Raw genomic sequence first — 61,553 nt, 5'->3', positions numbered from 1 at the left:
AAATAAGCCAAATATTCTTAAAATCTTCTTTTAAGAAAAAGAATCAATGGCGTAAGCAAATATATCTCAGCTAGAATTCCTTAAACTAGCTTGTAAATCTGCAGCAACTTTAAGATTGTAATGTGCCTTAAAACTTGAAATAATTGTGGGTAGTGTTTAGCTCAGATGAACTGCACCTGCCCCATGTGTTGAGGCTATAGTCCTCTCTGCAGGCGCCTCGGTTTGAATCCCACGTCAAGCGACCTATCCTACATGTCATTCCCTCTCTGCCTCCCATCTCTCTCAACTTTATTTTAAAAAATTTAAAAAAACTCTAAACAATCAGGACAGAATGTAAGAAAGTTTATACTTCTGTGATGTAAGATGTTTTTACATTTTTCAAAAGACAAACCAAAAGCAATGCAAAATTAGACACTAGAAGCTTCTTATTGCAGCATTTTTTTGTTAAAGTGTTTATTCCAGACATTTGTTTGTCAGTTGGTCAAAAAATAATAAACTGTTAATTTAGCAGTTTGGTTGAGGTTTCATACAAACTTGCTTGGAGCCAGTAATACTAGTAAGACTAATGTGTTTGTGCATGTGTGTGTTTGGAAAGTATTAAGTGAAAGGATCATTTCAACTGTCTCGTCTTTCACCGTGTATATAGGTCTTGTCCAACAGGCCATGATACATGAAAGCTGATCTGAATCACAGAATCATTGTGGAAACATACAGCGGGAAACACAAGACAAAGAGGAAGATGAAGTGTTTCTGCTACAGTGTAAAAAAAGGAAGTAAAAAGAAATGGCTGAGCTTTATTGCATTATTTCTGTTTGTGACTTCACTTGCTATTTCTACACCAGCTGTGTCCAAAGACTTTTTGAGCTCTCTTGGCTTTATATACATGCTCCTTCTTGGCTTTATATTTAGATGTATAAAGACCAAAGACACTTGTGTCCACGATCTACTGAAGACCAAAGACACTCTCCTGTCACGGCTAAGGCTCTAAATGGGAGCGAATTGTTTAAGATTACTCATCAGACAGAGCCAGTAACTGTTGAAGTATGGGCACCACGAGCACATTGTGTTTGATTTTTATCACTAACCCACTCATGCAGTAGGTCTAGGGCTTCTGTAGTTGATCTAGCACAACCCCACAATCGACTGGCACACAGGGAAGTTTAGGAGTTGGGGAAAAGATTGCACTAGTTTCACTCAATGCTATAAAACGACCGTGCCCCCAACTATTTCCAAGCCAGGTGGCGCGTCTTTCCTTCCACCCCAGTCAGATTTGCACCACGTACCGGCTTGTTATCACTACATTAGGGAAGTGTTTAGTAAAGAGAAAGCCACAACACTGCCACCACATAGGCCATATGACTGTCCCATTGAACTGTTACCAGGCGCCACGATTCCCAAGGGGAGGGTTTATGCCCTCTCGACTCCAGAACGCTAGGCCATGAAGGTGTATATGGACCAGTTACTTCATTCTGGACTCATTCGGCCATGCTCTTCTCCAGCAGGAGCAGGGTTCTTTTTTTGTGGCGAAGAAGGACGGTTCACTGTTCACTGTGTCCTTGCATTGACTATAGCCCACTAAACGCAATCACGATCGAGAGCCGGTACCCATTACCACTTATGTCCACAGCCTTTGAACAGCTACAGGCGGCACAGATTTTCACAAAGTTAGATCTCAGAAATGCGTATCACCTGGTGCGTATAAGAGAAGGTGACGAGTGGAAGACAGGTTTTAATACTCCAACTTGACATTATGAATACCTTGTGATGCCTTTTGGTCTTGCCAACGCCCCGGCGGTGTTTCAACACATGGTTAATGAGATACTTCGCGAGTTTTTGAATCAGTTTGTTTTTGTGTACCTTGATGACATTCTGATATTCTCACCAGACCTAGACTCTCACATCAGAGTTCGCCTCGTGCTCCGTCGTCTCCTCGACCATCAACTCTATGTCAAAGCTGAAAAATTAGTTTCACTCGTCTACTGTAACGTTTCTGGGCTTTGTGATTTCACCGGGTACAATTGAAATCCAAATTCTGGAGGGAATTCTGCAATCTGTTGGGGGCAACTGTCAGCCTCACGTCGGGTTACCACCCCCAGTGCAATGGGCAGATGGAGAGGATGAACCAGGATCTTGAGACCACTCTGCGGTGCTTGGTTTCCCAGAACCCTACGACCTGGAGCGAGCACCTAATTTGGGTGGAGTAATGGTGCATTCCAGAGCCCATCCAAACAAATGGGATGTGGGACTTATCCTACCTTAATTGTTCTAGCTCCTACTTCAAAACGTTCCAGCAATTGAAGTTGAATGTTAGAAAACATGGACGATCGCGGCGCTTTAGACTTATGTTTGAAGAGGCATTTTGACTGTCAGCTATTCACTCTCTACTTACATACACAAGCGAGCCGTATATGTAAAAGCGATACATATCGATATGTAACGTCATGAGTATATTTTTACCGTAGCTCTACATATCTTCATGCTAACAGATAACAACGACGACATTATTTCACGCCATAACAGGAAAAACAAGTGGCGATCAAATTGCTGTGTTTAAAACAACTCTACACACGGAAAGTAAAGTTTAAAGCGTATTCATGTGACTCCATGGGCGCCGCCATTATTCTCCGACGTCATTTTGGTGAAGTGGGGGTAAGTTGATCAGCCCCGACTTCGCGAGTAAGAGTTCCCACTTCGACAGGTATTCCAGTGCACTTTTTCTAGTTGTAGGTAGGATAAGTCAAACGTCCAACTGGTTTGGATGAGCTCTGGAACACAGCATATGCACATAATTCCCTGCCAACCTCTGCTTCTGGTCTGTCTCCTTTTCAGTGCGCTTACGGTTACCAACCACTGCTGTTTCCAGAGACTGAGAAGGAGGTTACGGTGCCATCCTAGTATAGTTAGTCCAAGTTAAGCTTTGTTTTTGTTTTGCCTTCTTTAGAAGAAGTGATTTTGTTTTTGCCCTAGTCGGCTTTTCTTAAAGTTTCTTATAGTTAGCCCACGTGCTATTTTTGTTTTGTGGTTTCCTTCTCATTGAGAAGTGATTTTGCCTGGCCCTCAAGAGAATAAACAAAGACTCTTGAAACATTCACCATGCCTTCTGTCTTGTGCAATTGGATCCAAGCAGTATACCTGCATTCCTAACACTTTCGCATGATGGGCAGGCACCGAGCTGGGTTCAAACTAGGGATGGGAATTTCACACATTTTTAGAGTCGATTGTCGAGGCCCACGTGTCGAATTTTTTTTTTTTTTTTTTTTTTTACATCAGCAGCAACAGCAGCAATGCGGGGTGTGAACTATTCTACAGTGTACTACTTCATTTTAGGCTCAAAATCATGGCTGTAATGTCCATTATTGACCATCAGAACAGCGATAATAAAAATGAGGGCCAAAAAAACCGACTCTCCGCAGGAACGCGTGTGTCATCACTCACCAGACGGCTCAGGTTTTCTGAACCTGCGCTCGTTAGATGTCCAACAGAGTGATATACAGTGATCCTGACTGGGTGAGATGCCGTCTTCATTTAGCGCTCGTGTTATGTCCCACACCCCCGTCCTTAACTGAAGCACAACCTCATTCGCACTGCACGCACACACACACACACACACGCTTGGATGTGCACAGTCACCGAGAGAACGAGCCGGTGACTCATGTGTGAGAGCAGAGAGCCTGGACAACAGGATCACCTTCTCGTGCACATCTTCTTTAACCTCCATGGTCGTGAACTTTATGTGTTTGTGACACTTCGACTTTTTTTACTCGTAATTTTTTTGTTGAGGTGCGCACGTGTCGATTGTCGATCGATTTGTCGACAAAAAAGTCCCATCCCTAGTTCAAACGCCTGTAGCTGGTACAAATCTTGGCCTAGTGATACGAGCTAGCAAGTCTTCAAAGTAGCAGCTTGTTATGAGAAAGTATCACTGGAGGTTGTGTCTGGCTGTTCTGTTCTATTTATCAGTGGTTCTCAGTCCAGTTCTCTTTGAGATGGAGTATGACTCTGGAAAGGGTGTCGTCACCTCCCACTTCCAAGAGTCGTGACCAACAAACGTGCCTCTGTATGCAAATTGTATAGTCAACGGATACCAATCAGACCAGTGCTCAGGATAATGTATGCAGAGTGACAGGAAATGTGTGTAACCTGAAGAAACCTGTTGTAATGACACGCAGACACTAAGCAACAAATCCTAAAGCCCAATTTATACTTCTGCGTAAAGTGCTCTGTGTAGGTTACTCAGAGTCCTCTGCGTCGACGTAGAGCCTGTCGTAGAGCCTCTACGTCGTCTCTGACTGCACAAAATATTTTTCAAGTGTCCGTCACTCCGTCAAGGAACAACGGAGACGACAAGAGCTGCGATTGGTCCTCAGGACAGGCCGAGCTAACGCTGCTCTGTGCCGGCTCACAGTGAGCACCGAGCGTCCACAGAGGAGGAGCTGAACACCGCCGACAACGTTGCTGCCAAACTATAAATACGTCATATCTTAGACTCTAAAGGACCAATTTCTCTCCTCAAATTATCTTAAATCTTAATTATAATATATATATATATATATAAAATATTAGAATTTGACACAGAAAAAGTCACACAGAAAAGTGAGAAACGGCCACTGTTTAAACAACAACAGTCTTTCTCTCTCGGACGCCATTGCTCACTGTAGCCAGAAGCACAACAACTTTGCGCAGCGACCCCTACTGATCGGGGGGAGAAATTGCAGCGCGTATCCGTCCATGACGCAGAAGTATGAAGGCTCGAGGGTCTCCGTGGTTACGCAGTCGGAGAAGTATAATGTGGCCTTAACATGTACAAAGCATGTCCTCTTTGAACATGTTAAGAATGTTAAAGGTCACATAGAGTGGTCCTGTTGCACATATATGTTAGTTATGGAGGTCTACTTACATACATTAACTTGTTTTTATGGTCAAAATCCTCCTAGTTGATGTAAACGAGCTGATTGAAATCTCTCCTTTTCGAAGCGCTTGTCAGTCGCGCTGTTTCAGCCATAAATCTCGCCCGAGAAGACAGAGTGTGTTGTGATTGGCCAGCCAGCGTAGAGCCTTCCCACCTGTGTTGTGATTGGCCAGGTATCTGGAAGTGACGTAATCTATCACGTCAGCTCTCAGAAGCGCAGCTCCCCCCTCTGGAACGGTGGATGCATTGCTCCTCATTATCAAAACATTGTTTTAACAGTGTTTAAAAATAGCTTCTTCACGACTCCCCGCCTCAGTCCCTTTGACGACCTTTGACCCAGAGTCAGACCCAGAGTCAGAAGACACTGTCGCTCGTGAAACACCTCCACAACGGACGTTATTCTTCTTCTGTGGTTCAATGTACGCAACCGGATGTGCCCGGACTAGTGCCCGGAGCAGGATGATCGGTTGTTCAGGAGAACCGCTGCTTATGTAACTAGTTCGGGATTTTCAGTGATCTCGTTGAGCCCCGAGATTACAATAAAACACAACGTTCTCAGCAGTGACTGAACTGTTTGTTTCGAACCTTCAGGTCTTCATAAACAAGGTAATGACCCAGATACACACCAAAAAAAACAGCGATAATAGGAACTTCCGGTCTAGTTCCGCTTTAAGGGTGAGACAGCATCAGAAAAGTGATACTGTAATTCTTCCACAATGATTTCTCTTTTTTTCCCGTCAGGGCTGCTGCAGTGTGACTCATGTTTGAAACGTCACATGACAGTAAAGTTGATTTCCTGGTGTAAATAGAATATAGAACCTACTGAGTATCCTTGAGGTCAGCAAACGATTTCAGCCTTTTGAGTCCTCTATAGCAAACTTGTAAAAAAAGAGTCAGTCTTTAGAAATCCTTTACTTAACAACAATCTGTAAGAAAATAGGTTGTGTGAATAATGTATGAAATTCAGAACAGAATTCATTGTTAACTGTTTTCAGCCACATTCACACTTTAAAGTTGCTTTAGAACTTGAACTTAAACTCTCGCCCATGAGGACGATGCAGCTTTTCCATAAAATCAACAGAATCAACCCTAAAGTCTCAGAAAGGCTAAAATATCAACATTGAACTGCTGTTTCAAATGAAATCATATTAACTGGGATATTTGCACAAGAACAACAGTGTGACAGAGAGATAAATGTTGTTTATTTAGGAATGACTTGGAAAGGCTTTACATTGTTTTACAACCACGTAAATTAAGCAAGCAACATCAATAACACATCTATACAACCAGTTTAGATTGATAGAACTAACTGGTTGTATGTTGATAGAACCACTCAGCACCACAGGTATATGTATTTAAACATGACCTTAAATAAATATGTGCAGTAACTGCAGTTACACTATCTTCACATGACTTGATACATGATTCTTCTCCTGCTTTAAACAGAAGCTACTATAGTGCAGTGTGAAGGCTAACATGGATCGGCTTAATGTTGTAACTCCCAATTGAACCAAATCCCCAATCGTACTGAGTCTAGCAGACTATTAGGTGTGAATACAACCTTAGTTAGACTAACATACCTGGATAATGCCATTCATAGTCCGATTTCTACTGCATTTATACACGCTTAGTCAGACTGGAGGTGAACTTGCTGTTCTGCACATGCACCAGAGTTTCTTTCTTAGACCCAGAAGAAGAAGGAGAGGATACGTACGTATAAACTGCAGTACTGTTGCCGGGAATCGTACGGCAGCTGCATCTTTCTTCACAGCAAACACAAGAGCCGTGTTCCATCTAATGTGTTTGTACATCAGGTATGAACCATAGAGAAGCATCTCGCTGTTCACTGTTTGTTTTTCTGTCATGTAAAGGTCAACAGGAAACTGACTCAATACACACTATCTTATAGAGAGATACAGCGCCACCTACGGAGACAATAAATACATTTTCTCCTCTTGGACACTGCAAGTTGTCTGATGACCTGTGTTAGTTAGTTAGTTAGTCGGACTACGGCCTGAGCTTAAGTAAACTGTGCATGTAAACATAGTGAGTGTCTGCAGAAGTCTTCAGCGAGTCTGAGTAACTCTGTGTTAGTAAATCAAATATGAGAAACCATGTAGACGTTTTCCATTGATATCAGACGTTTTAATTGCTAACAATACCATAAAAATTCCCTGTTTTCACCTAAATAACCGACTAACACGAAGAAAAGCAGCTACCTTATATTTTAGCAGAAGTTAAAGGTACAATATGTAGTATTTATGGGTTTATATAACCCAAAATCCACTTTTTTATACATATTATGTGCTCCTGCATTGTCTAGTCGCTGTATAATAGTTTTTGTTTCATTTTCGTAGTGTTTCAAAAAGTCATGTAAAATAACATGGTCACGGGCCGTGGTTGCATAGCCACTGTTAGCAGAGAGACGCCATGTTTCTACAGGAGCCTGTAAGGACAAACGCGAGAGAACAAATCAAGCGTCTCTTTACTTGTAGCTGAAGTCCCGCCTCCACTCTCTGCACTTCGTCTGCTACAGCCGCGGTAGCTCCGCCCTCTCCCTCACCTCACGAACCTCATCTGCTGACACGGAGAAAGACGACAAGGACGACATTTGACCGGCTGAGGATACCGTATCGCTCAGGGAAGGGAGGGGGTGAGCAGAGGAGCAGTTCTTTGTTGTAAATGTCAGCCTCTCCTCTAGATGGCACTATAAACTACTTACTTCACCTTTAAGTCGTGCCTTCATGCACGGTCTCTTTCTGGTTTTCAATAAGTCATCAAAACTATTCCCAGTTAAGTATCTGCCATATATTTTAGCGGAAGTTGATGAATTTGACCTAATCCCAGTATGGTAGTGTATGGAGAACCCACTCGCACACTCCACACAGAAAGGCCCTACTCTGTCGATCCGGGATCCGAACCGGCAACCTTTTTACTATGAGGCAACAATGGCATTTGTATAAAAAAAATGTATTATTATTTTTTATGAGCCAGGCTGATAAAGCAGCAAGAAGCAAACTGTGTGTTTTCCTGATGCACTGCAATGAAGTGAAGCTCCTCCGCTTTCCTTCATGCAGCCCACCTCCTCTCTCCTCCCTCCTCCTCCTCTCTCCTCTCTCCACCTCCTCTCTCCTCCCTCCTCCCCCTCTCTGCGCACTCCTCTCCACAGTGCGTGCAAAAAGCTGCTGACGCATCCACGGCAGCCAATCACCTGCCGTGTCTCCAAGGTAAAGGAAGAGAGTGACCAATGAGAGCAGAGCAGGGGGGCGGGACCGATCCACTCACACCTCCACTCAGTGTAAATCAGTGAATCTGAAGCAGAGACACTGAGACACTGCGACACAAACACTGTGACATGAACGGATCCGTCTGAGACTCTTTACAACCGTGAACCGCAGCATGTCGACGCCAGAAGGAGGCGACAGTCCGCGGGATGAAGAGGAGTACGGGAGGGCGGCAAAGCGGCTGAAAACTGAGGAGCGGGAGGAGGGGGAAGAGGAGCTGGAGGAGCTGGAGGAGGGCGAGGAAGGCGAGGAGGGCGAGGATTCGGACTCCTGCTCTCTGCACGGTAACGGAGAGTCAGCGGCGGACAGTCGGGCCCGGTGGAGCAGCAGCAGCAGCAGCAGTCAGTATGGAGGAGCACGGAGGGTGAGGAACACTGTGATGTAATGATGATGATGATGATGATGATGAAGGACATGCATCACTGAGGCCGCTGTCACTCACTCACTGACCGACGCACGCGCGCACATGCACATGCACACGCGCACAAACCATTCTCTACCTGTCTGTATGACGGTAAACACGTTTATGTCCCCACAACGTGACAATTACACGATCACACACACACACACACGCGCGCGCGCAGGTTTGCACAGCTATTCTTATCAGGACCCTGCATTGACTTACATGTTGACAAAGCGTTATGTTCTCCATGATGACTACTGGTCCTGACAAGGTCAGTGTTTTTAACAGAACACACACACACACACACACACACACACACACACACACACACACACACACACACACACACACACACACACACCATGTCCTAAATAGGTAATAAATAAGTAAACACACACAATCACATAGTGTACACATCATATGCTGTATCCACAACACACAGAATGGTTTAAATATATATAATAACAGGATAATGTTCAGTCTCAATCATTAACAGTAAATATATAATAGTTAACAATAAATGAAAAATACATTATTTTTAATATTGTACAGAAGTCATTGAGTCATCACTCACCCATTTCTGCAGCAGTAGCCTCTATATACAGTACATACACTGTACACATACACTGTACACATACACTGTACTCTCTCTATATACTCAACTCAAATGTATTTATAGAGACACAAAAACAACCCAGTTTGACCAAAGTGAGTTGTTGTTGTTTTGATTAGATTCTAATGTAACTATTATATACATAGACATATTCTATCTCATTGATTTCCTGCTTATCCAAACAGGATCAGAGCTTATTAAATGGACATTTCTATTTGTCCATATGCAATTATTCTGAACTCAAGTGCATGAGAGCTAGTTTAAGTCGGGTTCACATGCACGATGAGCTAAAGAGAGCAGCTTATGAGGTGCATTCAAAGACGATGATAAAATGTAATCATGCTTGCTGCTGCTGCCATCTTGTGGTAATAGATGCACCACAAAAATCAGTCTTTAGAGTAGAAAGAATTCTCTTTTTCATTGATAAAACATTTGTTGCATATCTTTTTAGCATCAAGCAAATAATCATGGCCGTGACACGTGTTGTGCACCATAAACACTACTTGAGCTCCTGAACATTAGAATGTAATAAAACAGTGAAGCTCTATTTTGAAACAGTTTGCTATTTGAGTTGTTACTCGTCTAACTGTTCTGTAAAAGCTATTTGTTTAAAAAGTGAGTAAAGCTCAACATTACTTTAATACACACAATGCATTGGGAACACTGCACAAGAAAAAACTATAGAATGTGTTAATCATATACAGAAATTGAAGGAAAAGCAATATTAGGGTGTTCAATAAAGCAGCAGTGTCTGCATGTGTCTTTACAAACTCCAACATTAACTGTATAAACTGAAAAATGCTTGAATTTTGTTTCTGAACTAATATTTAGTTGTATATCCTGTATAACTGCTTCACACACAGCATTTCTCACTTTTGCCTCAGAAACTCCATAATGTTAATCTTGTTGTTCTGGAAACTAAGATTTTGTTCACTTAATGGTGTGTTTGGTTTAACACTCCTGTTGAAACAACAATTTCAAGGCCTCGTCCTCTTCGTCATAAGACAATATGACCTCTTCAAGTATTTTGATGTATTTAAACGGAGCCATGATTCCTGTTATGCATCACTAGACTCGACACCATAGTATGACAAACATCGTACTTAACTGTCTTCACAGTGTACTGTGTTTGGTGGTCGTCTGCGTCACCTACACCCAAATATAAGAAGCTTGTTGTCATCAGTCCACCAAATGTTGCACCATTTCTCTTTAGGACAGTCAACGTGTTCTTTGACAAACTGAAACCTCTTCAGCTTCTTGTCCGTAGCTTGGCTTCACATAGGCGTCTTCTAACTGTTACAGTTGTCACAGGTAAATTTAGACCTTAGACCTGGAGCTTTCTCAGACAATGATTTCTTTGATCCATTTCAATGGTCGTTTTCCATTTTCTTCTTAAGAATCATTAAAGGTCACATAGAGTGGTCCTGTTGCACATAAATGTTAGTTATGGAGGGATCTATACTTACATATATTAACTTGTTTTTATGGTCAAAAACCTCCTAGATGATGTAAACGAGCCGATAGAAATCCTCTTTTCTGACACTGTTTTTCTGCTGCGAGATTTCAGAGTGAACTTTCACCCGCAGAAGACAGAGTCTTGTGATTGGCCAGTACTATCCAGCACATCCGTTCTCAGAATCACAGCGCCCCCCTCTGGAACGGTGGATGCACTGCTCCTCATTATCAAAACATTGTTTTAACAGTGTTTAAAAATAGCTTCTTCACGACTCCCCGCCTCAGTCCCTTTGACGACCTTTGACCCGGAGTCAGACCCAGAGTCAGAAGACACTGTTGCTCGTGAAACACCTCCATAACGGACGTTATTCTTCTTCTGTGGTTCAATGTACGCAACCGGATGTGCCCGGACTAGTGCCCGGAGCAGGAGGATCTGCTGTTCAGGAGAACCGCTGTTTACGTAACTATTACGGGTTTTTTCAGTGATCTTGTTGAGCCCCGAGATTACAATAAAACACAGCGTTCTCAGCAATGGCTGAACTGTTTGTTTAGAACCTTCAGGGCTTCATAAACAAGGTAATGACGCAGATACACACTAAAAAACAGCGTTAATAGGAACTTCCGGTCTAGTTCTGCTTTAAAGCATTTGAGATGGTTTTAGCTGAGCAGCCTCAGAATAAATCACTTTCTGCTCTTCTTTATATGTTTTCTCCTTCTCCAATCAACTTTATAATCAAAGCACACTGTTCTCTCAACAATGTCTGGAACGACCTGTTTTACTCAGATTTTCAGAGAGAACATTTAAATAAGGGTCACCTGTTTGACACCTGTTTAACACATGAATGACCTCACTAATTGGACCCTGCACTGCTATTATTTTGAACACTAATGAATCAATAACACAGAATCAGCAGCATGCATGGAGTGACTGTTGGTTTTCTATGACTCGCCTTAGACCTACCAGTAAATTATTTGCCATGTAGAAATATATTATTTCCAATAAAAGTAATTGATGGTTGGTTAGTGATGTTGAACGACTATTATTTTGAACGTAACTGTAAAGAATATTTGGCTTATTTCTAGTGGGACTGTTGTGCAGCTGTAGAACAGAAGAGCCACAGAAGTTACATGCAGAGGAAAAGCATCATGATAGTAGCTACACTGTCGTCTGCCTGAGCATAGATATACGATAAAAACATGATAGAGCACCTTCCCCTCTGGCTAGCAGTTCCCCCCCCCCCAGTGGCCACTTGTGGTACTGCAGCAAGAAATATTCATGTGGCCCAAAAAGCTATTTCCCCACAGACCACAATAGTAAAAGCTATGCCTGTAAACCTCGGACACTTTGAGACATGGACATAGACATTTATAGATCTTTATATTCTATATTATTAATTCATGGAGTGTAATATTTGTAAAACCTTCATAAAGGACATATAAAGCCCAGAAAATGAGACACAGCCCGTGTGACGTCACGACTGTGTATGAGCACACAAACCACAGCCATGTTGTGTCTCATAAATGCTAAACATACGATATGCGAATATTATGAGAAATCCTGGACATGGATCACTGTGTCCAGGATTGGATCACTTGCATTGATGCCTGATAAATGTGATGATTGAAAGAATCTGGAGTTGTAATCCTACTTTAAACACGTTTTTCTTCTTAATAATTTGGTCCAGTGAGAGTCTGCAGGGTTTCTCGATTGGATTTATTTTTAACATTTTATAATCAATATATATAATGTTAATGTTATATATATGTGTATTTATAATAGACACTAATATATGTGTAATTATCTATTTTGAGGAAATCAGTGCAGCACACTGTTGTCCTACAGTCTGAAAGTTTGGTTATCAATGTGTTTGACAGAGACAGGAAGTATTTGTGTTCTTTGAAATAATAAAGAATAGAAAAGAAATAAGCGTCAGTGAATGTTAACTGTAGCAGTGGGAAACACGGGGAAGTGTCAAGTGTATTGGACGACATGAGCTGAGTCTTTTATGTCCTCACACCTCCCATTATAATCAAATGTCATTCGATCTCAAATGTCCTCTTAATGAGTCCTGGGTACATTCTCACTTGTACTTAAAGCTGCCCAATTGTGATGAGGTAACCTGAGATGGATGTTATTCAACAGTTCGTCTCGTACTCCTGGAAAAACACCAGTAGTGATTTACATGCACACAAAAACAACAACACAGAAGTAAATGAACTTGGTTCAATTTCGGGAAGAAAAATTCAAATGAGCTTGGTGATAACTGTACATGTGGGGATTGTGTTTGTGCCAAGAGGAAAGGAGTTGTAATGGGAGGGTTGTGGGTTCAAATCCCAGGGCGGGTCAATGGCTGGGGAGATGTTATATGGAGCAGGATAAAACAATTGAGTAAACTGCAACTGCATTGGTTAGATGTAATGGTTCATTCCAGAGCCCATCCAAACAAATGGGATGTGGGACTTATCCTACTTTAATTGTATGAGCTCATACTTCAAAACGTTCCAGCAATTGAAGTTGAATGTTAGAAAACATGGACGATCGCAGCGCTTTAGACTTATGTTTGAAGAGGCATTTTGACTGTCAGCTATTCACTCTCTACTTACATACACAAGCGAGCCGTATATGTAAAAGCGATACATATCGATATGTAACGTCATGAGTATATTTTTACCGTAGCTCTACATATCTTCATGCTAACAGATAACAACGACGACATTATTTCACGCCATAACAGGAAAAACAAGTTGCGATCAAATTGCTGTGTCTAAAACAACTCTACACGCAGAAAAGTAAAGTTTATAGGCTGTTCATGTGACTCCATGGGCGCCGCCATTATTCTATGACGTCATTTTGGTGAAGTTGGGGTAAGTTGATCAGCCCCGACTTCACGAGTAGGAGGTCCCACTTCGACAGGTATTCCATAGCACTTTTTCTAGTTGGAGGTCGGATAAGTCAAATGTCCAACTGGTTTGGATGAGCTCTGGAACACAGCATATGACCAGAGAGTTCTGATGGTCGTCAGGATAGAGAAACAACAACAGCATAAACAAATCAATGAAAACAAATGAAGGAAAATGAAAATTTGTAACTGCTTTTTTCCTCTTTGATAAATCACATCGATACTAATCTGTATCCAGAGAGTGCTAATTTCACTGGATTGAAATACTCAATTTACATCCAGGGATAATGGACATAATTTGGTAATTTATAGATGCCAATGATTATTAACACAGCTTATATTATTTCTTGAGTGAACAGCAGAGGGTCCACAGAGAACACTGTTTGTCCTATGGCCTGTTTTCCCTCTTCCACCTGCCTCTAAAAATAGACCTGAAGGGAAGTCAATGTGAAAGAGAGTAGGACAAAAGGAGGGATGATGGAAGAAGGGATGGATAATACAACAAGAATGCTAGAAAATATTAACACCCAATAGAGACAGTACCTCAGTGGATAAACATGATTAGAGTAAAAATGAGAATGTCTGGTATTCATCTCTTGTGAACAGCGAGTCTGCTGAGAACACACAGTCACTCAGTCCAACACCAATATCACAGAGTGGGAAGACTCATATGTATGTGTATCATTGACCTGCACTAGCCATAGCACCACAGAACTCGGCAACTAGAAGAACTGAATGAAATTTCTTGAAAACGTCTCCAGACGTCTCCATCACACCGGCTGAGTTGGAAAATAGGTCTAATGTCCAAAATTCCGAACTATCACTTTAAGGTTAGGATTAGTCATTTACTGGTTATGGTTAAGGTTAGTGATAACACTTTGTCTAGACTGTCAAAATGAATGGAAGTCGATAAATTGTCCAAAGAAGAATGCTGCACAAACGTGTGTAAAAACATGTCATTCTATATCTAACTATGGATTTTGTGTGTGTGATGTTTGAATGCTAGTGAAATGAACTGAGGTGTTAATGAATGTGTGTGTGTGTTACAGGATAATGGTGAGGACTGTCATCGCATCTCTCCCAGTCCTGTGGTCCACGTCAGGGGTCTGTGTGAGGCTGTGGTGGAGGCCGACCTGATCGATGCCCTGGAGAAGTTTGGACCCATATGGTGAGACAACAAACACCTTGTTGTTGTTGTTGTGTTAGCTAGAGCTGGGTATCAATCGAAAAACTGGCGAATCTGGTACCAATACTGATACGTTCACTTCCATACCAGTTTCTGAACAATACTTTTTTCTATACCAGTTTTATAATATCAGTTCTAAAAAAGAAAATTACTTTACACATTATGATACAAATCCATTCGAGTGTGTGTCTCACTCCAAAACACCAGCTGCTCATAGTTTTTGCAAATTTTGCCTTTGAGAATTTCTTAATTAAGCGCAATTTATACTTCTGCGTAAAGTGCTCTGCGTAGGTTACGCAGAGACTCTGCCTCGACACAGAACCTGTCGAAGAGCCTCTGCGTCGTCTCCGACTGCACAAAATATTTTTTAAGTGTCCGTCACTCTGTCAAGGGACAACGGAGACGGCAAGAGCTGTGATTGGTCCTCAGGACAGGCCGAGCTAAGCTGCTCTGTGCCGGCTCACAGTGAGCACCGAGCGTCCACAGAGGGCGGAGCTGATCACCGCAGAGAACATCGCTGCCAAACTATAAATACGTCATATCTTAACACACACAGCACATGTTTAGACTCTAAATGGACAATTTCTCGCCTCAAATTATCTTAAAACTGCGTTCAGTGACACAGAAAAGTGAGAAACGGCCACTGTTTCAACAACAACAGTCTTTCTCCCTCTTTCTCTCTCGGACACCATTGCTCACTGTAGCCTGAAGCACAACAACCTTGCGCAGCGACCCCTACTGATCGGGCGAGAAATTGCAGCGCGTATCCGTCACCACGACGCAGAAGTATGAAGGCTCGAGGCGTCTCCGTGGTGACGCAGTCGGATAACGCATACGCAGTATAATGTGGCCTTTACTTGTAAATCCTCAAGTCTATACTAAACTAAACTAGTGGCTGAACTAAATTCCATGACTTCATCATGAAGCTGCAATAGTCTTGTGTATATAGTTCAAATAAATCCTTGTTGAAAAGAAAGAGAAAACCAATGGATTCAGGGAAGTGAAACAGTGACAGTAACAGTGAAACTTTTACTTCGAAACAGGAACATGATGTGTTGTGTTTGAATATTATTCATATTATGCAGCAGAATTGAAACTGTCTATTTTGCTTGTGGTGAAAATAAATCAGATCTCCATTTTTAGGCAAACCAGATGCACCAGAGACGCAGGTATCATGTGAACTCTGAAACATGCAGATGCTTTGTACATGTATCCATCAATTCAGTGATATGATTGGCTCAGTGTGTTGCCATGTGGTCATTTACAGAATATGTAATTGGTCTACATTTTCCTGGACATCTGGTGCTGTAGGACTATGCGAGACACGAGTTAGCGTGCGTGCGTGTGTAAAAGGGTAAAGTACCAATATGAATAATTATTTTGTATTTAATAGTTTAAAAAAAAATCTAAAATCAGATCTGGTATTTGAAAAAATTGGGGATTTTATTATGAGGTCATATCTCCCAGTCCTTTCTGACACAAAATTACTTAAACTCTGGCCTTTTTTCCCTCCAGAAGTCTATTATGTATGTTAGTATTTTAACTCTGTGAAGACAAACATGTGAACATAAGTAAATCCCACATGAAGAGATTAAAGGTTGTGTTGTTTGAGCAGCTTTGGTGTTCAGATACTTACACATCCTGAATAATTGAAGGAAATATATTGTGATACTGCAGTTTCCACTCTAAATGAATCCTTCTCCATTATTAACACTGCCTGCATTCTGCAGTATTCATTAACCTCTCCCTCTCCTGACACACACGCACACACGCACGCACACACACACACACACACACACACACACACACACACACACACACACACACACACACACACACACACACACACACACACACACACACACACACACACACACACACACACACACACACACACACACACACACCGAGACTGTTTTGGCCAAATTCAGAATCTCTTAAAAAAGGGAACCAATGGCCAACCCCCGTCACACGAGAGACAGTGTTAACATGATGAATATCTAGCATCTAATCGTGTTCTTGTCAATAGTATCGAGCTGCAGAACGATCACTGAAGAGCAGATATATTCTTATATTCTTATTTGGCTGTTAATTCCAATTTATGTGACTGGTTTGGTGGAGCAATAGTTGTCAGACACCTTTAATAGATAGCAATGTTTGCCTGTTGGTCAACATTTCCTGACTCATATTCAATCTCATTTTAGATTGAGTTGCAGTCTGGCGTTAGCTAGCTGAGTATACTATAATTTCTACATTTAATTTAAATGTACCTGTTTGTATGATTCAAAATGATAACACAAGACCGATGAGTGAATGAGCTGCTAAACTGTATAATAGACATGTTTTTCTCCTGTTTTTGTAATGGTGTTGTGTTTGTGTGTCCTCAGTTATGTGATGATGATGCCGTTCAAGCGTCAGGCCTTGGTGGAGTTCTCTGCGGTGGAGAGCGCTGACCGATGTGTGTCCTGTGGAGCCAAAGAGCCTGTTTACATCGCAGGTTTGATTCTTACTTCCCTTTTGTAGACACTGCTCTCACACATACTCTGATCATAAGTATGATGCCCTTAAAGTCATTGTTCTCCAGTGTGTTTTTGTACCCACACAAAATCAGCAATGACATCCAGGCCAGAACCCTGCAGCCTGCTCACTCTCCTGCATCAAAATCTGTGATTTTTTTTATTGTTGCTCGCAGTGGTTCAAGAAATATTTTTGTTTCCTCCCTCAGCGAGTTCAAATGTGTTGTTTTGTGACTTGTGGGTTTGAAATCTTATGTTTGTCTCAGTGACACACATTTACCAAACGTACTTAAATGAGACCACTGTAGATCAGCAAATACTGTATCTCTGTGAGCTTAAAATAAAATAGTAGAATGTTTTCCATGGACTTTGGTGTGGGAGAGTAAATGGTTTGTAAACTCCAGTTTACTGTTATAAAGGCTGTTTAACCATTCGATTAGAATACCCTAGATTACCGTAAAACATTTTTCCATTATACAAGTCTAGCACTACTTGGCTCTGCTGTACTGTACTGGTTTCTGTCACACTGGTATGTCATTTTCTATCACTTCATAGTTCCTCCTGAGTGATTCTTCTTACTAAATGAGATCCACGCATGTTTGGGTCTTTTTAAGTATTTTTAACTGATCTACAATTCAACAGTGTTTGTTCCAGTGACAATTTTGTCGACATCATACTTTACTTTAGTGTAGGTTCAGCTCGCCAGAGCAGGTAGTAAAAAAAGCACCAGGTTGCAGATACTACTTTAGAAAAAAAACAAGTTGAGCGAAGTCAGGCCGAGCCGAGCCAAGCCGTGCTAGAACTGTAGAATGGAAAAGCGCCATAGAAGGTCTGCTAGTCTGCTTCTTCTACGTTCAATATGTACCAAAAAGAGCAAGAAGCCCTGACTTATAAAGGTAATGACACTCTGTCTATCACTGAAGAAATTGAATACAACCCTTACCAAACATACATGTTTACATACAAGTGCTAACCAATACAGTAACCAGGTATTGTTTTCTTCTGTGATAATGTATACAATAATAATACAGACTTCACAAGTCTTCATATGTGTCAATCATCAGGCCAACAGGCATACTTTAATTATTCCACATCCAAGAGAATCACCAGACCAACCAATGCTGACAACCCCAACAGTGGCAACAAGGTCCTGCTGCTCTCCATCCAGAATCCTCTCTACCCTATAACCACGGTAACTGTGCATGCACGCACACACACACACACACACACACACACACACACACACACACACACTTTTTCTACTCTCAAGGTTTATTATCCACCATATCTGCCATGTTGGTTTTGAGGGTAAACCCGTGGTGCAGCACTATGTCTATCCAACACCACCACTTTCCCTCCGCTATGCTCAAACTCTGCCTTTCTCCCTCTCATTCAAACACTCCTCTTAGTTTGGCGCAAGGTGTTAAGTTTGTGCTGCAAAATCAACCAATCAGAGAATAGTGGATAAAAGGTGCATTCTGATTGGCTGTTTGGTCTCGTGGCATGGGAGTAACACAATAACAGCTGCCGTGAAGGAAGAATTGCCAGTGTTTACTGTGACATTAGATCATTTATATAAAATGTTTTAATTCATGGTATTTTTAAAATGCTATGTATTTATATGTATATGCATATTTATTTAGTATTTTTAATGTCTTCTAAAAACGTTGATGAACTTATAGTAGATAGTAGAGGAATACATATTTAGTTTTTTCCCCACTTTTGTACAGGATGTTCTGTACACAGTGTGTAATCCCATCGGCAGTGTACTGAGGATTGTCATCTTCAAACGCAATGGAATCCAGGCCATGGTGGAATATCCTTACTGAGTGTGGAAGTTTGTACCTTTACATCCTTTGCACATTTACAGTATGTGATGAAATGAGTTTGTGTTGCTTCCTTAATGATTTCCCCAGGTTTGAGTCAGTGCAGTGTGCTCAGAAGGCCAAAGCTGCACTGAATGGAGCAGACATTTACGCTGGCTGCTGTACCCTCAAGATTGAATATGCAAGGGTAAGAGATGCAGAATTTGACAACATTCACATCCATTTTCTATCACTTTATCCTGGGAGAGGGTCGGGGGGGGGTTGGGGCTGTGCTGTGCCTATTTCAGCTGACATAGGGCGATAGGTGGGGTATGGCAGGACCACATCAAGTGACAAACAACCATACACTTTCACACCTACGGTCAATTTAGAGTGTCCAGTTGACTTAATCCCATATTGCATGTTTTTGGACTGTGGAAGGAAACCGGAGAAAATGCATGTTGTTCCAACAAGAACCCAGGTCTTCTTGCTGTAAAGGCAAGAGTGTTAACCACTACACCAACTGTGTGACCCTATAAAATAACCTCATTTATGTAACTCATTACTCATTTTATGCACATTTGAATCACTTCATTTATCAATGAACCCAATGGACAAGAAGTTGAGATGACCTGACACAAGCTCAAAGGCTCGTAATATTGACGATAAGCTAATGAAGTGATTCTCATGCATTTGATTCTACCAGTTTAGAGGTTTAAAACGAGCTGTCAATCACCCTAATTGACCAAGGTAAGCCAGAGCTATGGCGCTGTGTAACTGAAGACGCTGCAGAGTCACAGAGTTGTTATTACGCACAGGGAGCATCCATTTACAGCGAGTTATTATACTTTTTTTTTTTTTTTCAAAACAAGTTCTTTTTAGACAAATAGTGACATGTAAATAAAATTAAATGGGTTTTAATAATTTGGTACCTAAGAAATCTCAAATGGCACAGATGGTGCCAAACTGAGCCAAAAGAGAGAACGCCTAGACATCTCTTTACTAAAACCTCTGTAATTTCACTCTGCTTCACTTCAGCAGCATCAGACTTTGCACAGCTCATGTCCACATGTTGTTACATGACCTCCATGTGTTTTTAAGCTCCTACTGCATATTTTAAAGGTGATATTTGCTTTAAAATTCATTTTTTTTAGGCGAGAGAAAAAAAATCCTTAATTTATTCTGTGTTCCATGTACATTTACTCTGACACAGTGGCATCTACAGTGAAACTTACACCTCTGGTGGAATCTCACAAGTGTTCTCTTCTTCATTTTGATGCCAAGATAATCCATATAGAGCTTGTAACTGCAGAGATTTACTCTATTTAGTTTGGGCATGTCATTTTAGAGCAGAACTCCAAAAAGAGGGTCAGGGAAGAAGAGGTTAAGAGTTAAGAGTTTGTTACATTTAAAATGTTGTCACCTGCATAAAATAGTACTTAACAGTATGGTGTAGTCAGGTAATGCAGCTCTTCCTGTGATCTTTGTGCCGACAGCCAACACGTCTGAATGTGATTAAGAATGACAATGAGAGCTGGGACTACACTAAACCATATTTGGCCAGACGAGGTAAGACACAAACCATCTTTGTTATTTTATTTTCCCAATCAAGTCAGACCTTCACCTCTGGACTGTTGGAGTTCATCATTCAATCATACTTTATTCAAATAAAGAAGACCTTGTGAAGGTAGGGTTCTGTTTTCACTCTAAATTCTCTGTAGTGGTACATTTCACTCCACTACAGCCTTTCTTTGGTCCAAAAGAGGAAATTGTCTTAGTTTACACAGTCCTGTGGAAAACCGTGTCCAGATCTTCAGTCATTATGGCTGAGTCTCTGACTGTGGATTAAGAGTAGTCATTAAAATGTGGGACCATAGACCTCCATCACACCAAGACTCCTCTGCCTCCTGCCTCTCCATCTCCAATCCAAACACCCTCACACCAGCAATCACCGACCTCTCACAAACCTGCATCTCTGCTCAGAGAGAGAGAGAAACATTGAGGGAGAGAGAGAAACCACAGAAAGTGTGATGGACATCAGGCTGACCATGCACAGCAACTTTCTTTCATCTTCACCTTCTGCAACCCAACACAAAGAGAGAGGGAGGGACAAAAAAGAGATGGATTTCACTCCTGCTGACCACCATGCAGCTGCTGCTTCAACATGCCCAGGAGACCTCATCCTCATCCTCACCTCTGTCTGCAGGACTCCTTCTTTCCTTCTTCTCCAGCCTGTGCTTTCATCTCCTCCTCTGGAGAAGTTCTTTAGCATGAGCTGATGATCACACAGTGTGAAAAGCTCTTCAAAAACCTAAAGAGTTTACCTTAATGATGGTTGTACAGGTTGAGGTTGTACTGAAAGACCAACACATGTTTGTGAAACAACAAGCAACTGATGGCCAAACATGCATGTTGTTCATCAAAAGTCTGCTCATGTGACGTGACAGTAGGATGACTGGCAAAATGAAACAAAGCTTCTTTAGATCGTCTGTGGCACAGAACAATAATTGTTATATATATCAGTACTGACACTAACTTTTAATGGATAATTCCAGTATTTTTTTTAACCTGGTGTATTTCTCATAAATGCTTGAAATACAAAATAACACATAATATGTCACAGTAAAATGATTCATTCACTGTACTCATGGAATAATTCATAGCATAATTTTCCTCATAAATTTGAGGAAGACCATTAATCTACACTCATAGAAATAAGGGTTCCAAAAGTGTTGTTCTAGAAGGGCTGAGGTTCTACCTAGAACCATTTGCTTCTGAAAAAGCCTTTCCAGAAGAAAGGCTTTTTCAAGGGTTCTTGGTAACACTAACGGTTCCAGTAAGAACCATTTTGAGCCAGAGAACCCTTTAGAAACCCTTTCCTGAATAAAGGGTTTTAAAGGGGTTATTGGTAACACTAAGGGTTCGAGGTGGAACCTTAATAAAAGGTTCTACCTGGAACCAAAACTGGTTCTACTATGAGGACAAGCCAAAGAACCTTATATGGTTCTGCTTAGCACTTTTATTCTAAGAGTGTCGTGTACCGGACACATATAGTCCATAGTTCCAATCTGTCCTCATGAATGAATCACAATATAGATCTGTTGATACATGTCACACACAGTCTGAGAAACCAGTCATTAGTCATTAGTTAGTTATCATGAGGAGTAAAGATTACAATAATGTCAACAATATGTGTACAAAATATCAGACTTAACTTTACCACACTGTATTCAAATGTTGAGACACAACATCATTGTGTGTCATTGTAAAGCATCTGACTAGAATTTGAGTCACATTAGTTCATCACCACCTTATCACTGCAAAGGGCCACAGGCCCATGTAGGACAATGCTCCCTGGACCACAGCCATATTTGTTGGATATACAACAAACTGCAAAAATAATGGAATTACCCATTAAGAAACATTAGAACAGTGTGTCAAAAAAGTCAGAACAATTAAATCTTCTATGACGTTTTTCTTCACATGTAATAATGGTAAACAAAACAGTCTATGTTGATCTTTTTAATGTGAATCCACTGATCAACATAGTTGCTTTTTCACACACACAGTGCAGTGATGTGCTTGCACCATGCTGAAGTAGAGAACAGGGATTCCCCAATCTCAATCAAAAGGATGAAATCAGAGCTGACATGATCATGTATTAACTGGTCAGAGATTGGAAAATACACGATCACCTGAACCTGATTGTTTGCAACTGCATCTACATGTTGTTAGATACTTTATTTGGTTCAGACTCATAGTGGTATTTATTACATTTTATCGCTGTTTGATATATTTAATCATATTTTAATACAATGGCTCAATTTTGATTCCCATAGCTTTTCTCTGTACAACAAACACACACACACACACACGCATATGTTTGCACAGCTATTCTTCTTATCACACTGCATTCATTCATTTGAACAGACTAAACACTAACAAAGCATTATCCCTAACTTTATCCTGAAACAGTTCTGCCTCACCAGGGTCAGCTTTTGGTCTCCATTTGGACTTCTGGTCCTGACAAGGTCAGTGTTTATCCAACAACACATTGATAAATGCCATAGTATCAAAGTAGAAACTGAACATTGAACAGTTCACTTCACAAGTTTAGAACCTCTCTTTAGTGTTTGTTCAAAACATAAATATGATCTAACCCACACAGTAAATGCTCTGGTATCAGACCCTCCCTTATATAAGGAAATCATCAGCAGATACTCAATGGTAAAAAGATCAGATTTGGATCTGGGTCCAAAAAAGCTGATGGTGCCTTCAGTAGAGAATGTTGAAGGATTTGAAGGTCAAACAAACTGTCCTGTCATATGAGCAGTAGCAGTCTTTGTTATCTTATGTGCTGTGTAGCCAATGATCTCTTCTGATTATTACTTTCTGTGTGCTGAGATTCACGTTGGGATCAGTTCATACGGAGTTCAATTATTTCAGGAGATGAAATTTATTTTAGTACGACAGAAAATATCTACGACTTGTAAATCACAAACTTATTTATTTGTCTTTACAATCTGATTATTGATCAATAGTTCCATAAATCCTTTCAGCATAACGTAAATCAAGTAATCTTAAAACCTCATCCAGACTGATTCCAGCATACACAGTCAGTCGCTAACTCATTTGAAAGAGTTAAAGGTGAATGTTCAATTGGAAATGGATGGAACAATTCATGGTCCATGATCCAACAATGGGTCTCACATACATGAACAGAAATTGCTGCATGAGTTTAACAGGTCAGGACACAAAATAAGTAAATAAGGACCAATGGGCTCATGCACACTGGAATGCAGTCATTTGCAGTGTTTCCATTATGGCACAGTTGGGATTAGTACAGAATGGCCAGGCTTGCATTTCCATTGAGAAAAGTATCAGTCGCTTAATCAGCTGACTGTTGTTGACTGTTGGACTGTACCATTTTACCCTGGTACCCAAGGGAAGGTGTCAGAAATGGATTGGTTATTTTGGTACTATTCCTAAAGGAAACTGTTCCACTTGGTGGAAACACAGCTATTTTTGATTGAATGGCAGTTGTGGGCTGATTTGGTGGTTTCTGTGCGTCTTATATTGAACAAACTCCTATAGATTAAATTCAATCAATTTCGCTATATTTGACCTCGGGCTGCAACGACGAGGTGACGTCAACACAATATCTCAATGAACCACATTCCATTACTGCAATACAATACAGGAAGTGCTGGGGGCAGTACATCTACCTCTCCCATTGTATACACCTACTGCATTCTGAACCAACAAAGAAGAACCTCACACTGACCACTTCACTGGATGTTATTCCGCTTATAATCAGAAAGAGTTTTGATTTGAGAGTTATTTTATTGATTAGGAAAATATATATTGCTTCCTCATAATAAAATAACAGTTTGTTAGATTACATGGGGTTTGAAGTCTCCTCTGTGTCCTCGACTATGGTCTTTACAGCTAAAAACATGAGCCACATGTGTTTAAGTTAATATTAGGAACATATTCTACTGTTGCAGAAATGTCTCTGATGATAAAATGACCGAACTTCTGCACATTGATAAATACGAGGCTCTTCTTGTGATTAGTCCCGAACAACAGTCCGTTAGCTATTGAACTATTAGAATGGAGTATTAAACCAAGCTGTGAAATAAGTCCTGTTGATTAACGTGTTTAAGTGCAGTGGAGTAACTGTCTTCCCACAAGCACTGAGCAATACTGAAGCTACTTTTTCAGGACTTTTTCTCATCAACAAAACTCATCTTAAATGTCTCAGAATGAGATCTTTCATCCAAACACTGACACACTGACAAGTCTCACTGAAGAAGTCAACACTGAACGACCAGCAGAGAAATCAGTATTTTATTATAGAATCATTTTTTACTTAATTGAGTCGACTGAATGATTGTATATTATAACTTATAATTTTGAATAATGGACTATCCAAAAAATAATCAAGTGATTAGTTCACAACTCAAATATTCCTTAGTTGCAGCCCTAATTTTAACCTTATATATATATATATAGAGAGAGAGGGAGAGATAAAGCCATGTTTCAAAATGTTTCATGAAATGATTGATAACGATGTGAAATGGTCCCAACCGCGTTACTAGTCAGTGTAAAATATTGTTCAAATAAATGATATATATATATATTTATATAGATATGTATATGTATATATATATATATTCATACAGTATAAAAGGTTTTAATGGAGGCTTATTGAAATGACAAAGGCAGTAAAAAAAACACCACAACCACACATTGATCAGACTTTGGAGTCAATTTCCCAACTTGGTCTTTTATTGGCTGTTGGAAAGTAGAACAAAGACTTGCTTGTGTTTGGATGGAGCTGTGTGAAATCTCAAGTCATGAGCCTGAATACATGTGGTTTGGACCTGGTGATGTATATTTTCCACTTCTTGCATTGAACATTATCAGATAACTTGTAATTACACTTCATCAGAATCTTGCTGTTGTTGTGTCTTCTTGCATTTTTTCTGCATCTCCCTAAAGCTCAGCTCTGGCATTTGTTTGTGCGTATTAGTTGGAATCCTCTTCACGTGCTAATAGAAAGCAATATATGGAGAAGTGGAACCTGCTCTCGATGTCTTTTCCACACTTAATGATCAGAGTTTAAAGGCAAATGTTTGCTCAACATCAGAGTCATCTGAACCTTCTGTCCAGGCTGCGTAACTTTGGTAGCTTTTGAAAATATTCAACCATTTATTCTGTCAAATGAAAACTCCACTGTTTAGATGCTCCCTACATTGGCCAAGAAGCTAAGCTAAACATGCAGTGCAATGCAGCAAGATTATTAGTCTATGGCACTTATCTATTATACAGTTCTAACACTACTCAGCTGTGCTCCACTCAGTTTGGTATCAGGCATTTTTCATAACTTCATAGTACCTTCTCAGTGTTCTAGCACAGCTGCACAAAACTGTTGTGCCTCGTTTTATATACAACACAAACTAGTGATGGGCAAAGCAGTCATTTTCGGTGTAACTGACTCATTAGAATTAAAAAGAATTGTTCACCGAATCATTCAGTAATTCCTTTGTGACCAGACTCAATCTGACACAGTCACTGAACTGAAATACACCAGACTCCTCTGTTAAATATTGAGATTTTGTCCTTTACTAAATGTTGGAGATGGATGTTTTCAGGGTGTCTTTTTAACTGATCTACACTTCAGCGTTGTTCAGACATCATGCTCATGATTCTTCAGGTTCATCATGTCTTAAATCTCCTCCTCTTTGCTGCCTTCTCCTTCTAACTCATCCACATTTCAGTCTTCCTGTTCTATTTACCTTTGCACACCTCCCTGCTTTCACTCTCTTCATTTACATTCACTGCACTCTCAGCTTCTTTTTCCAAATCCCCCAATCCTCCTCTGAACCAGATTATATCCACATCATCTCTCCCATTTACTCCTTCCTCTGTACCCTATTTTTTTAAAGTTTTGCTTTGTTTTTGCACGTTTATTTCCTTTTGAACCACTTACACAGTTTTCTGCTTGCACCCAGCTTTCTGTTGCTCTGTCCTCTTTTAGCTTGACATTGTCTCATTGTGTGTGTGTGTGTGTGTGTGTGTGTGTGTGTGTGTGTAGTTAGAGGCATTGCATGGGTCATATTGCTACAAATCGTCTTGCACAAAGACACTGTTGAGAACAGAGAGCAAAGTGACTGTTTTGCTGTTGTTTTCCGTCAGAGGACCAAGTAAAGCTGGTCCCTGTGGGTTGTTGTTGTTGCTAAGTGATTGCCTGATGCTCTGAGAGTAAACACCTTCATGGTCTTGGAGGAAACTCCAACTGGTAATGAATCAAAGCTCCATGGGGGACTGTTTTTAGCTAATTGGAAATGTTGTAGTTAAATGCAACCTTACCGTCATCTCATTACTTGTCAAAGTGAAATATGAGGATGTGAAACAATATAATATAGTCCTGACTGATTTGTAATAAGTTTGTGTCAGATCCATGACATAATTATTGGCAGATTTCAATAACAAAGATACTCATGTTAGCTTTGTGCAGGTTAGACATGGTAAGTGCTGCTCAAATGCTGTTGTGGATTACAATAATAAATCATCATAAAGTGAAGGTCTCTCTTTTATAGGTTAGCTCTGGTTAGCTCACAGTTCGAATAAGAGAGTGATGATTCAGTGCTGTCTGAATGAAATGGAGCAGTGAGAAAGAGAGAGCGAGATCATTCATGAATGCTGTTTTCCTCTGTAAGTTCAGTCATTTACTCATACTTAAAAGAGTAGGAGTCAGGAGCCAGTTAAAGGCAAGTAGTTTTTTCTCTGACCAATTCATCATTTTTCCAGAGAGAATTGCGATGCAATGTGTTTTGTTCAGGCAGCCATGATGAGTGCAGTTAGACTCAGAAGGTGACGTCACATGAAGAAGTTGGTCTTGGTGGCTGTTGTGATCATAGTACTTTACTCCTGGTGTCAATGAAGTGTGATAGAACAACATATAGATAGAGATATGCTCTATGAACGGGTGTGAAGGGGCGAGTGTTAAGTTGACTTATTTGCATTATATTATATATATGATATTATATTATATGAATACTTTGTCGCCTCACAATTTTAGGAGGTGTGACCAATGGATGTATTGTAAAATTGATCTTTACACAATTGATAGACCGAGTTATCTCATTGATTAGGATGATGATGTATGCAGAGTGACAGAAAATGTGTCAAAATACATGCTTGTTGTATTTTTCTAGGAGTCATGGCTAATGTGTCTAATGACTTGGTCGCCATGTTGGATGTATAGTGTCTTCAGCCATCACACCAGGTTTTTTGGGGGGGTGAAGTTGGCATCCTCACAAGATGTGTCTGCACAGCAAAATCTAATTACTTGCAGACTCGACCTTTCTATCAAGTCTTTGTCATTTCAGTGTGCCTCCAAGTATGCAGTAGTTTACAGTTAGTATGTAGTTTATACACTGCCGTATGTAACGCATTCATGTTTTTGTGGATAAGACGATGTGTGTGTAGCTGTGTTATTGGTTATATCTTAATCTTTATGATGATAATGTAATGCAGGTTGATGTTCTTTCGTGCTGTGGGAGAAACAGAGAAAGCTTGATGCCTCTCAGGTACTGTCTCTTTGATATCTTTGTTTATATGAGCTCTGTATCATCTGCCTCTTAATAAAACCACCAAAAGTAGTTTTCTTTTTCTTTTACACACACCTGCGTCATCATTATTTAAAAAAAAAAAAATGTTCAAAAGTTAAAGTAAGTGTGGTTATTAGACATTGATATCATTTGAAATGAACTGTGGTTTGTACTTGTTTGTCCATCTACAGCTGATTTTCCTAACTCATAATTTGTATTATTTATTTTGGATTTGCACATGCAATAGTTGATGATAGTGAATTTGACCTCTGTGTTTAACTTGTCCTTTTTATACACCAGTAGTGAACACACCCCAGTGTCTAGCTCTTATCTCCACCTAGGAGCAATGGTGGTTGTTGGGTACTTTGCTCAGGAGCATCCCAGCTCTTCATCCGTCCCAATATTTCTACCGGCGACTCTCCCGAGTCCAATTCTCTTCAACTCTGATATTGGTCACCCTAAATATAACTGCTGTGGGACTCAAACCCACAACCTCAGTGCCTAGAAGTCCAATGTGATATCTGTTGTGCCACTTCTCTTCTTTTCTTCACTAGTATTCATTAATACTAGGTATTAACTTTTGTTTAAATATTGTAAAGGGTGTTAATCAAATCAAAATGCCAGATTTCAAACTCAAACACTATTCAAGCTGTTGCTGCATCATCCTTCCTTCTCCATAACCCTCTATACTTTGATAATGTTAAAATGGATCAGAGAGACTAAAGGCACATTTGGATGCCGGTCTTGAGTGGTACCTCTTTTAATAAAAGGCGGCCTTTCACAAATTTATAGTGTTCTGCTTTTGTTTCAAGAATTTCATCTGAATCATGCAGAGCTGCTCATCACAAGATAGATGTGATGTCTACAACGACAACAACAAGAGTGCAAACAAACCTTGACACACCAGCGAACTAAACAAGCATAATGTCATACTGAGGATGTGAATAAAGGAAGTGTCAAAGAGAAGTGGGAGCACAGGGAAGCAAAGACAGGAAGTAACACAACCAGTGGAAACACATGGTGATGCGTTTAAAATAAATCAGGAAATACACGTCCACTAAGAATAGGTCCAGTAGATAAATACTGTAAAACATGCAGCCAGTCAGACATGGTCTGGTTTAGGCACCATAGCAAATATTTAAGAGAGCTTAAGGGAAATACTTCAAAATACAAAAAACATGTTTAATATTTATTTATTTTTTTAAATAAAGGAATAGATCTAACTAAACGAATCGCGAGCACATTTAGGTATCAGTGAGGCAAGGAGAGACATGGGTGCACAGAGGATGTTTTTAGTACAGTTGTGATGAACATCCACAAACCAAATGTCTAAGAGCCATTTTTCTGCCACCATCATAAGTGAAGGATCACCAGCTTAATGAGGCCCAATCAATCCAGACCTCAGCATTTCCTTTGGCGTGCATGGTCATGGTGTTTGTAGTGCCCCCTGTCTATAAAATGACAACATAAGATGAATGGAATAGTCGACAAACTCCAAACACTCACTCATTCCTATAGCACGGCCACTGTGTTCATGTGCTCGTCGTCTTACACATACTTATGTCCTTACTTTTTCTATTTCACTCTAAAATATATTTCACTCTTAATAACATACCAAATTCCTATTGTTTTACATTTCCAGCAATCTCACCACAGTGTTTCCTGTAACCGTGTCCATGCTTCTCAGCCTTGAGACCTCACAGCTTTCAGCAACTGATCTTTACCAAATCAATATGTGCATCAATGAAAATAACATTGCCAAAGCTAATTGGTCAAGGCCCAGTTTAACAACGACCTCCATTGATATTGTCCACCAACATGGTGCCAGTGGAAACTATGCTGCTGTTGGCTGAAGACAAAGGAGGAGGAGAGAGGGAAGCTGTGTTAGGAGGTAACAGAAGAGGAGGAGAGGGATAGAATGAGATGAAGATGACCTGCTGTGGAGAAGCTGAAAGAAGAAGAAGAAGAAGAATAGACAAAGTATCTGCAATTGTATTATGTTTTCATTTGATGTAATGGCATGAAACCAACAATGTTAATATCCTCACCCAGTGTAGCAGAGTTGAACATATTTTATCCAATAAATTGATTTCCCAGTAGGACTTGTTAACTGAAACAAGGACAGTAGTTTAATCAAATGGGGAAGTTGTAGTTCAACCTACCTGCATGAAAATGTACGTGTGGATGCTGCCTTTTTCTGATTAGATCAGACTTTTTGGTTTCTGCTGTGGAGTGTTCTGAAGGAGTCAAGTATTCTACTCTAAAAGGTGTATTTGTGCGTATGTGTGTTTCAGACCGTGGCAAGGGAAGGCAGAGACAAGCCATCTTAGGAGAACACCCTTCATCCTACAGTGAGAACGGCTATGGTAAGACTGAGACGCCTCCATGCACTTAGAGTTAAAGTGGTAACTGAATCAGCCCACTCACACAATGCTGCTACTTAATCTACAGTGTCCATACCTCAGACGTGAAAATGGACACCCCTAAGCAAACACACACACACACACACACACACACACACACACTGGGTAAGGTGTATAATACCCCTCTCATGGTTCAGCAGCAGGTAAAACTTCTCCTGAAAACTGATCCTTTGATCCTTGTGATTACTCTGTCTTCAAACTGCCTCACAATGACATGCATGCACATACATGTACATGCACATACTCTAATAAGCTGTTAATAATAGGCTGATAATCGTCCTCAGAGTAGCACTTACATGTGATCATCCAGCATGACATGCTGCCACGACACCACAGACACAGTTTGTGAGGAAGACGCCTCCAAGTGTCACTTCACTGTTAAAATGAAGGGACAAAATCCAGTGTCTTCTATCCTGGTTATCGTCAGACTGCATTTAACTTTCCAATGTGATTCAGATGACTTTCTTGGAAAAACATCAATAAATCGACATGACAGACTAGAGATAGATAAAGGTTGTGATCCAGTCTGGAAAGGGTGTAGTCACCTCTAGAGGCGCTGTGGATGACATGTGCAGAGCAACAAAAAAACTTATCAACAAATGTGTGTGTTGTAGTTCTCAAGGAGTGATGGCTATCTATCTGTTAAAATGGAAGCAACAGTCGAATGGTTGGTAGTTTGTTAGGCACCATGTTGGTGTGTGTGTGTGTGTGTGTGTGTCCCAGAGTGTGTGTGCAGCGCAACATCCAATCACTGGCAGACACACACTGTGTCTTCTTTCTGTTTCCAAATCCTGCCAATGCTGAGTGAGACTCATTATTGAGTGTGGGGAAATGTAATTGTGTCATGAGTCTCTACCAAAAATGAAAGTTACTATTGTAAAGGTCTGAGCTCTTCCTGGTCTTATATTAGGTTGTGTAGACAAGCTCTTTGGATGGGAAACATACATTCTGAAGAACTCTCTATGTGTGGGAGATTCCAACTTTAGATTTGTTTGACTCCCTTGATGAAGTGTTGAGGCCCAAAACATATCAGTTTATAATTGTTGACCATGACCATGACATTACATTGTTTAATAGAGAGAGCCTTGGAATTTTCTTTGTCTTTAATTATCTGGAGATGGTCTGGTGTGAGTAAACAGTATGTGTGAATGCAAACGTCTGCAGAAGTTTCTCTTGACATTTTGCAGAGATTTTCTTGTTTGCACTCAGCTTAACTCTCCAGAGAATGTCCAGATCCAATCCTCCAGACATTTTGAAAAATGAGAAAGAGACAGTTTAATTTATGAACTGTCAAGAGACGGAGTAAAGACCTAACATCCTGTCATGAGCATACTCTCATACTCTGCTCTAGTGTATGTTTTTTCAAAATCAATCAAATATGCAGGTTGTATTAAAGCAGTGAGTTAACTAAACAGCTCCAGTGCTTACAACAGAACCTCAGCTCAGGTTACGATCAACTGGACTCATGACATTAAAAGGAAATGTATCTGCCTCCTCAGGTGCACCCTGCCCCCTGCTGCCTCTACCTGGCAACAGCAGGTATAAGCTCACATCAGTGGATGTTCCTGACATGGTTTCGTACCCTCTGCCCCAGTCGTCCTCTTCATACTCTGGCCACGCCCCTAGCTCTGTTGCTATGGTGAGCGGCCTCCATCCATCCAAGATGAACTGCACACGCATTTTCAACCTCTTCTGTCTTTATGGCAACATTGAGAAGGTAGGTGTGTGTGTGTGTGTGTGCGCATGTGCATGTGTGTGTGTGAGTTTGCTTAGACTTGTGTAGCATTTAGCCCAAGTGCGATTATTATTAAGATTTTTGACGTATCTTTAAACTTTGTTTAATGTTTATTTTGCACAGTTTTGTATCTATTTTTTCACTGTATGTAATGTCGATTTTGCAGTGTTTTATTAAGGTTTTAGATTATGATTCACTGTAGTGTATAATAAAATCTATTTAAATATAAATGAAATAATTTCTATTTATATTTCGTTAGTGTATCAGTTAGTCAGAACATTATTATGTATATACCCATAACCGTGACCATTTTTCTCACCAATATGTGGTATGAGATGTTGATGCTCAGTGGACAATAAAAAACACACAACATTGCAATAACCTGCATGAACATGATGCTTCTTTTGCCTGTTTAAGATTCATATCCATGGTTTTTATTAAGTTTAGTTTGACTTTGAATTGTATTCGATTTAGTTTTTTCGACAAATGTCCACTACACTGTAGGTCCATCATTTGGAATTCCCTGTCAGAATATTCCACCTCATGGCGAAACCTCTACATTACATAAATACACTTTTTCTCTCTTTTTCAGTTAGCGTAAGTGTAAAACATTATGGTCTATATTGGTTGTAATGTACACTACTTAATACAGTACATTGTGGTATATTATGAGTGCATTTTTAGTCTATGGTAATTCATACATCATAAATTTGAAGGCAAGACTACATTCTTTTTTAAATGAATATAATTTACGCTCTAATAACTGTATACACATCAGAGGACAAACATCTAAACTCTTACTGTCCTAAGCCACAACATCACTGATATGATATCTTAGTGCAACATTTCAGCTCAATTAAGCTTAAGAACTGCTCAACTGCACATAAGAATATTCACTTATCGTTAAATTGTGTACAATGTGCAAATTAGCCCCTGGTGATTAAGTATAGTATATTATATGTTGCTAAAATTTATATTTTCACCATATGAGCTTCAGAGCACTAGATGTTTTTCAGTGATCTTCATTTCCATTACTTTTGACAGTTGTCCTACAGTAATGACCAGAGTAATTACAGCTATATACTGTGTGTGTGTATGTGTCTGTGTGTGTGTGTGTGTGTGTGTGTGTGTGTGTACGCAGGTGAAGTTCATGAAGAGTGTTCCAGGTACAGCATTGGTTGAGATGGGAGATGAGTATGCTGTGGACAGAGCCATCACTCACCTCAATAGCATCAAGGTGTTTGGAAAGAGACTCAATGTCTGGTGAGGATTACATGAACACACACACACACACAGTATATTTTTGATTATTTCATGTCTTTCACAGTGTGGGCTGTTGTTAAGGTCTATGTCTTGTCATCTTGTTTTCGGTTTGTTATTATAAGCAAGGGCGTAGTTTTGGTTACACAACTGGTGGAGATAAAACGCTGCTATGTTGTCAGAACATCACATGCTCTCTCTCTCTGTTCTCTATGACTCACATTGCAGTGTGCGAAATACCCATTAATAATCGGGGGGTCCCCGTCTCCTGTTTCACCAGCCCAGGTGCCACACTGCAGTATTGGCTATCTTCCCTGTCAGATGTGGGCTTGTTTGTCGGCCTTTTCCACAGCGCCATTTGGAAAGCAATTCATTAATACATTAAAAATACACAATTAGAAATAAAATAATTGACATGTTGTCTGGTTAAAAAGGATAAGAAAGAATGCAAAGTGCATTATGTATGTAGATCATTATGTTAAACTGAAATTACGAAAATCTTTAGGAAAAAAACATGTTTTCCAGTTACACTGTAACATGTTTAGACCCTTTCAAATTTAGCATTTGAGGCTTTCAGGTGGTCTTGAGTGTTAATCAGACGGGTTTAACATCCTCAGACCCCCCTGTATTTCACACAGTGTCACAGTGAAATACGCTTACTTTGCCCTGTCCCTAATATTGGTGACAATCTGGCTTTCTCCATTTATTGGTGGACCATCAACACGCAAACAGACACCTTTCTGTTTGTGTGAATGGTGTGAGAGGAGCACGAGCGTGAAAGTAAGTTGATTTCATGAGCGTAAAGATGTCCCTGAGACAGCGCAGCACATCAGGTTGTAAAATGCTGACTGTGTACATGGAACACCACCACCAAGTGGCTGGAATAGTGTACAAGAACATCTGCACTAAGTATGGAGTGGAGGTCTCAGGATGGAAATGGAAGATGCCTGCAAAGGTGATTTAGAAAATCCTATTTGGCTTCCAGATCCAGATTGTGGTGGATAATCGAACAGATATAGTGGTTGTCAATAAGCAGCAGAAAAAGGCGTAGTGATAGATCTAACAATCTCAAGCAACAGCAACATCAAGAAGAAGGAACATGAGAAAAACCAAGAGCTGAGAGAGGAGCTGGAGAAGATTTGGGAAATAAAGGCAACTGTTGTCCTGGTGGTGATAGAAACAGTGGGAGCTGTAACTGTCTCACTGGGAGAATGAAATCTGAGATCAGCTAAGATACTGCGCAGAACCCTCAGAGGAACTGAGCATTTTATCAATTGGATTATGGAGAAGTCAATATAATAACATCTTAGTACACAGTTGTGTAATAAGGCAAACTCTTGTGTATATTTGGTAAACGGATGTGTATTTATTCAGCACTGTTCCAGTCTAACATAAGTGTTGTGTTGTGTTGTGTTGTGTTGTGTTGTGTTGTGTGCAGTGTGTCTAAACAGCACGCAGTCATCCCCAGTCAGGTGTTTGAGTTAGAGGACGGCAGCAGCAGCTATAAAGACTTTGCCATGACCAGGAACAATCGCTTCAGCAGCGCTGGACAGGTGTCCAAGAACATCATCCAGCCTCCATCTGCAGTGCTGCACTATTACAACGTTCCTCCCTGCATATCACAGGACCATTTACTGAGGGTAAGCTACTTCTGTCTGATGCAAGTAAACCACTGTACTAGAGGAGTTTGTTGATGTTTCCTTCACTGAGTCATGTTTGACATCACAAAGGTTCCATAAACAGCTAACCCCATAAGGGCTGGGCAATATATCGAAAATGTATCGTTATCGAAATTTACGACGATAATTCAAGTCATTTTGCCGTTATCGATACATTCGATAATTAAAAAAAAAAAGTAAACAAAATAAAAGTTGTTTTTGTCTGTGTGTGTAGGTAGACAGGCTACCTGTATGTTCATGTCCCTTTAAGACACTCGGACACTTATACCAGGCCAATGGTCAATTATGCAAATTAGGCGATGAAATTAGCAACTTGGAACTTATTGAACATTTATCGTTATCGAGGTGAGCTGCTCAATATATCGTGATATTGATTTGAGGCCGTATCGCCCAGCTCTACATGCAACACACAATCAGTAGAAAGCACCATGGAGAGCACTGATGTCATCGTGGTTTCACTTTCTCTTCATTCCCTCTTTCACACTCAGCAGTAACTTGAATGGTACGTATTAGGGCTATGACAACAACATGAACTGGTCCATCAGAGGGTGATTCTGGTCAGCCAAAACAAAGTGGGCTTTTTTTAAGCACCTAGAGGTCATTCAGTGCTTCTCCAGCGTTTGCTGCTAACCTTGGTGATGCCCTGTAAGTGATTCCTTTCATAAAAGAAAGTGACTCATGCCAACAGATACAAGAGCAGATTTGATAAAACAAGAATAACACATTTTCTTAAAAGTGGTGTTGACATTAAAACTGCAAAGTTTATGATAAAATATTATTATTAGATATAATATTGCTGATGTTTTCGCCAACGTTGAAATGATTCAACTCGCGCGATTGATGCAAAAAAACAAACAAACATGAACGACAACATGTACCATCCTATGTGTGCAGCCCAGCCAACGTAAATGTGGGTGCATTCACTTTGTGTATAAAAATGTCCAGTATGACTGCAGCATGACTAAACTACACCAAAGAAGGGCTACACTGCTGAGCTGTTGCTAATATTGATGGAGCATCTAACCCTAACTCTAACCCAATGAAAGGTAATCTGGGTTTAACCAGATTAAAGAGCAGTGATACTCAATCCCAATTATTCCTCAATAGCTGCTCAGTTGAGTATGTGCTAAATGCAGGAGGACATTTTAATGTTTCCAAATTTGAATTGTTATTTTGTTTTTATGTAAAGCACATTGAGTTTCCCTTGTGTTTGAAATGTGCTTTACAAATAAAGAGAGAAGATCTTCAGATCAGGTCCTATAGCAGCATGTTTATGGTTTCAATGACTGTGTGTGTGTGTGTGTGTGTGTGTGTGTGTGTGTGTTTGCAGCTGTGTAAAGAGCATGATGTGCCGGGCTTTGTCAAATTCAAGATGTTTGATGCCAAACGTGAGTAGAACTTAACCATAGAAGGTCTTAATGTTTTTGTTTTGGTCCTGACTCTGTGTGAGCAGATGGATGAAGAAATGATCCTCCCTTTACTAACCCTCTCCTCTCTTTCAGCCTCCTCTAAAACCATCTCTGGCTTGTTGGAGTTTGACAATAAGACGGAGGCTGTGGAGGTTCTTACTGTTCTCAATCACTACCAGATCAGGATACCCAGTAAGTCTGTCTATGACATCACTCGTGTATTAAATGTCCACTGTTTCAAGATAACATTTATTCATCGTCAACCACATGAGGTACGGCCATGTGCTCCCTGATTGTTGATCATTTTCCAAGCAAAGGTGCATTTCGGAGGCCAAGGCGAGAAGGAGAAAGTAACTAAACCCCTAAACCACCTGTATCACCTGTTTTAACATCTCACGTAACTGATGAAGATTAACTGTTTGGAGAAGATCCAGTTATTTGTGTTATAGCAGAATTTGACCATATTTATAGTGAAATTCATTGTTTCTAAATATTCTTCATGAAATATTTAAAAAGACAGAAATAACGCAGGTATTATCTGAGATTTTACATTTTACATAAACAAATGATGGGATATAGAAAATAGTGTATTATTATTAACATGTGAGTGATGAATATGCATCTCTGAAACATCTCTGAGACATGTCAAAAGAAAAGAAAACAACCTGTGAGCAGCTTTATATCCTCATATATTGCCTATATCTGGAGAGACTCAAAATATCCAGATCTGATTTATAAGCCATCATCACCCATCCTTACAGAAATATTGATTTGATTTATATTGTGATATATATTGATGTGAAATGATTTAAAGTATGATTTTTTTCCCCCCATATTGCCCAGCTCTAAGTGTGTGTGTGTGTGTGTGTGTTTTCAGATGGGTCGAACCCCTACACCCTGAAACTGTGTTTCTCCACCTCGTCTCACCTTTAATGAGCTGCAGAGCACAAGTATAGAGGCTGTTGAGAGTCCACGATGGCTGACCTCTGACCTGAGAGAGGGACATGGACCACGGGAGACTGACGGACAGATGAGTGGAATAGAGATGATGAGAGAAAGAAATGAAGGAGACAAAGAAAGGAGAGAGAGAAGACACTGTCACTTTCTCCAACCTGAGCATCACCTGTCACTTCCTGTTTCATCTCACCATCCATCACAGACTGATGACTGTCTGATCTTCATATTGTCATGTGGGACATCTGAGGACACTGAGCACATGTTTGACCCAGAAGTCTTTTGCTGGACCCAGACCTTCAATGTGTCTGAAGAATCTGCTGTAAAAACCATGTCAGATCATTTGAAATCATGATCTGATCACATGGCAGATGGGGACTGGTGTTATATTTGAAGTTTTTAAGATTGATAAATGTAGTGTATTGCCTTGAATTGTCATTGAACTTACATAGTGAATTTTAATATTGGGGTTAGTTTTCTTAGTTTCACTGTCAGTCATTTGGCCCAAAGTATCTCAAAGACTGACCAGTTGTTAAGTTTGCTGTAAATAATCCAAATCCTCAGAGGAAACATTCAAACTTATGCTGGTATTTGTCCTTAATGCCAGAATAAGGTCGGGGTTTTCAATGGTGTATTCTTCAGATCGGACATGCAGTACATGCACAACACATGTCAGACCCAAAGTAAAACCATTGTATCGGCTAATGCGAGGAGGCTATCGTTTCTGTTGAAGACAGTCACCAATGAAAACTGACATGTAACATATGAGGGTGGACTGAAACCTTCATGGACGTTAGAAGGAGTAACGACAGAGCAATGAAACATTAGTGGACAATACTCCAATTCAAGAGGGTTAGGAGAAGCACTGGAGATGACCCAAGGTCTGGACGTCTGTTATTATAGTGTCATACATGGAATATATACCCTAACAAAACACATCATTTAGAGATACTGACCACAACAAAATGAAGAAGAATAGTAAACAAATAAACTTTCCTGACATTTTCCCAGACTTAAGGTAAGAAAGTTAAACAGTGTCAGTACACCACATCATTTCATTCAGTTTAATATGCTCACAATTCAATGTGAAGATTACATGTCATTGAACAAAAACAAAACAAATCTATGTAAAGTTTGCATGTTCTGCCTGTAATTGCTTATGTTCTCTCACAGAGTCTTAACATGCAGGATAGTCTCACCATCAGCTTTTATTTGACTTTTTCAACAAGTTCAGCAGTGCAGCTTTACATAAGATACGTATAAACAAGTCCAGTTCAATCAGGTAACAAACATGGACAGATATGAAAAGTAGAAAAACCCCCAATGTCAACGGTAACCCAGGAAAAATCAACAAACATACTGTATGTCAAAAATCACAAATTATATAACATTGAAGGGCCTTTTGTTTTGTTATATCAAACGGAACATTTTATTTTGTTCTCCTTGAAATGTATGTTTTAGAAATTTTTTTCTGGGTTTTGCATGAAAGAAATATGCAAGATTCACAGATACTGGTGGCTTTTCAGACTGGGCTCAAGGTCATGAAAGTGAAAGTGGTTCCTATGAGCAAGAGCCTCTGTTGAAAGTCATTCTTTTTATTTGTAGTGTGGAGATTTAAGAGCTCAGTTAAAAGACAAAAAGGTTCTAAAGGACTTGTAATATAATTTGTTGATAAGGAAAAGGAGAAGTGTTTGAAAGTCCATAGTTACTGCTCCTGTAAATGTAGTGAACTGTTTGGTTAAATGACACAGAGGCTTTGGTCTCTAATGTGTATAGTGTGTGTCTTACAGCACTTGAATCTTTCTGTGTTTTTTTATGAGGTTCTATTTATTTATTTATATATTATTTTGGGAAGAATCAGGGCTGTTGTCACTGCAGCCGATGTGAGGAATAGGCTGCAGGGCAGACAGTATGAGACACATGTTTAGCTATCTTATGGTTTTAGGCTGTAAAAATGTCTTATTGTCCTATGTTATTATTAATGGTCTTGTAATCACTGATGTAAAGAACTACTATATTGTGCCATTCATTTAAGAATCTGTGGTTGTAACTAACATGTACATGTTAACAGTGAATAAATGGAATTCCAAGTGGAATTCAGCTACAACTTAAGTCAACACTCTGTCTTCATTTGCAGCTAGAAACAATAATAATAAGCAGTTTGAGACAATAATCCACGCCTTTGTGACCACGAGGCTGGATTACTGTAATGCACTTTATATAGGGGTTAGTGGGTCGTCCATTGCACGTCTCCAACTGGTACAGAATGCTGCTGCACGTATTTTAACTGGCACAAGGAAGCATGAGCACTGATTTTAGCATCACTTCACAGGCTGCCCATCCATTTTAGAATTCATTTAAAAAAAAATTTGCTATTAAAGTCCTGAATGGACTGGCCCCACCTTACCTCACTGACAGTGCCTTACCCTCGAGCTCAGAGAGGACCGAGCTTTTTCCATTGCAGCCTCGAGTCTTTGGAACGTGATGCTGCTCCATATTAGAAAGATCACTTCTTTGTCCCATTTTAAAATTCTTCTTAAAACCCACCTCTTTTCTTTTAACACTACGTAGAGCATTGATTTTATGTGTTTTTATATGTTTTTATGTGACTGTATTTGTTTTGTCACTCTATTTTATTTCTGTTTTTATTTGTATCTCTGTTTTACCTATTGTGCAGCACTTTGGAAACAGTTTGTTTGTTTAAACTATATAAATAAAGGGGATTGGATTGGATAATACATTTTATTTATGATGCACTTTGCTTTTTCTGAATAATTGTTAGATACTTATCATGTAAATAATTGTTTTTCAAACCCTTCACTCATTTTTCATGAAGCCAGCCCTCAGAAAACTTGCATGGACCCATGACACTGTTGCAGCAGACAAGACAATAGGTGTCTGACTCGACGACAGTATGGAAAATAATAAATACATGAGAATCACAGTCAGTAACAGTATCCATGGTAACTCGACACCATTCTACAGCCAGCTTGATTAGTTTCACACCATCTACAGGTTAGCTTTGTTGCGCGAGTAACTTGTTTCATTAGTAAATGGGTCAGTTTTTGCCATTCACTCATTCACATATATAGGGCACTGCCCAAGTGTGGATACATGGTATGGTTTCATCCAGAAGAGTATCTGGCTCCAAAAATATGTGGCTCACTTAAAAAGCAGGTGATCTACCGTAGTGACAGCGACAGTGAAAGAGAGAAAGTTCAGCAGTTTGATTCAGCAGTTTCAACTGTACAACACATTACAACACATGTGTCAAACTCAAGGCCCGGGGGCCAGATGTGGCCCACCACGTCATTTTATGTGGCCTGTGAGTGATTAATTGGTCTTAAAAATCCGTGTTAAAATTGGTCTATGCTGCTTTAAGGCGTGCGTTGACCATAAACTACATTTCCCACAATGCATGGTGATTGTGTTACCCTCAGAGTGACGGCATCCCGCCACTAGATCGCAGTGTATCATTGTATATGCATCACGCAACGAGTGAAATTGAGATTGAGAGTGTGATCGCAGCAGAATGTGTTCACAACCAAAAATGATGTGTGAGCAGGTCTGACCCGACCAGAACAAGACTTTTAAAACTGTTAGTGTGTCAAGAAACACCATCGCGGACCAGATTACATCCATAATGCATCATATTTGTAACTTGAATAAGTAATAAATACAGAAAGTTATTTAGCAATATGTTACGGAGTAATTAGATAATAATAGTTAATAATAATAATTAAATAATTTAGTTACATTTATTCTGTATAACAGTTACATCTCTGGCCCTTTAAAGATAACCATTGTGCTGATGGTGACACTCCTGCCTTACAAGCACATGACTACAGTCCTGATTTAATTCCTCATCTGCTACAGAATTAAAGTGAAGATTCTATTGTTAACTTTCAAATTCTTTCATCTTCGAACCACAGTTAACATCTCAGATGTTTAAAATGACTAATTAACAGCAGAACATTGACATGAACACAGAACAGTTGCTGTTTCCTTTCGTGCCTGAAAGACGACACTCAGGGAAAACGTTCCCGTGACGTCGAGACGTCGGCGCGCTATCGCCCGCTTCGGTCACGTGACACGGTTGTCTTCTGTGATTGGTGCTTTTGAAAGCACAGCAGCTGAGCTCATTGGTCACATTTGAACCACTGTAGCTCTGCGGCTAATTCAAAACTGGTCGTGAACATTCCAGCGGCATTCGACTCTGCGCACACAGAAGACATCCGTTGCAGCAAACCACGCACTGACAGGTAACAAAAAGTCACATTATCCGCGATAAAGACTGGAGCTAAACTTGTTAACAGATTAGATAAAGACACCGACACAAAATAGTCCGTTAATTACGTGTCAACTACCGTCACAAACTAAACAGAAGTACGTTCAGGGTTTGCCACCAGTTAAGCTAACGTTCACGACTGTACTATGCTAGCTCGTTATGAAGAAAACGGCAAACCTAACTGTAGCATCAGTTAGCAGGTATCTAGCATATAACACAAGCCGCACTGTAGAATATGAATGTATTTTTAGTATATTATATTATATATATTATAAGAGCAGCGTAACCACAGCACGAATGTGAATCCCCGACTGAATGAAAGTCATAGACGTCCATGTTTATAACATGGACGTCTATGACTTTCATTCTCAGACACGGTTTATAACCGTGTCTGAGAACAACAGTGTTCATGGATTAGCAGCTAATCACACGATGGTACAACATCAAACGTTGTGTTACGACTATTACAGTTACGTCAACCTTTCACTCCAGCGTTACTTGTTAATGTTATATGACTGAAAGTAAGACGGTCACTCAAACTCCATGTCACCGTCATAACTGAATATGTTTCAAAATGGAACTCTACTAATAATGGTTTAACTTTGTCTTTCAGGCAACAATGGATGATTACTTGAAAATAGAGAAAATCGGAGAAGGTTTGTTTTAAGTGTCTCTTTGTCATCATTTCATACACTTTTTTCAAACCGTTTCAAATGTCAAGAAAAGACTATTGACACACTTGAGAAAAACAGTCTGATAAATATACAGACTTATAATTGATACTTATACTAAGATGATTCATCATTGGTGCGACTTTATTTGTTGCATCTTAACTGTAACTTTTCACGATTGTAATTTTTATTTTAATCTGTCAAACAAAACTCATTTTCTTTGAGCAGTTAAATCCCTGTAACACTGCATCCTGTTGTTGTATAGTTTTCTTGTGACCTTGTCTTTATTTTTCAGCAATCCGCCCTTATCCTGATCTTTTACATTTTTTTATACCCAAATCTTGGCTTTTTATTGTACATATTTGAGTCTTTCATGCTTTTATTATGTGTTACCTTCTTTGCTTCTTCTGCTTTGTTCTTTCATATTCACTAATCTGGTCTGTGAAAACACACAAATTTCCAATTTTTATTGTTTTTTCTATTAATTGTGTAGTCCTGCACGAGGTGATATACACAGTATAATTGCAACTCAAGGATGCATTAATGAAACTTTTGGCTGCTAGGTTTATGAATAGCCTTCATGGTAGTACAGTTACTTTGACATGCTTTCTGCATCAACGTTAACAACAATGCTATGGCTACATGTTATTCAGTTTAGCTTCATATGATCAGAATCACACTGGTAAATTATTTGTGCAGGTACCTATGGTGTGGTGTACAAGGGCAGACACAAGGCTACAGGTCAGGTTGTGGCCATGAAGAAGATCCGTCTGGAGAGTGAAGAAGAGGGCGTTCCCAGCACAGCGGTCAGAGAGATCTCTCTCCTACAAGAGCTCAGGCATCCCAACGTTGTACGGTATGCTCCCTCTGTTAGTTTTAGAAACTGTGGTGGACAAATTAGACGGTTTGGCTGCCAGAGTCCAAGTTGGAGTACGCTAGGGTTCTCTGTAGTCTGTAATAGAGATTTGGTGTATTTTTCTTTTAATATGGTAAGAATCCAAAGCACACTTTGTGTGCAAGTGTGGTACAGTGATCCTGTATCAAAGTTAACTACCATTCACCCATTCACACACAATTAAATACAGCACATCTATGTGCCGGCTTTTCCTATCACTTTTTCTATGTCTTTGTCCTGTAAGTATGTCTTACCTGGATATAAGAACCCACAGAAAAGCTCTGACATGATTCACAGAAAACATATTAATTTGTTTCTAAACTTGTATTTTCCTTCACATGGCAGACTCCTGGACGTCCTGATGCAGGAGTCTCGTCTTTACCTCATCTTTGAGTTCTTGTCCATGGACCTGAAGAAATGCCTGGATTCAATTTCCCCAGACCAGTACATGGACCCTATGGTGGTCAAGGTACCAATGAATTTGTGATGATTCAACTTCAAGAGTATTATGACCTAAAATATTAACATAAGTTGTAAAACTCCTGAAAACCTGCACATAGGCTGTTTTGGGGGGGTTTGAAATTAAGTTTGTTGATAAGTTGTATGTATTGCAGCAGTAATATTTAACAGCCTATTTGGCCTATGGTGATTTCAGCTCTTGTGGGCTAATTCATCTGTAAATTGATTATTATTGATTGATACTTTAATGGCTTTTTTAAAATAAGCTTCTTAGGTTTCTTGGGATTTTGAAGTTTGGGAAAACAATTAGACAGTTTTTCCAGAATGTTCTGGTATTTTACCAATCAAACTCGATCATGCAAGAAAATAATTGACAGAGAAATATGAATTAACACCCAATATTAAACCAAGGCTCCACAGTGCGAATAGAGGTTAAATATCTTTACCCACACGTGTGACAAAAATGTTACTTGCTCAGCACGGGCATCTTGCTGAATAAAGTAAAAGTAGAGTCGCAGTAGCAAAATAAAGAAAAAAAGCATCATTTCAATACAATGTTGCTTAATAATGCGTCAGGCAGTATTAACTGAGACTTTCAATAATAAAGGCTGGCTTGTATGATTTGAAGGATCGCTCAGACAATCGGTTTCAATTTTATTTTTTTTATTTTTTTGATAAAGCTGTTAACGTCACCCTTTGTGTTTCTTTCAGAGCTACCTTTACCAGATCTTAGAGGGGCTATATTTCTGCCACTGTCGCCGTGTCCTCCACCGTGACTTGAAACCCCAGAACCTCCTTATTGACAATCAGGGGGCCATCAAACTGGCAGACTTTGGTCTCGCTCGGGCTTTTGGTGTTCCTGTCAGGGTTTACACCCATGAGGTGAGACTCCTCATACACCACCATGTTGGATAAATGTCATCAACAACAGAGAACCTCTGAAATGGCCCATCTAATTTTTGTGTGTTCTCAGGTTGTCACGCTGTGGTACAGGGCTCCAGAGGTTCTACTGGGTTCAGCTCGGTATTCAACCCCTGTTGATGTTTGGAGCACAGGAACTATCTTTGCTGAACTTGCCACTAAGAAGCCACTGTTCCATGGAGATTCGGAGATAGACCAGCTCTTCAGGATTTTCAGGTACATGTCGCACCATTAACAGTCCATATTTTTTTCCATCCATCCATTATCTACCGCTTCATCCTCCACCAGAGGGTCGCGGGGGGTGCTGTGCCTATCTCAGCTGACATTGGGCGATAGGCGGGGTTCACCCTGGACAGTTCACCAGTCCATCACAGGGTCACATATAGAGACAAACAACCATTCACTCACACTCTCACACCTACGGTCAATTTAGAGTGACCAATTCACCTAATCCCCATATCATACGTTTTTGGACTGTGGGAGGAAGCCGGAGAACCCGGAGAAAACCCCATATTTTTTTTAAAGGTTTATTTTAACAGAGACACATAATGTCAAGAAAGGAATCCAGGAAAAAAATTGATTTTTAAAAAATTTAAAAACTGGATTTTTGAAGTAAATTAATTGGTATTTGAGTTAAATAAGTATTTGATCCTCAAGCAAAACGTGACCTAGTACTTGGAGAAACTCTTGTTGGCAAGCACAGAGGTTGGATTTTTCTTTTAGTTGGTCACCAGGTTTGTGAGCATTCGCAAGAGAGAGATCCACTTGGTCCACTCCTCTTTACAGATGCCCTCCAAATGCTGAAGTATTTTCACTTTCTGCCACAGATTTTCTATGAGATTAAGGTCCAGAGATGGGCCTCGCCCACTCCACGACATTACTGTCCTTGCTTTTGAGCCCCTCCTTTGTTGCCTTGGCTGTATGAATTGGGTCACTGTCATGCTGGAAACCCCATCCACTTTAGTTTTCTGGCTAAGACCAGGAGGTTCTCATCCAAGATTCTATGGCACATGGCCCAATTCATCTGTCCCTCAACGGCCCCAAAGCATGTGTCCACATCCATGTTGACAGTGGGGATGGTGTTCTTGTGGGTCATATTCAGCATTTCTCTGCTCCAAACACAGCGAGTCAAGTTGATGCCAAAGAGCCCAAGTTTGGTGTCATCTGACCACATCACATTCTCAGTCATTCAGGTGTTTTTTGGTAAACTTCAGACAGGCCTGTACATGTGCTTTCATGAGCAGGTGGATCTTCAGTCTATTAGAAGTGTGTTACCAGTGGTTTTCTTGGTGACTGTGGTCCCAGCTCCATTATCATTGACAATCTTCCTCCTGTAATTCTGGCCTGATGAAATACTTTGCTCCATTGATTGAGGGAAATAACTCTTATTTAAAAATAAAACTACCTTTTTAAAAAATCAAGACCATTAATTTCTAAACTTACTTTACTTTATAAGAGGGTGACTAATAAAATTGTAGGGAAAACACTGCTCTACATGAAATGCTTGCGTGGGCACATAGGAGGCACGTTAAATTTGTACTCTTTCCTCTTCAAACTTCGACTATTATTAGAAGTTATTATAATAAATAAAGTGATGACCTGACTTTGCTCTTTGGATCTACAGCTGACCCTAAACTTCAGTGTCCAATTATCTATTAACTATAGAAAAATTAACGTGAAGATATATTCACCAAAAAAAATTATAATTGTTAATTTATTCTTAGGCCCGTCAAAAACCTAGCTACAGCCCTGTGTCAAACATGTTTCTGGCTCCTGCGGTTACGTGCTGGTGTGTCACATACACACATAGGCTATTGAGCCAACTTTGTTAATGTGAAATCATCCATCCATTATTGACTGCTTTATCCTCCCCTGGAGCGTTGTGCCTGTCTTATACTTAACATTAACCACAGAACTTCAGAAATGTATAAAAAGTATGAAGCTGTGGCTACCTCAACTGGCTAACTCCTGTCTTGTCCCATTTATTGAAGTTTGGTTATTGATTTACTAGACAACAATAGTGTAACCATTGTTACTGTCAGCTGGATGGATGACGGGAAAAAACATCACTCCCATGGTCTATTCTTATACAAAGCTTTGCATTTTGAGACGAACCTAGCAGACTGTTTTGTTGTTGCACAAGTATGATGTGCGTCTCACTGACGAGGCCATCATGCACAGCTTACACCCGGCCTATTAAAAATACTGTTCTCTGTCAAAGTGAGCCTGACCCAGGTACAAACCATACTGTACCATGATGAAAACATGGCATTTGTCCATGGTTTCTCTGGATTCAGCTCCTGGTGTTCTTGTTGTAGAATCACTGTTGCTGAACCTCTTTAAATACCTGCATTTGTTTGTCTGTATTTCTTGCAGGACTCTGGGAACCCCAAACAATGATGTGTGGCCTGAGGTTGAGAGCCTACCAGACTACAAAAACACATTTCCTAAATGGAAGGCTGGCAACCTGTCATCTGTGGTGAAAAACCTCGACAAAAATGGCCTTGACCTGCTGGCGGTAAGAACCGAAGCTGAAACATAGTAAACTATTGGTTTCCACTAGAGATGGGACTTTTTTGTCGACAAATCGATCGACAATCGACACGTGCACACCTCGACAAAAAATGAAAAGTAAAAAAAGTCGAAGTGTCACAAACGCGTAAAGTTCACGACGGAGGTTAAAGAAGATGTGCACGAGAAGGTGATCCTGTTGTCCAGGCTCTCTGCTCTCTCACATGCGTCACCGGCTCGTTCTCTCAGTGTGTGTGTGTGTGCGTGCAGTACGAACGAAGTTGCGCTTAAGTTTCGGACGGGGGTGTGGGACATAACACAAGCGCTAAATGAAGACAGCATCTAACCCAGTCAGGATCACTGTACTTCACTCTGGTGGACACCTCCCCTCCGGACAAACGAGTGATTTGGAAGCCAATGTGTGCTTCTTTAACTGACATCTTTTGCATTACTTCTCCAAACAACGCGAGACACCTGTAACCTCAGACTAGTCTAAGCATTTTTTTATTTATTTAGACAATAGACTGGTTTTAAGACAAATGTTTATATCGGTTTTCCTGGATAGTTGAGATGTGTTTAAGTGTTTATTTTGGAGTTTTATACTAGTAATTAGAGGTTGACCGATATGGGTTTTTTATGGCCAATTGGTCTATTGCTTTTTCTCCTTCTATTCACATGATAAAAATGACACGATGGTGGCAAACGTAACACAAGTCTTAATTTAACCAAAAACAAAACAGTTACAACAAATGATGTGAAACACTGAAATATATAAGAATAGAAACAATAAATGTTGCAGTGATCCTTGCCTGGTGTTGGCTCAGTAAAGTGCTTCCACACAGGGTTGTCCTTCTTTTCAGCCATTTCTTTAAAAAGAAGAAACAAAAACAATTTCAGTATATTTTTATCTAGTCCATACATCTTCAGTTTAATTCATAAAATAAACAGTTTTTTTATAAAGGCTGAATATAACATTTAAAAATTATAAACGTAAATAAAACGATAAAATTAATTAAATAAAAATGGTTCATGCTTGAAAGAATAAATCGATTAAGAATCCATGAAAATACTTAAGAGGATCTCATCAAACATATCAGACAAAGAGGGTACTTGTCCCTCATCTGGTGCAGACAGAAAGCAGCGGTAATAAAAATGAGGGGGAAAAAAAGCGGACTCTCCGCTGTGTGTGTGTCGGCAGACAGCTGAGGTTTTTGAACCTGCGCCTGTTAGGTGTCCACCAGAGGGCAGGATCTCGATTGGGCAAGATGCCATCTTCATTTGTGTAGTGCTTGTGTTTTGCCAAAAAAAGTTCCCATCCTGCCAAAAAGAGTCCTATCTCTATTGATGACCCATATGCTTTAGGCGCCGGTGAGTGGATTAATGACGAGACGAAGTGGCGCGATATCCACTTGTACCTGAATGACACTCAGAGTCTTTATTACAAGGAGAACTTAAAGTTCTACACGACTCTGGATGCTTACGGATACGTTACTGACAATCATGTCCAGGACATACTATTACATGATTACAATGTAATAAGGACTGGGTTACATTAGCTTCTAAGCTATGGTAGTTTTACTTAAACTTGAGTTAAATTGCTGCTCTCAAACATTGTTTTTTAACATTGTTATGCATAACAATGTCGCATCGCGGTGTTGGTAGTCATCTTGATTGCCCAAGAAGCCCTAGAGAGAGCTACAATAATTTTTAAATGAATAAATTAAACTTCATTCTGTGTAAAAAAAACGAAAACAAAACTAGTTTTATAAATAATTATGATGCTTGCTATCATGGCGGCTTTTATGTGTTTATTAGCAGTTTCAGTAACACCAGTGCCTCCTGTAGACATTACTCAACCTTTTTTTTCCCTCTTCTGCAGAAAATGTTGATCTACAATCCTCCAAAAAGGATCTCGGCACGGGCGGCCATGAGTCATCCATACTTTGATGACTTGGACAAATCCACCCTGCCTGCTGCCAAAGTTAAAGTCTGAGATACACACAGTACCAGTCAAAACACTTGACTGATAATATACAAACACATTCATTCATTCTGTAAATACTTGTGTGTAAAATTGTTGTAGACCTTTAGTTGACTCTTTTCTCAGACTCTTTTTGTGCACTTTTTGTGATTCTCTATCTTAAAACCTTGTGCTTTTCATTTTCTTTGTCACTTGCCTTACAGTGGAAGGCTTGCTGATGGGAGTTGATGTTTGAATTTCTGAAAGAGTAAATGCTTTGCATGCTCATGAAATGAAGTGCATTTTTTAAGCTTTTGTCCCTGTGTTAATTGTTGATTTATCTGTTATATGCACAATATATAAATATATTCTTCCTGTGAAAGACCTCTGACTCATTCACATATTTGTTGTGTTCTGCTTCCAATGATGAAGCTTTCTGGTCATGATGTTCCAGGTGAGGCTGTAAGTTACTGTTAAATCTGTTAAGTGGTGCTTCAGTGCTTTTGTTGACTGTAAAGAAGCACAATTACCTTTTTTCAAGGGGACTTTTTTTTCCACATATTTTTTACTTTTACAGAAATTGGGGATAGTAATGGTTACACACCTACATCTACTGAGGCTATGGAGGCTGTATTTTGTGGAGATGAAAGTGTCTGTACTCACCTTATCCATATGAACAGAGTATCTGCGGGATCATAAAAAGTCTTAGATTCCAATCATTTGAATTTAATGCCTTAAAATGTATTTAGTTCTCCTAAAATCTCATAAAAGGCCTTAAATACAGGTTTGAAAGGTCTTAAAAATCTAATAACGTTATTTTTATTTAAAACATGCATAAACTTCAGTCTCGCTTTGAAATGTTTCTATTTTCAATGATGCGATAACGGAACTGCAACACGGAACTATACTCATGTATATCTCTTGGTATGACTAAATCATTAGACAAATTATGAAAATATTCAGCAAATAAAGATATAAGATGTAGTAGATGAAGTAATGTTCACATGTATTTATTTAAATATTTAGTCTATTAAAAAAAAAAAAACCTGGACTTATGTTTGACATTTTGCAGACTTGTATATTTAGATGATCTTTAACATTTCCTTCAATGATTTAAACTTCAAGCACACAGTCCATTTTATTTGGTGTCCTGTTATATTCTCCTCCAGGACAAGAATGTGGCAACAAGTCTGAATATAACAGTGAACATTTCATAACACCGTATATTCTCTTAAGAACAAAATAACCTGACCATAGTGTTTCATCAGTCCAATGTGTTTCTTCTAAAGAGTTCTGGTTTGAAGTGTGTGTCCGTGTGTGAGTGAAAAAATGAATGCCATTAAAAAGTCTGGTATGCACATGATGTTCTAAAACCACACATAATCTCATTCAACATAATCTCAAATGTAATCCACGCTGACCCTGAACATTCCCTCAGACACAGGTTACTGTCAGGGTTTTCTCTGCATTTTCACAGGTTGCGTGTGTGCAGCCATTCCTCACTATATTGTCACTGTTATTCAACACTAACATCACGTGACGTCCAGTAAGATCAAATGTGTTATTTTATGACTTCAGTGTTGACAATCCTTTGTTCAGATTTACCCATGGGAACTTGTGAAAACTTGAGTGATAATCTGATGGAGGAGAGACTTTTGACAAAAACATGGCGAAATATTACAAAGACTGTGAGAAAGAGCGTAAACCACTATTGCTGCAGACATTTGTCTTTAATTTCTCCTGTTTCTGTTGTAATTATTTGAAAATGGGATCGTCTGCAGGCCCAGTTATATAGTTTCTGACACTTAATAATAATAATAATAATAATAATAATAATAATGCATTATATTTAAGGCGCCTTTCAAGACACTCAAGGTTGTCTGAATGCCCTGGCTTAAGTCACTTTATACTGTCTTTCTTTATTGGAGAGAGATATAATGTATATATATCTCTCTCTCCAATAAAGAAAGACAGTATAAAGTTAAATATTATTTAAACTGAAAGAGGGAAAATCGGAGTTTGGTTCAAATATTGGTTTAAAGTGTGCAACCTTTTTTTTAATTTTCAAAGGTTGACTGTATGTGATGTACATGGTACAACAGTCTAACATTGATGAGCAAACGTTCTGTTTTATAATGTTCAATACGTGTTAAAAGTTGGTCTAAGTCCCTCTAGTGGTCATTGTACTGAAGTTTTTATTTTTTTTCACAATCCCGGTTGGTTGTTTCTCTCGCGAGATCTGGCGACACTGTTACGACATTGAAGTTCGTTTTACGGTCAAACATGGCGCTGTCCTGTGGAGCTGCGCTGTGATGAAGTATTGACGCTGCCGCTCTCTGTTTCTCTCTGGATCTCTCTGGTTCTCTCTGGTTCTCTCTGGTTCTCTCTGTATTCACCTCCCGCCTCTGACAGTGAGGAGGAGACGCCATGGCGGCGCAGGGAGGCATCCTCTTCCAGGAGAAGGTCAGCAGGTTGCTGAGCAGAAAGAACGGGAAACCCGCCCTGAAACCGAACAGACCTCTGGTTCTGAAAGATTCTGTAGCCAACCGTAAACCCAAGAAAGGAGGTAAGATAACAGTGCACATATGTGATGAGTTTTACACTCACAGATACAGAGATAACGACATTAAGGAGCTTCACACACACAGAGTTGCTCGCACGATTTATTATTTCCATAATAGATTAATTTGTCGATACTTTTCTCGATTAATTGACTTTTGGTCATAAAATGTAATTTTTTTTAGCTAAACCAGCTGTTTTGTCGTTAAAATCTTACTTGTCTACATGTTTGTTAAAGGGACACTGTGTAGTATTTATGGGTTTATATGACCCAAAATCCACTTTTTTATACATATTATGTGCTCCTGCATTGTCTAGTCGCTGTATAATAGTTTTTGTTTCATTTTCCTAGTGTTTCAAAAAGTCATGTAAAATAACATGGTCGCGGGCCGTGGTTGCATAGCCACTGTTAGCAGAGAGACGCCATGTTTCTACAGGAGCCTGTAAGGACAAACGCGAGAGAACAAATCAAGCGTCTCTTTACTTGTAGCTGAAGTCCCGCCTCCTCTCTCTCCGCTTCGTCTACTACGGCCGCGGTAGCTCCGCCCTCTCCCTCACCTCACGAACCTCATCTGCTGACACGGAGAAAGACGACGAGGACGACATTTGACCTGCTGAGGACACCGTAGCGCTCAGGGAAGGGAGGGGGTGAGCAGAGGAGCAGTTCTTTGTTGTAAATTTCAGCCTCTCCTCTAGATGGCACTATAAACTACTTATTTCACCTTTAAGTGGATTCACCATGTAGGGCTCGGGCACCGCGTTGCATTCTGGGACGTGGCCATGTTGATGGATTCACGAATGTAAACAAACAGCAAGTGAGCGAGGAGAAGAAGGGAGAAAGAAAATAAAGAAAATGATGTTAAAATCCCGAAAATGATGTGGAACTCACCTGGATGTTAAATTCGGTTTAAATACGGTTCCAATCACCCTTTCTCTAATCTCACAGTTATCAATTACACCCTCTCATTTAAATCAGGATACTGTGGAAGGTTATGTTTGGTCGTCTTACAGCCGCGAGCCGACGACTCGGATACTTGGTCTCCGTGGTTACGCCTCCAAGCAGGAAAGAGGTGAAAAGTTGATCCATTGCTGATCTTTCTCCCATTGAGATTGTGTGTTGCTGTTACACACCACGACACAGCGACGGTTTAACATGGTTGAGATGGTAAGTAACAGCAAATTAAGAAAACTAAGACACGCGACTGAGAAGAGTACGTCAACAGTGCACAGTGGTCCAAGTAGTAGTGAAGTACAGGAAGTAAAGTAAGCCTCCAACATGGCGGCCAAGTATTGACGTCACATGCCCAAGCCCTGTTGGACTTTTTTAATTGTGAGACCTTTTTCCTTTATTGGCGACTATATTGAGTCTTTTTCTTTTAAGAATTGAAAGTTTTCTGAATTTTCAGCTTATTAAATATGATTTTTTTTTTTGTGGTTTCTTTGCTCCATATAACAAAGAAATACATTCAGTTTGTGGGCACACTGGACAATTCAATCCTTTGAAAACATCATGATATTGCTTTTGGGAAATATTAGAGATGGGACGTCTGACACTGAGGCTCCAAAGCCTGTTTCACTCTATTGACACAGATTCAAAACACTGTTGAGGTGTTTGAAATCTTTGTGATCGTTTGACCAATGATTTTTGAGTCTTCATACGTCTCAGTGAAACACTGTAAATGAGGTGACTAGTCTTTGGCGCTGTTTCATTCATGTTCCCTCGCTGCTTCATAGCATTGCAATCATGTTCTCAGGTAAAGGTTCATTATATGATCTAAATCCAGGGATGTCCTTGTGATCATTACCAACCATAAGTGGTTTCCACTGAATTGTTATAACTCCACAACACTGATATTGAAATACCTGTCATATCAATCTAAATCATGTTTCAAGTGATTATAAGTAGTGACAGGACAACAAAGTGTTGTGTTGGACTCATTTGGAAGTTTATGGCTGCTATAATTACAGCTGGCCTCCTGGTGTCACTGTCTGTCTGTCTTTTTTTTGTAGTATCAGGACAAAGCTTCAGAAACTTCACATGACTTCATCCACCCAGCTCTAGGAAATACCACTCAACATTTTATGGACCAAACAACTAATCAATGAACTAAAAATGTTATCAACCAATGAACCGATTCTTAAATGATTGCATTAAATTTGCAGTTTTTCTTAAAACACTGTATTTTTCACTTTTTTAAATGGCTTCTGTTAATATTAACATGGACTTTTCCAGTTGATAAAAATGTCTTTTGTGGCTCCTGTCCTGTGGCCGAAGGGTTAATTTGTTAATTTTACACTTGTTTGTATGTGTATATATATGTATGTATGTGTGTGTGTGTGTGTGTGTGTGTGTATATATATATATATATATATATATATATATATATATATCCCACTCAGCCACAAAAGTATCATGTCGAGCATCATGTAAACATGAAGTGTTGTCTGTCTCCACAGAGGCCACATGTATCACAGAGATGTCAGTCCTGATGGCCTGTTGGAAGCAGAACAACTTTGTGGACGTTCTGTGCTCGAATGAGATCAACAGTTTCTACACGTGTGTTGAGGAGGCACAGGTATGTTCACACTGTGGTGGGTTAGGGTTGCAACATTTTCAAAGATGGAAACTTTCCATGGGAATTATCACGAATTTAAGGGAATAAATGGGAATAAACTGTGAATTTTCAAAATGAAAGCACGATTCACCTGGTTTAGTCAGAAATGGGTCGCAGTCCCAATCCATTCCTTCATTGTTCATTAAAATAATTAAAACTTGTTTTGTTCTACTTACAAAGAAATCTGTCTAAATGTCAAGTTTTTTTAATTGTACGGTTTTGCATGGATGTTTTCTTATGACGTGTTTTTATATTTATGCTTAGATATGATACATTTCAGTGACATGACCCGATATTCCCAGTTAGTTCCTTCTTTGCAACCCTTGCAGTGATACTTTCTTCTAATGTGCACAGGGAAACAGCAACTACTTTCATAATCCATTCATCTGTTGACCATTTTCTTGATTAATCTACGTATGGTTTGCTCCATAAAATGTCAGAAAATGTTAATCAGTGTTTGTCAAACCTCGAAATGAGGATGTTCTCAAATTTCCATACTTGTCCACAAAACAATTATTCAGCAAAGAAAGAGCAAAGAAAATATTCCCACTGAAGGAGCTGAAATCAGACATTTTAATCAAACCATTGCCGTCCTACAAACAACTCACAGGAAGCGGCGCTTTTTCAGTGTTTAAACAGAATGGGCTTATTTTCTTCATATATGATGGAGCAGACTCATGCAAATAAGAAAAAAGCAGTCAGATCTCTGCAAGAAATGATTTGATTTTGATGGTGAAAAGTTACTGTTACCTCACAGTTTGGACTTCTTTAGGATTAATGGATTTTGGTGGTTGAAGTTCAGGGTAATTGTGGCTACACAGAGCAGGTTTAGGACTTTTGAAACTGTAATTCTACAGTCTACAACAATGAATTGGGTTTTATTTGTTAAACTAAATGCTCACTATTTATTTGATAATTAATGAACTTATTTCAGTGAAGAATTGTAGGAACAATTTGTCTGATGTTTTAGCTTCTTACTTCAATTCATAGAAATTATATTATTATTAATTAGTATTTCATGCACACCTTATACCTACTTCATGGCCACAAATGAAATAATGTAAAACATGCGTTTTACTTGGTGAACAAAACAAAACATTTGAAAACACTGTCAGTTTTCACGTTTAATACCAAACTGTTCATCAGTTAATCAAACAAATAATAATTTGATAATAAAAATAATTGTTAGTTGCTGCACTTATTCGATCCATCAGTTTCTGTCTACAACTGAGCTGGTTGTGTCACAGACTGCAGGTTATAGCAGGTCAACAGGTCAGGCTGATGTTACACATTCCAACAGTTGCCTTGGGGGGGGATTCACAACATTACTCTCTCTCTAGTAGCTTTTCTCTTCTGCTTTACTAACATGTCTAGACAGCTGAAAATGAACTCAACCTCCTAATCTCTTGAAGATCTAGGTAACTTCATGAAATAGCTTGTTTTGTCCAACCACATTCACTTCAACCTGACTGTGGAAGCAAAGAAAAGCAGCAGTGTGTCAAAGGATTTTAGCTAAACGCTGGAGAACAGAGCTAAGCTCTCATCTCTCATTTCAATTCAAATCTTCTGAATCCTCTCTGCATTAATCCCATCCTCTACTAGGAACCCTCTTAGAATTAGGAAGTAAATGTTTTGTATTTATATAGTGGTTTTCTAGTCTTGATAACCACTCAAAGCTGCTTTACACTACAGTTTCACCCATTCACTCACACTTACATACAGTGCATCTATGTACGGCACATTTTTCATCACTCAGGAGTGGCTGTGTCTTGCCCAAGGACACATCAGCATGTAGGCCAACTGAAGAGAGTATACTTCTCTATTGTCAGATCACACATTATGCCAAGTAAAAGTGTGTTTAACCATGTAAGTCTACATACTGAGTCTCTGACATAAACACTTCTCTACACTACATGTTAACAGACTAAAGTCATGTAGACTGCTGCTGTGTGTTGCACAGAGGGGAAGCAGTACTTTCATTAGCGACCTCGAATGATGAGACAATCTTTAACCACAAGAAGATGGTGACAGGGAATGTAAGTCCAACAGAAGTCATTGCTACACAAAAAGAGATTTTGATCGGCTCGTTTGCAGCAACTAGGAGGAACAAGTAAAAGGTGACATAGAGTGGTCCTGTTGCACATATATGTTAGTTATGGAGGTCTACTTACATACATTAACTTGTTTTTATGGTCAAAAACCTCCTAGTTTCTGTAAACGAGCCGATAGAAATCCTCTTTTCTGACGGTGTTTTTCTGCTGCGAGATTTCAGAGTGAACTTTCACCCCCAGAAGACAGAGTCTTGTGATTGGCCAGTACTATCCAGCACACCCGCTCTCAGAATCACAGCGCCCCCCTCTGGAACGGTGGATGCACTGCTCCTCATTATCAAAACATTGTTTTAACAGTGTTTAAAAATAGCTTCTTCACGACTCCCCGCCACAGTCCCTTTGACGACCTTTGACCCAGAGTCAGACCCAGAGTCAGAAGACACTGTCGCTCATGAAACACCTCCACAACGGACGTTATTCTTCTTCTGCGGTTCAATGTACGCAACCGGATGTGCCCGGACTAGTGCCCAGAGCAGGAGGATCTGTTGTTCAGGAGAACCGCTGCTAAAAAACAGCGTTAATAGGAACTTCCGGTCTAGTTCCGCTTTAATGTATGTAAGTAGACCTCCATAACTAACATATAAAATGTGTGACAGGACCACTCTATGTGAGCTTTAAGAAGCTGAAAAGTCAGAGATCACTCAAACTAAATAATCGATCAACAAACTAGTTGGTGATTAATTAAAAAAGCAGCACCACTACTGAGATCATTTATATCATTTTTACCTTCTGATTTTATGTCGTTTGATCCAACTTCCATGGAAACAGGGCCGTAGTTGTGAGTTATTATAATGTTTAGACTCTGGCCTCATCATTCATCAGTGCTGAGCTGTTCTTTCTGCTGCCAAATGAACAGAAGCCTCTGCTGTACTTTACCTAACTAATCCTCTTCCTCCTCCACAGACGGCTGCCAGGAATAAAAGTGAGCAGACGAGCTTGGAGGGAGGGCGTCTGCCACCCAAACAAGCCAACACCCTCCTGAAGAGATATCCAAACCTGCGCACTGAAATCTAAGACTCTGTTCTGTGGACTTAATGCAGCTCATCGGACAACATGTTCTTATCATTTGAAGTCATTGATTTTTGTAAAACAGACCAATTCTAACCCTCTCATTCATGTAACCTCCATTTGTTCTGTTCATATCCGTCATTAAAAATTATTTTACTGAATCAACAAGAGGCTGTTTTTCTCAATCAGCTTAACTTTATGATTGCTTTTAAAAAAAAATAAAAACATCTAAATTAGGTTGTATAAAAGATAATTGTGTGTCTAACTACAGTAAAAGCGCTTAGATTTTTCATTTGAGAATAATTGATTGCAGAATCTGTGAATATTTCTCACCTTAGTGATCACCAATGTAACTGACATAATGCTGTCTTCGCTATGTTTGTTTATGTTTTTTTTTTTTTTTTTATTAAGTGACTAACAACAAAGTAGCATAATGCCAAAATAAATGGTCAGTTCTGCTGCAGAATTGAGCTTGATTCAGTTCACTGTTAATCCTCAACACTGTTCCGGTGATATCTGACTTTAGTTACTTTTCATTGAAAAAAAACTTAAAGAAACTGAAAGAAAACTGCTAAATAATCTCCAAGCACAAGAGAAAGATGATGAAGATGGGGACAGTGTATGTCAGTGTAAGAGAGGTGACACTGTGACATCGTGCTTTTCCGAAATGATCATATTTGTTGTGAACATGAAGATGCAAGGGCGGCATTTTGAAATGTGTGTGTTTTTTTAAATACACACATTTCAGGTCTACCAAAACACTGTTTCTGTGCGGACAAAACGGCAATACGATAAAAAAAATACAATTAAAATAAACAAACCTATGGTTATTCACCTGCACTGATGTCTACTCACCCGTTTGTATTTAACCTCAGTGTGAAAAAGTTGGATTGCATTTGGTGTGAAAGCACTGTCGTCCTTTGAATTGATACATTCATATTCAGCTTTTTTTCCTCCCTTTGGTTCAGCATTTGTATTCATAACACTGTTCGTCTGGTGGATGTTTTAATGTGACTTTGTCTCCTGGCCTGAATTGGCTCTGATGGAAATGATCTGCCATCTTGTCTCAACCCAATTTCCCAGAGTGCTTTTATTCAGTACACAGATGTTATTAGTGGATGTGATGGAATTATTCTTCTTCAGTTTCATGGCTCATGGCCGGGAACTTCACTGAACACTCATCTTTCTTGTGGAAGATGAGAAGCTGGTGGTGAAACACTGATGCTGAAATAAAATCAGTGTCTCAGTGGGACAGAGTTACACAGTGATTAGTAGAAAGCTCAGCTCGGTGTGAGCTCAATAAAGAACGTCCTTAATGGAACAAATCTGCTTTGGGATCAAAGCATTTATAGCTTTCTATTTGCGCGTGCATCCTTGGTGTATGTGCACACATACACACACTAAGTGCCTAACCTTAACCTTAACCTAAAACCAATTCTAACCCTAAAACCAGGTCTTAATCCCCAAAAAGCCCTTTAAAATTGTGTCCACAAATACAAGTGCACACACAAACACACACACTAATCTCAAGTGTGATTTTTAGATAAGTTAGTTTTAGTGTGAACATTATTTTCCTGTGATACAATTTACAAAGTCAAGAGGAAAAGTTAGTTATAGTACAGTTCAGTAACAGTATGGTAGTAATTCCATCATATGGAGTAAAACTCTAGGTACTATAATGTTTTTAGCTAACAATGGTAATAGTGTAGTGTGTGCTACACTGATATTCTAACATGAAAGCAGAGCATTTAAGTAGAAGGATACAACAGTAATTTCTTTATCTCAAAACAAAACATCTCAATGTCTCAATAACTTGATCAGTTTCAAAGTGTCTTGGTCTCATGATGTCAGCATTTGAACATCATGATGAAGACGACTGTTTGAATACAAATGATCATTGAAACAGAACTTTTAGTTCAATAACAATTGAACCACTACATCAGACAGTTGCTGTGATTTTTGCGGTTAATCGCCTTGTTAAAGAACAACATTGAACAATTGGACATGTGCATTCAAAAGTTTACAGAAGGTTAACTTAAGTTCACCTGTAAAGGTTATAGTGCATTTTAGGTGCATTCTGATATGAAACATCCCTAACATGGTGTGTTTGGTTTCCAGTTACAATGTAGTCCCTCCTCAATGTGGGCGGAGTCATCACTGCACGGCTGCATGAAACTGCCGTGACTTTGTTTGACACGCGACACACAAACGAGTGACGAGTGGCTTGTTCAGTACTTTCTGTTTGACCGTAGCACAGACTGACACAGTCACTGGACTGAGATACAGCGACAGGTTTGTGAAGCCAGTCGTGATCAGCAGTTCTGTTATTAAACACACAACACTCCTCTGTTACATATTGAGATTTTAGACATTTCCCTGGTAGTTGTTAGAGACTGGACCCACATTTTAACGATTGTTTAGTCTATTTTAACTGCAATGTGTGATGTCAAACCTTAGAGGATGCTCTGACCATAAAATCCTAAAGAAAAAAATCAGTATTCTACACAATTGCATTCTGTTAGACAAAAAAAAACTAGTAGAGTAACCATTGTCAATGAAGGACTGGGCTCAGACTGAGAGGTGGACATGAGGGATATTTCAATGGTCCTCTGCCACAGCGACAAAACATCTAAACATTTATATTAGATATATATTTATATTAGAAAGAAATTTAGTTTTGACACATAAGTGAACTGTTATGGGAGAGATATGAGCTTTTGCAGGTGAACCATGGTGTTGTGCTGAACTGTAAGACTGTTTTGCCAAACGATCTTAGAATTTTGAGAATGTAATTTCTGTTTCAAGAAATGAGCCAAACCAATGGAGAAACACTGTACGTTCTGCATTTCTACATGAATCTCTCACAGAGACTAACCCTGAAATGTTTTTGAAAGAGCTTCCTTTTTTAGTGCTCAGCTAATTATTGTAAATACAGGCTTTGGGCTCAGCTCTTTATCTCCACTGAAGGACAATCTTAACACTTCAGCACACCAACACATTTTGGACAATGCAAGGCTTCTAACTCTGTGGCAAGAGTTTGAGGAAGACCCTTTTCTATTATATTTATATCCTCTAAAGACATTGTTTGATGAGTTTGGTGTAGAATAACCTTTGGGATGAACTGGAACAGAGATTGTGAGCCAGGTCTTCTTGTCCTACACCAGTGCCTGACCTCATAAATGCTCTACATGACGAGTGGACACAAATTCACTTAGAAATGCTTGAGGAAAATCATCGAAGAAGTGTGGAAGCTGTTATAGCTGCAAAGTGGGACCAACTCCATAGTAAAGTTCTGTGTATTTGAACGTGTCATTACAGTCACTGTTGGTGTGATGGTCAGGTGTCTTTATTGTGTATATTTAATCCTTATCAAACATGATAATGTTTGAAGTTGGACTGTTCCGTTGATGTCAGCTTTTTAAATGACATCCCTCCTTTTCACATCATCTGTCCCATGTTTCCTGCTTTGACACTGTGTGTGTGTGTGTGTGTGTGTGTGCGTGTACACGTGTCGTTAGTTGCATGGTGACTTTCATGTTTTGTCTGAAGCACAGGAAATGATTTTTAATGTGATCTGTGTGATTTTGTTGTGCACATGTTTATCTGCAGTCATTACAGAGAACAGTTTCCCTCCCTTCTTATCACTCTCCACCAAATGTCTAGACCACAGAGGAAACTTGTCCACAGCCTGCAGCAATCATCCCCCTCTCTCACATGTCGACATGACATCAGCCTGCTTATCCTCTCTTTTACATGATTCAAGTTAAGAACATGTGCTGTTGAACCTGATGGTCACATCACAAAACTACTAAAAACTACATCTACAGATATAGAGTTGCAAGAAAAAGTATGTGAACCCTTAGCAATTATCTGGATTTCTGCATAAATTGGTCATAAAATGTGAT

The 61,553-nt window shown here is 39.6% G+C and overlaps 3 protein-coding genes across 3 annotated transcripts; all 3 read left to right on the top strand.

The window, feature by feature from the left end:
* Positions 1-8,308: 8,308 nt before the first annotated feature.
* LOC310934485 (heterogeneous nuclear ribonucleoprotein L-like) lies at positions 8,309-37,629 on the top strand (the record flags this gene model as incomplete). Its single annotated transcript, XM_083898218.1, has 14 exons — positions 8,309-8,557; positions 14,614-14,732; positions 17,138-17,247; positions 18,331-18,458; positions 18,997-19,082; positions 19,183-19,279; positions 20,568-20,640; positions 30,485-30,556; positions 32,113-32,330; positions 33,490-33,611; positions 35,047-35,248; positions 36,618-36,675; positions 36,790-36,888; positions 37,574-37,629. The coding sequence occupies 14 exons, from the start codon at positions 8,309-8,311 to the stop codon at positions 37,627-37,629; spliced, it is 1,689 nt and encodes a 562-aa protein (XP_083754344.1).
* A 4,245-nt stretch (positions 37,630-41,874) lies between these two features.
* cdk1 (cyclin dependent kinase 1) lies at positions 41,875-49,438 on the top strand. Its single transcript, XM_083898074.1, has 8 exons — positions 41,875-41,912; positions 42,552-42,594; positions 43,309-43,465; positions 43,850-43,973; positions 44,675-44,845; positions 44,937-45,100; positions 47,261-47,402; positions 49,275-49,438. Exons 2-8 carry the CDS (start codon positions 42,558-42,560, stop codon positions 49,386-49,388), a joined length of 909 nt encoding a protein of 302 aa, XP_083754200.1. The 5' UTR covers positions 41,875-41,912; positions 42,552-42,557; the 3' UTR covers positions 49,389-49,438.
* Positions 49,439-51,693: 2,255 nt separating this feature from the next.
* chchd1 (coiled-coil-helix-coiled-coil-helix domain containing 1) lies at positions 51,694-57,845 on the top strand. The gene is made up of 3 exons (XM_083897283.1): positions 51,694-51,921; positions 54,372-54,490; positions 57,544-57,845. The coding sequence occupies exons 1-3, from the start codon at positions 51,783-51,785 to the stop codon at positions 57,652-57,654; spliced, it is 369 nt and encodes a 122-aa protein (XP_083753409.1). The 5' UTR covers positions 51,694-51,782; the 3' UTR covers positions 57,655-57,845.
* Positions 57,846-61,553: the final 3,708 nt, after the last annotated feature.

The sequence above is a fragment of the Microchirus variegatus genome (assembly GCF_963457635.1).
Source record: "Microchirus variegatus genome assembly, chromosome: 11".
Taxonomy (NCBI): domain Eukaryota; kingdom Metazoa; phylum Chordata; class Actinopteri; order Pleuronectiformes; family Soleidae; genus Microchirus; species Microchirus variegatus.
This window is presented reverse-complemented; position numbering and strand designations above follow the sequence as displayed.

What these genes read in the sequence shown, in the direction of transcription:
- cdk1 (XM_083898074.1), top strand. Translation starts at nt 42,558, where the DNA reads ATGGATGATTACTTGAAAATAGAGAAAATCGGAGAAG. An exon ending in AGGCATCCCAACGTTGTACG is followed by an intron (nt 43,466 to 43,849) that starts GTATGCTCCCTC and finishes TTCACATGGCAG; the next exon opens with ACTCCTGGACGTCCTGATGC. An exon ending in ATGGCCTTGACCTGCTGGCG is followed by an intron (nt 47,403 to 49,274) that starts GTAAGAACCGAA and finishes CCTCTTCTGCAG; the next exon opens with AAAATGTTGATCTACAATCC.
- chchd1 (XM_083897283.1), top strand. Translation starts at nt 51,783, where the DNA reads ATGGCGGCGCAGGGAGGCATCCTCTTCCAGGAGAAGGTCAGCAGGTTG. An exon ending in CCGTAAACCCAAGAAAGGAG is followed by an intron (nt 51,922 to 54,371) that starts GTAAGATAACAG and finishes CTGTCTCCACAG; the next exon opens with AGGCCACATGTATCACAGAG. An exon ending in CGTGTGTTGAGGAGGCACAG is followed by an intron (nt 54,491 to 57,543) that starts GTATGTTCACAC and finishes CCTCCTCCACAG; the next exon opens with ACGGCTGCCAGGAATAAAAG.